The sequence below is a fragment of the Ananas comosus genome, linkage group 11, assembly GCF_001540865.1.
Source record: "Ananas comosus cultivar F153 linkage group 11, ASM154086v1, whole genome shotgun sequence".
In the NCBI taxonomy this organism is placed as follows: Eukaryota; Viridiplantae; Streptophyta; class Magnoliopsida; order Poales; family Bromeliaceae; genus Ananas; species Ananas comosus.
Window position 1 is genome coordinate 5744611 of NC_033631.1, and position 72089 is coordinate 5816699.

At 39.1% G+C, this 72089-nt stretch overlaps 2 protein-coding genes across 2 annotated transcripts; both read right to left on the bottom strand.

The window, feature by feature from the left end:
* Positions 11074 to 14690, bottom strand: LOC109717104. Its single transcript, XM_020242778.1, has 2 exons — positions 14397 to 14690; positions 11074 to 11202 (listed from the first exon to the last, which is right to left on the bottom strand). The coding sequence occupies exons 1-2, from the start codon at positions 14688 to 14690 to the stop codon at positions 11074 to 11076; spliced, it is 423 nt and encodes a 140-aa protein (XP_020098367.1).
* Positions 19010 to 44604, bottom strand: LOC109717326 (dynamin-related protein 5A). Its single transcript, XM_020243054.1, has 16 exons — positions 44270 to 44604; positions 43362 to 43425; positions 43159 to 43263; positions 42502 to 42603; positions 41612 to 41662; positions 41453 to 41514; positions 34463 to 34553; positions 31660 to 31724; positions 31041 to 31235; positions 30790 to 30909; positions 30254 to 30324; positions 27877 to 28102; positions 25236 to 25286; positions 22204 to 22432; positions 21289 to 21428; positions 19010 to 19465 (listed from the first exon to the last, which is right to left on the bottom strand). Exons 1-16 carry the CDS (start codon positions 44396 to 44398, stop codon positions 19337 to 19339), a joined length of 1830 nt encoding a protein of 609 aa, XP_020098643.1. The 5' UTR covers positions 44399 to 44604; the 3' UTR covers positions 19010 to 19336.

Sequence of the window (72089 nt, forward strand, 5' to 3'; positions counted from 1 at the left end):
CTAGTGGGAAAGTCGGTGATGTTGAGGCCGAACCCACTGGGAACTTTGTTGTAGTTCTCACCTCACTATTTCCACAGAGCCGGGACCGAGCGAGCCGGCGAGCGACCGAGGTAAAGGTATCGCGCCTTAGTCAGAGGCCACCAAAGTTGGGTTTCATTTTGTAGTAAAGTACCCTATGATCATCTTTTGTACATGATGGTAAATGATGTAAAGAAAAGAATGTAATGTGTATTTTGAGGTAAATGTGATGTAAGAAAGAAATGATGAAATGAAATGTAAGGAATTCGAAAATGAACAAGATGAATGCAATGTATATGATCAAAAATGAATCATAGTACAAGTGAATGTTTAGTTTCCTTTTTCTTTCACTAATGGCTATTGCTTACCCTCGTGTAAGCCGTTTGTGTATGTTTCCGCTAGTGCTTTTCTCTATTGATGAAAATGTACATGTGATGAGCCTTGGGCGGATAGGGGAAACCCTGTCCGTTCGGCGTCTGTTTGACGTGCTCGGGTCGGGCCAAATTGGCATCGGTCTCGGGGCGTGACAGACCACCTCAGTGGTGGTGTGCGGTATAGCTCGGTGCTTTAGGACCGGCCACCTCAGTGGTGGTGAGTGATATAACTCAGACGTAGGCGGGACGGGTTGGCAGTCCCTTGACAGTATTGTCGTTGTTATAGGGGACGCATATCTATAGATAGTTAGAGTTGGTTAGTGATAGTATAGTGGCATATAGCTGTAGAGTTTTACCAGCTTCCTTTACTATCCTTCTGCATACTTTCTGTAGACTTAGTGGGTGAGCCGTTGAGGTCGGTAGCGGTACCCACTGAGAACTACTTCTTCTTGCAGTAGTTCTCACACCTAGTTGTTGACCCCTTTTTGCAGAGCCTTCTTCTGCAGCTGCTGCTGTCGTCAATACTGATCGTGGAAAGGGGGTTGCGAGCTAGATCCCTTCCCTGGTTGCAGTACTAGAGACGTACCAGCTACATGTAGTTTTGGTTTCTGGTTCATGTACATACTTATGCTGTTACTCGCTGGAGCGAGAGATGTTGCATCAGGGAGACTTTGTATGTATGGTGAACCTCATGTTTATTTATATACAGTTCAATTTAGCAACTCTATACTACTAGTTGTAGTTTTTTATGATTATAGATACAGGTACAGCTATCGCTTCGTATACAGAGAAAATTCTTTTGTATACCTCTGTTGGCGTGCTCGGGAAAACGTGGTAATCCGGGGCATGACAGATTAAGTTGGTATCAAAGCTTAATATTAGGTCATTGGGACCTAGAAAACTTTAAGCTTGGCAAACCTTAGGAAGGCAAGACGCAACAGGCGTGATTTATCGCGAAAGTTAGCGATTTAAATTTAAAATTCGAGTTCAAAATCATAATCACGTTTTAAGAAACAATTTTATTTACTTCTGATTTTCCGTAACTAAAATCAAAAAACTGATTCTAAAAATCAATATTAGACTAAAAAAAAAACGTTATGAAACACCCTATTGAAGGAATTCCAACTTTTATATTTAATCTAATATAATATAAGTTTGTATGATATAAAATTATTTTTTATATAATATTATCAATAACAAAAATAGAATATATATTATATATATAACCTTTGGGATGCCGGCTATAATTCTATCAATAGCACTAAGCACTTGGTGCTACCAAGTTTTATGCCGTTAGATCTATCCTTTTGACCATTTTCACCCTTTAGATCATACTATTCCACTAATCACCAACTAAATCCTTAGAGAGCTTTTGGTTCAGGAACAAGGGGGGGAATAAGTCCTTCTTCCCTCTATTTCTAAACGCTACGTTTCGTACCCGAGATCAGTAGTTCTCGAATTTCTGGAATAAGTCGGTATAAGGATGGAACTGCTTTTCCACTATTTCCTTAGAACAAACTTGTTCCCAGGTGAGAATAAGATTAATTAAAGTCTAAAAATAATTTTAATTATGTTATTAAATAATTAAATAATTTAATTAATATATTTAAAATTTTATTTATTGCGTAAATAATAAAATAATGTATTAATTTATTATTTATAATTATTAATTAAACTATTTATTATTTATAATTATCAATAATTACTTTATTTATTTATTTTCTAATTTATAATTAATTAATTTTTAATTATTTTATTAATTTATAATTAACTAATTTATCTTTAATTTATTCTTAATTAATTAATTAATTATGAATTAATTACTTAATTTACTATTAATAATTAATTATTTTTTATTTTTTATTTTTTATTTTTTATTTTTTTTATTTTTTACAATTATTAATAATTATTTAATTAATTAATTTAATATTAATAAATTAATTTGTAATTTATAATTATTAATAATTTATTATTATTAATTATTTAATTTGTTCTTAATTAATGTATTATTATTTATAATTATTAATTATTAATTAGCAATTTTATTATTAATTATTTATTTATTTATTTATAATTATAAATAATATATTATTTATAATTTATTATTAATTAATAATTTATTATTTATGATTATTTTATTTATTTATTCATTTATTTATAATTTATAATTATTAATAATTTATTATTTATGATTATTTATAATTTATTAGTTAATTTATTATTTATGATTATTTATTATTTATTAGTTAATTTATTATTATTTAGTTAATTTATTACTTATAATTATTATTATTATTAAGTAATATTTTGATGTTAATTTATTAGATAAAAATAATTTTAATTTAAAATTATAACTCTTATTCCCTTTGTTCCAATCTAACCATCCAAACACTACTATTTATCTTAGTCCTAGGAACAACCCAATTTTCATCCAAACAAAAAATTGGTCTAGTTCCTGCTTATACCTAAACTTTTACCTATCCCTGGAATAAGCAGTTCTTACTTATACCCGAACCAAACGCAGTTTAAGCTAACTGCTTATCCTTTCATCTAAGAGCCGAAATGTAGTACACTGAACTTTAACAAATTGTAAGGTTCCAGTGTAAAATTAGTAACTAGAACTATTTTAGTGGTTTTGAGAGTTGTCGGGAGGGTACCGACATTTAACTTAAGATTTATAAGTGCGAGAATGGGTTACTAATACTAAAATCTGCAAACTGCAGGTTTCGAATGTTGAGTACCAGTACCTGAGTGGGGTACCGATACCCCAGAGGGTTGCCAGAATGGGTAGCTCTCGGGTTTGAAAGGTTAATGCCAACTACCGGTACCGAGTCGGTGAGTACCGGTACTGCATTAAGTAAGTATACCGGTACAATGCACTAAACCCAACTGTCCCGCGCTCGGGTTTGGCATGTTTGAGTGCCGGGTACCAATACCTCAACCCGAGTACCAGTACTCAATGCGGCAGATTGAGTTGTTGAGGGGTCTTTCGGCAATTTTACAACAATGGTTATCCATATTAATCCCCCAAACCGACCCTCAACTAGTTTTCTCATGCTAGGAGCAGAGAAAGCTCAGGGTAAGCTCTTCTCTTTCTCTCTCTAGATTCCATTCCAATTCTTGGTGGAAATTGATGGAATTGAGCTCTTTCTTTTCTCCTCTCCATGGTAGCTGGGCTTGAGGTCTTTGGAGGAGCTGTAGAAGTGAATGAGGAGATATTTCTGAGAATAACTTCAATCCTAGCTCAAGGGTAAGCTTGGCTTGGAGCTTTGAAAAGTTAGCTTCTTAATTGCTACCTTGTATATGGTTTTGGTTGATTTGGAGTTTAGTTATGGATTAGCTCTTAGCTGAGTTGTAGAACTTATTTGGCTAAGTATATAACTCTCTTCTATGTTGGAATTGAAGTGCCCAACCTGAAGTGGAGTGTGGATTAGAGTTTTGCTCTATACAAGGTAGGTTTCTACCTATCTTAGGTGCATTTTTGAGGATTTTGGTAGGAGGCTTAGTAAAAGCTCCTAATTAATTTAGAATTGTTATTAGGGAGCTTGAAGGCTAGAGGCATCTTCATTCAAGCAATTGAAGGGATTCTACGAGTATTCGGTGGGTTTGACCTCACCGAAATAGGTGAACTCTCCCTATGTTCTTGTTATTGTTATGAAATTGAAAATCATGCATACTTGTATTAGTAGCATTATAAAGAAATTGTTGAGTGTATTAGATATACATATACCATGTGGCAAAGTCATGTCTCTATGTAGTAGAGAGTATTATGCATTAAATTCATGAAGCATACATGATATGGTATTTAGTATGCTTGTGTAGACAAGTTAAAATGAGCATTTGTATGATAGAACTAGCATGAACTTCATGTTATTGTGTATAACTTAGTTAAATAACTCCGACCTATGGGTCGTTAGAGAACATACCATGTTTTAGACATGATGATTGAGAGCTTTGTTCTATAGATCATACTTGCTGGCCATTGTATTCATTCGCACATACTTGTGAGGATCGCTCCCCACAAGCCGACACTCCGGAGTTGGCCTACGCTACATCATGCTCGCCCGTGCGGGATTGGGGCCGAAGTGGATTGCTGTGGGGAGTGTATACTGCCACGGGGCCATTAGGCACGGCGCAAACCGAATTACACTTGTGTAGGTCCTTATAAATTGGGTAATGATAACTAAACATGTTAATTAAATTGTCATTACTAGATAGTATACATTAGTAGACATAACATTTACATGCTTACTCATAGTAGAGTAGTTTTTATACTTGTTGAGTATTATATGCATTGGAGGCATAGGTAGTATTAGCAATTCATTACTTGTTAAATGTTCATATCAGGTTATAGTTATACATGATTACTATGTATGCCTCAGGAACCTAGTGGTATAATTCGCTAATGTCGACGGCTTACCCACTGGAAACTATTGACTAATAGTTCTCATGCCCAGTTTGTTGTTATTTTTGTTTACAGAGTCATCCACAGCGATCGTGGCAAGGGAATCGCGTCTAGGTAGGCATAGCTTAGAATTCCTGTTAGGTGGTTATCTTTCGTTTTGCTTGTTGGAGAGGTGTCTTATGTTGGATGTATAGTGACCACCCGTGTTGTTGGTTGATTGCTTTGTAGCTACTTGATGTATATTTGTATTTTGGGAGTTGTATATGTTAGTATTTTTCTTTCCTTTCTACTTGCTTTACAGAGTAGTATTTGTCATATGCTCTGATATCATGTTAGTTGTTTCTATTTCTTGGTGTTATTTCTACCATGTTCATTGTAGACGCCTTGTATATTCTGAGTATATGGCGGGTTTGTGCACGTATCGGGTAGGCTTTCGCTGGGGCCCGGGCGTGACACGAAAATCTAATAGCACCAATGACTTAGTGCTATTAATAGTACTCTAGAATAGTTCAAATCTATGATATTGTATTGTTTTGCATAAAAAATCCACTTAATAGAAAGGAAAATGCTACTTGTACACCCCAAAAAAGTTGATGTGATAAGTAGAGTACTAATGGCCTTGGGTTAGAGTGGGTGTAAGATGTACACCCCACTTTGAGGCGTAATGGTAGCATTACTCTAATGCAAATAGGGACCACTACTTTGAATTTTATAAATTCAGTCAGAATTTTTAATAAATTGATCAAAATACCCTTAATTCTTTCTCTCAGTCTCTTTTTTTCCTCTTGTTTTGTAGAACCCATGGTTGTAATTATAAGAACTAATGATTTGAAAAAAAATTATGTAAATGTCACTCTCCGTGAGTTTTAATATGATCCATTGTATTGATTCAAAAGTAATTAGGACCTATGAGAAGTTTACGGAAGTATAAATGGGTCCGAAACTGCAAATTTAAAAAGAGGGCTAAACCAAAATTTTCTTCATAGGTCTGGCTCAATATGACATTTTATATGAATATTTCAAAGTTTTGAAAAATAAAACATGCAGCACTAAAGTATACTTGAAAACGAACGATAGCAGCTAAGTTCACCGAAAACGGAATTTCAGATAAAAAGTTATGGGATCTTGAATCTGAAACACACGTGCTATTTTCTGCAATAAACTCACCACGTCAAGTTCAAAATGTAATTTCTACAAAATATCCAAAAGAATTCAACAATTAATAACACTATACAATCTACATTCAGATATGAACGCGCTAAAGCAAGTTTTGTTGAAATTGGATGTTCGCTTGCAAAACTATAGTATCTTGAAGTCAGCCTCCACATGCAGTCTCAAGGACTACAACAGAAACTCAATTTTATCAAGGGTTTTCACACAATTTGTCATCGAGAAAGGGCTAGATTTTGTAATACCATGACGGAGGACTTGACCGCGGATCATCGTGCAATTGTTGTAGCGCTAATCACAAAAAAAGCGTGATGGACAACCCTAGCTGTCAATGAAACCCGAATCCTAGGCCATCTCGTTACGATCTCGCTCTCCGCCTTCTTTTCCCGATCTCCCTTCTTCTTTCTTGTCGCAACCATAGCCATCCATGCCGTGAACCTCCCCTCTTCACTGCCAGCCAACTCTCCCTAGTCGTGCTTCGGTGATTTGGCGTGTAAACTTCTCCCATGCGGCTGCTATACCTTCCAAAATTGCACTGTAGCCTTGGCTGTGACCACAATCGGATCCTAGCCGTTCATGGGCCTTGCCGCAGCCTTTCTTGACTTATTAGGGTAAGCCTCGACATCCTCACTCCCCCTCGATCGATCCCTGCGGCGGTACAATCGTCGGAGACACTGTTGGTTAGATCCAATCAAAGTCCTTACCGCTGTTTCCTGCACTAAACAACAGACTTCTCTAGGCCGACACTTCCAATCTCAATCTTCCAGTGCCGCCCTAACCATTTTCTGGTGAGCACAGTAAGAAAACTACTACGGCAACTAGATCTAGGTTTCCTTGTCACTGTCAGTCATTGTTGATGTCCCGAAGCGTAAGAATGGCGACGAGCGTAAGAATTGTGACCAACACTGCGTCTCCATCCTAACTACACTATTTTTGGGTTTTCTGAACATAGAAAACATTAGTAATGCCCTAAACTCCATCCTTTCATTGTAAAACCACATTAATCATAATTGTCGGTGTTGTCGGCGGGTTGCGGTGGACCGATCGTTGTTGGATCTGTCGGAATGCTTAACAACCCTCTTGCTGGTCAGAGATTGATGTTCGGAATGACTAAAATAGGGATGTCACGCCGTGCGACCAACCGCCAATTTGGACCGGGTCGCGGTGCCGACGACAGACCGCCGAACAGACCGGGGTTTTCCCTGTACGCGGACAGAGTCTCCCCTGTACGTTCTAGGCGTCGCAATCCAAACAATGTACATTACAATGGTTCCAACCAGGAACAGATATCAATCATGATTGCGTAAGGAAAGTATCACAACATAACACATCCTATGTTATTACATACATTCACATTAGATTCATTTATTTACATCGCACCTTATATATTACATTCAACTTCCAAATACAATCTAAGTTATTACATCATAGGTATTACAAGGTAAATACATTTTATTCCTTTCATTTTCTATACCCCTAAGCTATGTCGACGGGGTACTGCTAGCTCTGGTCTCTGGAGGTAGGGCGCTATCTATGGAGCTACGCCCTTGCCTCGCGCCGTCGCGCCGCTCACGTGCGAACCTGTAAAATCTCAAAACAACGTGGGGTGAGAAGCAACTCCATGGTTCCCAGTGGGTACGGCCACCCAAGGGAGGAGCTCAACCAACAGATCCAAGGGAGGCAAATACAAGTTAGTCCAATAAACAGATAGATATGTATATCATAAACATGCAACTAACTTTACCTTACTTTGCCTCACAACTGCAACGATGCCATGCTATATGCAACAGAAATATATGCAACATGAATATATGCAATAACTAGTAGAATTATTGATTCTACAATCAATCTCGCTAATCTTAGCTCATGTCATCCAACTCTAAGGTTTCTACTACCTTAGGTTATCACATTTACCACTAGCCCTCAAGGTTCTATCTACCTTATTCCAGCTAGCCACCCGACTCGGCCTCGAGTCAATCAACAGCGGATAATCCGCGCTCTGCCCGGCTCGAGGTGAAGGATCCTGTCGCATGCACCTCAGCCTGCAAGCCAAGAACCACATCGCCCAACGGTCCGCCCGAAGGTCCGTGCACCGTGGTCAGGGATCCGCCAGTGAGAGAGGAACATAGCCGCGTACACCCATAGCCAAGACCCCCGATAGGGAGAGGAACATGCCGCATACACCCTAGCGCTCTTTGTTCTTGCTTAGTCACAATCCTCAAAGTTCTTCCGGTGGGAGAGGAACATGCCACATACACCCGCGGTCCAAGAACTATTGAGTTCACAAGTCTCGGGATTCCGGAATCCACTTCACAAGTCAAGGGTCCATATCCAACCCTATGTTGTCGACCTATCTAGGTCCAATGCACTTTCCACCCTAGGTCCGACTGACTCTAGGTCTAATGCCTCAATTTCACAACCTAGGTTTACCCTAACTCTAGATTCAGTTCTCAACCTATATTCTTTAACACTAGGTCAGATGCCACACTCCTAGATCCCAACTCTAGGTTCATACTCAACCTATGTTCTTTAACACTAGGTTAGATGCCACACACCTAGATCTCGACTCTAGGTTCATACTCAACCTATGTTCTTTAACACTAGGTTAGATGCTACTCGTTATTTATCCTAGGTTCAACAACACTAGGTTCAATGTCATCTATGTTCGACCTATATTTATTAACACTAGGTTAATGCCACTCGATCTACTTGATATCCTATTGTCATATCGAGTACTATAGACACCCGCATTTCATCTGGCATACATTCTATGATGTCAACATGCATACATAATCTCATAATGCCGATCATGTCTCCTATGATTTCTATATCATTTCATATGCACTTACTTAGCATTTGCATCATATTATTAACATGCATTAGCTACATGAATCAACCACATGCTTTATTCACATTTATATGCATCATCTATGTGCCTCATTTACATTCATATGCATCAACATAGATTCTTAATCATCTTAGACATAAAGGGCGACCTAGTCGCTTCGGTACACACAACCCACCTTAACTCGCGTTCCGATTGCTTGTCGACACTTGCAATCGGCCTCCCGCGGCACTCGGCACCCGTTTGGGCCCGATCTCACAGTTGCTCTCCAAGAGCGCGTCGCTTGGCCGTTTCAAGTGCTAACGATCTTCGCCTCGCCGTTACGATGCTCGGGACCCAATTTCATGATTTATGGACATCGCCTCGGCCTTCCAGGCGGAAACGAAGCTTCAAGCATCCGTTTCTTCAATATCTTTGTAACGGCTCGTCGGATTGCCGAACCGTCTTCGCCAACGTGTTTCGTTACCTATCAATTAGGTTTACAGAGGGTTATTTGAGATCAAACCCATCTATTTACAAAAATCTCATTTTTGAGCCCTAGTTTGCGACTACGGTAAAAACCACCATTCGAACTCTAGATTCAAGCATTAAACGTCTATTAAGCTTGCTAGAACACTAATCAAACCATTTCTAGAGCATTAGGATCAAATCCTAGAGATCTACCATTGTAGGGTTTGGAGCTTACCTTGCTAAGCTTGCTCTAATGGTGAGAGGAAGAAGAAGATGATGTTGGTGATGATGATCCCTCCAACTTCTTATTCTCCTCCTTTTCCTTCTCCTCCTTCCTCTTCTTCTCCTTCTCTTTCTTTTTCTTTTAGAGAGAGAGAGGGGTGGTGTTGGGGTTGAAACGGTGAGGGAAAGAGAGAGAGAGAGGTTCCAACCCTCTCTATACACTTAACCCATGCAACAATTAAATAAAAACCCCCCAACAAGTCTCTTTTTGCAACAGCCCGAACTGGGCATTTTCGGGGTTCGGGGACCGGTCTCTGCATGAGGGACCGGTCCCTGAGAGACCGGTCTCTCTGCCTGGGACCGGTCCCAGAGAGACCTCCAGCCCAGACTTAGCCAATTTTCAGCTTCGTCCGTTTTCGCTCTATTTTCGCTCGTTTTCGTCCGTTTGACCTCCGATTCATTTCAAATCGAACCGAGACTCTCCAAACATGTTTTCAAACATGTTTTCATCATCTTTCCTTCCTCGCTAATGCCGGATTTAGCTCACGGCCCAACTTAGCCTTTCGGGTTCCGTTTTCGCGCCTATGCACACCGAAATGCCCGATTGCTCCAGAACTTCACCGAACCTCACAAAACCATCCAAATGGCTTTCCAAAGCAACGTACACCATAACTTCATAATTTTAGAAATCCGGTACCTTACAAGGGACTTCTCTAGCTCTGTCAGCACAAGAAGGTAAGGTACTAGCTTGTGACTCCCTTACCTCGATCAATAGCAGCGACAGAGGTAGAAGGCTCTGCAAGAAAAGATAGCAATAATGGGCATGAGAACTACTATCACAAGTATTCCTCACCTATACCTTTATACCTACTCATGATTTAGTTCGCTCTTTATTCCTAGCTCTGGCATTTCTGTTTCTAGTTATTACATGACTTGTAGAGTAGATGATCATAGTTACTCAGACATTATAGATGGGATTAGTCTCAGTGGATCTATTGCTATCTTAGCTGGGAGTTTCTCAGCGTAGTGCCGACTAACGATTGTCGATTGTTGGACCGTAAGATACTTGAGCATTCATGCATTGTGACCACCATGCATCTGCTACACATGTTACGTACACCGGCGGACTGGCCCCCGCTGTGGTATTCTTTACCGGTAGAGCGGTCTAATCGACCCGCGAGCCACTCCGCTATGCCATCGAGTATAGGGTTATATGTCAATCCTGCTAGGTGACTTACTATGGCATGAGCCTAAGGTCCTTGTGACCAAAAGTGGCATGATTGGGTACTATTACACTGAATCTTATATTGATGCATTTACTTGAGTAGCAATTTATATTACCCTACTTTTATTCCTATTGTTATAATCACTTGTCAATTCATTCTATACCTATCTACTTGCTTTTATTCTTTTTTCTCCTCTAGTTCATCTCCATTCTCCTTATCGTTTTTTCCTCTCTTTTTTCTTTTGTTCTCTCTCCATTATCTTCCTCCTCAACTGCCCTGTGTCAATGCCATATTCTGCTCTCTTACCTCACTCACACCTCCATCGACGTCCACTCGGATATGGCACAGATCACGAAGGTAAGACTATAGCGGAGCGCATGACTGTGGACGACAAAATGTGTAGCCATAGACAATGACGGCGACGAGGGTGCCGCAAAATTTGAGAATGATGAAGAGGGAAAGCATGTCAGGGCGCGAGAACAGGGGCGACAGCTGCAACAAAGGGCAAGGGATGGGTCACGATAGTGAAAAAAAGATGTAGATAGTTTAAAAAAAAAAAGAAGTAATAAAAAATTTATATGTTTTTCTTCTTGTAGTATACTGAAGCTTGCAAATAGTTAAAGTTCAGTATAAAATGGCTTATGATGTATTAGAGGGGTTTCGCAAGAATTCAAGACGAGTTGGGGCTAATTTGGCACGAAAAATAATGTGAAATCAAAGTTTTGAAAGACTAATCTGTAGTTTGACCAAATCCCGAATTAGTATCGGTACTGATTCCTTGAGTATCAATACTCAGTATAAGTCTTTGTGAGACAACGTTCGGGTTTTGTGCACTCAGATTAAGTATCGATACTGGGCATCGTGTATTAGTGCTCGAGGAGCATCGGTACACATTGAGTTGCTCTGACTAATCGCACTCTTGGATTTTGTGGAACAACGAGAGTGTACCGATACTCACATAGGGAGTACCAGTACTTCTATTCGTGTACCGGTACCCGCCCGCATGCAGACTGTGTGAGAGGGGATTTGGTTGCCTCTTTTAATAACCTTTTACTCTCTCCCCCTTATTTCTTTCTCACCTCCCACTCTTTCTACAGAGAGAGAAGCTATCCCCCTCCACTCCAACTTCTTCCTCTTCCTCTCCACCATTATATCTCCCTTACGCTCTCAACTCCATCTCGATTGGAGAGAAGTCTGAGAGCAATCGACTCTCCATGATGTGTGTAATAAAAAAAAGAAACCAAACTAATAAGTTAGTAAAAGTAAAATACATGAATTGAGATAAATGTATAGGCTAATGATATAGTCAACTATTATTGCATATTGTATATATGTTGAGGCATTGTATTCGTAATTCAGTTTACTACATTTCTATTGTAGAAATAGATATTGTTCATTATCATCATCTACTAATGCCTATTCTGGACCGACTAAGTATAGAGCACCATTTTTGGTAGCTTCCATCCTCATGCTACCTTCGTTGCCAATATCATGAGCACCCATTAGATAATTCGAGAAACCTACACTGATATCATTATGAAGCATTCTCGTGTGTAATAATCTTGCAGTTGCAGGGGCAACGACGCACGGCGACGACGGCAGCAACCAAGAGAAGCACGACAAGAAGTCGAGGCAGATAGAGAGAGAGCGATGTGAGAGAGAGAAAAAGAGCGATGTAGTGTGAGAGGGTCTGTGGGAAAGAGAAGTCTGGTAGTATTTTTTTGAGAAAAAGGTAGCACGCTACCCGCTTCATTCATTGGAAAAATGAACTAGGCTACAAGGGTAGGGCAACTAGGGCCCCGAAAAAAAAAAAAAAAAAAAAAAAAAAAAAAAAAAAAAAAGGTTCAAGTAGGTAGAACCGAATCCCACTCCTTCAGTAACTGCCGGAGAGTGATGACAACCCTCTCAGGGTTCGATTGGATTTCCCTAAAGATCATGTCGTTTCTGGCCTTTCAAATGCACCACCAGCAACCGACTAAATCAGTAAGGCAGTCCCTTTTCTTTCTTCGGCTCTTCCTAATCCTCCACATGTCCCAAGGACTGTTAACCTCATCCTCCATGTCTAGAGTCTAAACTCCATCTACACCTGACACTAAGATGAACTTGCTAAAAACACACCTGGTGAACAGCTGGTCTACTGTTTCCTCAGCCGACCCGCATAGTACGCAAGTTGAGTCTTGAACCCAACCTCTTTTAGCTAATCTATCGGTCGTAGGGATTCTCTTATTAAGGACAAGCCAGCATTACACTTTAACCTTAAGAGGGATTTTGACTCTCCACAAAAGAGATGCTCGCACATCCCTCGTACCCCCGTCCGACAGCGACACATAGGTCGATTTTACAGAGTAAGAACCATCGTTGCTCCATCGCCATTGTATAGTATCTGGTCTATTCTTCGTGGAATAGTGTGAAATCCTATCTTTGAGCTCCGCGAGGCTGGTTCTCGTCCCTTGCACTTGGTTGTAAACGACTCCCAAAATCCTACTCCATTCCCAACTACCCCTCGTAAAGCAGTCACTAACTTTTAGGTTCTTTCCGTCAGACGAGAGGAAGGCCTCAGGGAATAAAAGGTTTAGCATGTTATCCCCACACCACCGATCTAACCAAACGTCGATGTTGCACCCGTTACCAAGCTTGTAGGCCTTCCCCCAAGAGAAGATAGTGCTATGGCAGAGAACTCCCCTCCACCAGCTTGAGTAGGGTCTAAATGATTTGCCTTCTCTCAAAGGTATTCTTCAACGATAATATAAGTCTCTGATTAGCTTGTTCCACTGTAACTGATTACCTGTGTAGAATTTCCACCACCATTTAGTGAGTAGCGCTTAGTTCATGATCGCTACATCCAAGATCCCTAAATCGCCTTCCTCCTTGCTCCGGCATACATTCTTCCAAGCCATCAAGCAGCCCTTTCCTGCAGAGTTTCACCCACCGTTCCAGAAGAAGTCCCTTCTAAGCGCTTCGATGCTCTTAAGTACCCATTTGGGTGCCTTGAATACAGATAGGGCGTAAAGAGGTAGGTTAGTTAACACCGTGTTTACCAGAATTAGTCTGCCTCCCCTCGAAAGCAGTTTGGCGTGCCACCCGTCGATTTTGCTATGCAATTTAAGGATAATCCCCCTCCAGGCCTCCTTTGACGGAGGTTTGGGAGATAGGGGTAGACCCAAGTAGTTGGTCGGGAAAACACCCACTTTACAATCCAGAATGTTTGCTAACCTAGTAGCTTTTCCATTTTCTCGGCCCAGGTAGAATAACTCCGATTTGTCTCTGTTGACTTTCAAGCCTGAAGCCCATTCAAATAGGTGCCATAGAAATTTGAGATTCCTTGTACACCTTCTTGTTGCCGCTCCGAAAAAGAATGTGTCGTCCGCGTATTGAATGAGGGTGACCCTACTTACCTCTGATGGTCCCAAGCCTTGGATCAGATTATTGGAAATCGCTGCGTTAGTCAAACAAGGCAGACACTCTACCACCAACAGGAAAAGGAACGGCGACAGAGGGTCCCCCTGCCTCACACCTCTTTTCGTCTTTATCCAATTAGTCGGTTCACCATTTACAAATATCGCCACTTTTGCGTGACACACGCAAAGTTCAATCCAACGACACCATTTTTTGTTGAAGCCCCACCACCGTAGGATACTAAACAGGAAGGGCCAAGAGATCCTATCATAGGCTTTTTCGAAATCTACCTTGACCCCTACCCCCTCCACAGCCGTCTTGGTGCCCCAGCTAATAAGTTCAGACACCGTCGCGAAGGCGTTTGTGATGTTCCTTCCTTTCAAGAAAGCCGACTGAGAAGGGGATATAAGGTCCTCCATGACCCGCTCAAGGCAGTTGGCCAGGACCTTAGATAGGATCTTTTGGATCCCGTTCAACAGGCTAATAGGTCGATAGTCGTTGGCCCGTTCAACCCCCTCCTTTTTAGGAATTAAACAAATGTACGTAAAGTCAATGGGATCGGTAGAGAGACTCCCTGCGTGCATTTCCTGAAATACCTTTACGATATCCTCCTTGACAGTATCCCAAAATGTTTGGTAAAAGCTTAGCGGAAAACCATCGGGGCCCGGTGCCTTATCCCTCCCCAGTTGAAACACGGCCTTCTTGATTTCTTCTAGGCCGAAGGGTTCGGTAAGTCTTACCGAATCATCAACTGCTACTCGATTAGTCTAGAATAATCTGCTCCAATCCCCCCAAGAAGCTGGGGCTGAATCCTCTGGTGTGAAGAGCTTCTTGTAGAAGCGGTAGAAGTAGCTCTTTTTCTCCTCTTTAGATTGGTAAGTGACCCCATTGTCAACAGCCGTGCCAATCCAGTTAGCCCTGCGTCTGTTGTTCGCTATAGAGTGGAAGAATTTTGTGTTGCCGTCTCCTTCGCGTAACCAGTGTTGTTTGGCCCGGGTTTTCCAGACAGCAGTTTCATCGTTTATCACAGTTCTGAGCTTGGCCTTTAGCTCCTCTCTTTGCGAAAAGACAGCCTGCGGAAGTGGGCCCTGCTCCTCCGCTTTATCGATTGACTGAATTGCCTCCATAAGGTAGTTCTTACGCCCTCTAATGCTGTAGAATTCGTTAGCACACCACTCCCTTATCCTATGTCGACAATGACGCAGCTTCGCCGTGAAAGATAACACAGCTGACTTCCCCTGCGCACCTTGCACCCCTTCCATCCACCATCCCGGCAGTTTAGAACGAAAACTCTCGTGATTCAACCACGCTTCCTCAAAGCGAAACGTCTTAAATTTCACTTTAGTTCTCGCCTTCGCCGTAAGTAGAATAGGACAATTGATCCGAAGTAATCCTAGGGAGCGCTTCCACTCGCGAAAGAGGAAACGCCAGATCCCATTCCGTTGAGACTAAAAAGCAATCGAGTCTCGCACACGTAGGGTTCGCTTGCAAATTGGACCATGTGAACGCTTGATTGGGCATGGGTGGGTCGATCAAGGCTGGCTCTTTAATCAAATCATTGAACAGTCTAGTAGCTTTGGAACTCCAGGTCTTGCCCCTCCTTTTGTCTTGTCCCCTCGTGAAATTAAAGTCACCACAAATGATCCACTTGCCCACACATTCCTCCTTGAGTTGGGCCAATTCCGCGAAGAATTCTTCTTTTCCATCCCAGGAAGCGGGCCCGTAGACGTTAGTGACGAAAAAGTTTACCCCCCCCGTGGCTGAGGATAGCTGGACCGTAACGGAGAATGTTCTTACTAACACACTTAGACAGGAGAAAAAACGCGAGCTCCATGTCGTGATAACCCCCCCTGAGGCCCCGTTGGCAGGTAGAAAAGCACATTTATTAACCATAGGACCACCAAAACTACTTAAGAAGGACCCAGATACACGAACAACTTTCGACTCCTGGAGACAGACGACTGTATTACGGTATTTAGACACGACATCCCTAACAACATTACGTTTAGACGGGTCATTAAGCCCTCTAACATTCCAACTACAGACTCGAACCATGACAAACCAAGAAACACCCACCACAAAACCCAAAAAAAAGGTGTTTGTCTACGTATCACACTCACGGCCTACGCACTTTCCTTTAGGAACGCCGTGAAATTCTCCGCGTCACAGGCGCCCAAAGAAACCCCACACCATCGACTCTTGGAGATTGTCTTCTGAACTGAAGCTCTGCGTCTGCCCATCTCCCCGCACTCGCGCAGCTTTGACTTTTGCATCATCGCCTTCAACAATGCAGATGTCTTTTCCGCCCTGGCGATCCGATTGCTGGTCCTTACCTTCTTGGAGCTTGACAAGTCCTCCCTACTATCCCCCGACCCCGACCCAGGTGGCCCCCGAAGGCCACTCTTGATCCTTCCCTCACCGTCCCTCCCCAGCTCCGCACACCCGACAGGGGTCGATTGGTGCTGTATGAGGGTCAAGCAAAACTGCAGCCGTCGCGGTATCCATTCGTGGAAGACCGGCAGGAGGGGACCCTGTAGCAGTACGTAGACCCTCAGAGGCGACTTCCTCCACGCCGGCGAGGAATAGTTGGGGGGCTCTTTTACCATGAAACGCTTCCACCTCTCCCGGAGGCGGGTACAGAAAACCCACTCTAGATTTCGGAAGGAATAGAGCGGGCCCACTATTCAAGGTGAGTAGAACGACCCACCTCACGTATCAAGTCAACAATCCCGGCCCGAAACCCCGAGTTGGGCCCAAGTTCCAGACTAACAGAGAGGTCGGCCCGGGTACTCAACAAGCTCACCTGGGCCTTTGACCAATCAAACTTGCACACCTGTTTGGGAGCCAAGAACAAGGCTTGACTCGAAATAAAGAAGGCCTCAGTACCACCCACCACGCAGTAAATGCTGTTCTCCACCCGAGGCGGCCTCGATGCCAACGAGGAGTACGAGGCTGATGAAGAAGCAGAAGCACGAAGCGCGGGCTTCGAGACACCAGGTCGGCTCACCACCTTCTTGGTGTAAACCGCGGGAGTCGTGTTGCGCTCCACCTGCCTCGAGGCCTGCGCTCGAGGCTTCTGGGTCCCGCACCGCAGCAGCCCGTTGCATCCCTGCGCCCACGACCGGCCACCGCTCGGGCACACGCCACCAACCCTAAAAAGTGGGTCCCCCTGGGCCCTCGTGGCACCGGCGATGCCCTCGGCACTCCATGGGACGGCGGTAGGGGCTCGACATCCTCAAGCTCTCCAGGTGCGTCATCCATCGCTTCATCCGCTTGTTCGTCGGCATCGCCAGCATGCTGGCCTTCGTTCCTGTCACCCGCAGCCTCGCCGCGGGCGTTGCGCGGTAGCGCCAGGGGTGCCTGATCTCCTCCATCGTCTTGTCTCTCCCACCTCTCCAGATGGACCATGACCGGGAAAGAATCTTCGCCGACGATCACCGACAAATTTTGTGGAATGCTGTTAAGCGAGTCAAGTGCGATTTGGCATCTAAATGCTCTCAAATCTGTCATCACCTTCGTAACTCCATCCGCCTTAATGAAGCGCCCGAATCCACTAACCAGAGCGGCCACTCGAGGCACTATCCAAATCTCGAACGGGAGGTTGATGAGTCGGATCCACGCTCTGTAATGGACGCGGTGCGGTCGAGCATCGCGGTATTGTCCCCAGGGGAAACATCTGAGCCAAAACCCGTTTAGCGTGAGTACCTCTCTCCTGGACAGGGCCTCCGCCGGAACCCACTCCGGCAGAAAGATAGCGAAGTGCCTATCTCTGTGAGGAGCGACCGCGAAGTCGTCATTGTACCCCCCGAATCGACTGGCAAGACCACTTTTGATAGTGCTGATGGGGTCCGGCCCCAGATTGGCTGGTTCGATAACGTCGGCAAGTAGAGCATTGCGCCTCAGGTCCACTCGACGCAGGTATTCTTCCATGTACAGAACGTACACCTTCACCCGAGCAGGTCGCCCCCCATGTTGCATGACTTTGTTCATAGTCGCACCCTGCCTAGCCGAAACTTCGTACCTAATAAAAGAGGTAATAGAAGAGGTGAATCGTTCACTACCTTCAGAAGTGGATGAACAATTCATCGTCTTAATATTCACCGGCCTATTAAGACGGTAAATCTTTCACCATATTTATACCCTTTTTCGTCAATGCACAACAGCTATATACAAATTTATTTCAAATGATGAATCATTCACCGTCTTCATAAAGACAGTATTCACCATCTTAGTGGAATAATCGTAAAGACAATGAATCGTTCGCCATCTTTTTAAAAACAGTAAAAAAATTACCACTTTTTAAAAAAAAAAAATCTGAAAAATGAGTATCATTTTTACAAATATTTTTTCGACCGGATTATTTACCCAATTACAAAATTTTGTAAGCCTTTACAGAAACAAAAGTCCAGTTGAGAATGCTTTACATATATCAGAACTAAAGCTGCTCAAGAAACATTAACCTGCGTTAGTTCTTTTACAAGCAAGAAAAAGAAAATAAAAAAAGGGAAAAAAAAAGAGTAGCTTTGTTCACGAAGTTACGCTACAAAGCCAATACATCAACCATATCGAAGCTCACGTTGAGAACTATGCATAGCACTATTCCTTTCTTTCAACAAACAACCACTTTCAACAGATTAAGACCATTTCCACACTTAACACTTCACCACTTTCTACACTATTGTACATCATATACCTTTTTTTTTTTTAATAAAAAACAATCAATTAAATATGACCACATAACACAGCACATCAACTCCCCTTCATTCATTTTAATCTACATTTATATAATTACTAAAATATAAATGGTAACATTTGATTAGCCTTATCGGAGCTCACAAGTGGAATATAAGCATCAGTTTGAAGATTTTCTCCCTACATAAACATAAGCTCTTAATCGAGTCCCTTCATTCAATTTCCTTTGAGAAAGTTCATAGAATAAGCACATATACCTTACAACAACATTTCTAAAGGCATACGAGAACCAACCTCGTTTACTACAAGAGAATAACAGCTATATTATACATATAATGTATATTATCAAAACAAAAAAACCTTACACTACCAAACACTCCTCAAACAAAGTATAACATAAACCCGTGATGATATGAAAGCCGAGACTAATCGATAGAAACCGCCGTTAACTAATTCCAACCTAATAAGGCGCACACAGAAAAAGAGAGAACAGGGAAAGGGAGAAAGACCAGTAAATTCCTCCTACATTTTCTCCTCTCTATTTGGCCCACGCCACTGCATCAATCTCAGCTTGCGCGCTTCTGTAAAGCTCCAACCTCTTTGCAAGGGAAGCTCGGCGCTCCATGACTGCTGGGTCCTCATCTAACAGTGAGGATAGCTGCTTTACCTGCAATAACAGAAACTTTAAAGATCAGAAAACGTTCTACTCACATAATTTGCCCATTGACACAAGATGAGTAGCGTGAGTATTGATTGCTCTTTATTTCCTGACAATAGTGAGAAATCACCAAGAGAATTACAGAGAAAACACAGATGGAAATGAGGGCGCATCTCGCCGCCTATCGAAATTCCATAGAAGAACCAAACCCTACTAAAAGTATTAGAACATTGAATGAAGTAATCAAAAGGAATGAGACCAATATGGGAGGGATTTTGGGCTGAAATGCAGTTATCACCATTTACATTACAGTTTCATGAAGCATAAAACAATCTTGCATGGTTTTTCTCTGATTCAATCAATCTATATATAGACCTTCACAAGATATGCAATTGTACCCAACGAAGTTAAAATAATAAACAGAGTTTTTCTTGCTACAAAAGTTAATAGACTGAGAACTACTGATGAATCATTCTCACTATAGCTTTAATTGTCAATCAAACTAATCCATTGACACAAACCTTTCATGGGAATATATTGAGTTATTTAGTCCTAGAGGAACCTACACTAATGCAACTCAGCCCAAATCCGCTTACTTTAGAACCTGCTATATTATATAAAACAACCGTTTATCTCTAATAGCTTATGCTACCAGAGAATGGTGGTTTTAGTATTTATATTCAACACTCCCTCTCACATCTGGTCTCGAGACATTTTTGATAGCCCGGGCGTAGACTTAAATTAAATGAGAGAAAATTAAATGAGACTAGAGGCCTGAAAAATTCGAACTTATGATCTTCTGCTCTGATACTATGGAGTCCGACTGCTATACTATTGGTAGCACGGAGGCCTCCGTGCTACCAAGTTGTTTTCAATGATGCGGCTTCCAAATCGACGATCAGCTCTTTTAAACTTAATCTACACTATTGAAAATATTTGAAAACTAAACTAAATTTCATAATTTTTCAACATCATTTACCTATCAAACGAGTTGTCTAAAAATGAACGTCTGAAAATAAAAATCTCATAAAAAATAATGATAAAAAACTTGAATTTAAGATCAGAGGTATTAATCTTACTCTAAATAGTAAAAAAAAAAAATTCTATGAAAATTTCATCAAATTTGGATTGTTTTACACAGTTAAATTTACAAACGCATCAAATCGACCATTAAAATTGTTAATTTTGAGACATTTTGTTCACTAGCCAAATAATGTCAAAAAATTATAAAATTTAGTTTTCAAATACTTTCAATGGTGCAGATCAAGTCTAACGAAGCCAATTGTTGATATAAAAGCCGCATCACTGAAAGCAACTTGGTAGCACAGAGGCCTCCATACTATTGATAGTATAGCAGCCTAGCTCGATACTATGTTAAATTATATGAAACACCTATTTATCTCTAATAGTTTAAGCTATGGGAGAATGGTGTTTTTAATATTTATATTCATCAAAACCATTGTATCAAAATTGCAACTAAGACTATTTTCCTAAATTTCTTAACAACAGATCTGCTCCATGCCATCTTTGTTAAGAAAATAGTAGGCCAAACTGGTAGTGTTCAGGTGAGGTTTGTGCGTTTTTGCCAGATATTTACTACATAAGGCAGAAACTTATACGCAATTAAGTAACAGGTATTAACCAAATTTAAAAAGCATCAACCTACTACCAACTGTTCTCCCAAGTCACACTAGATTTTCAGAAAAATCTTTACCAATTTGTGAAAAAATAACAACACAATTAGAAATAAAGCAGCTTCTTCAAAATAAACAAGTAACAAATATATATCAGGCATTGACAGCTTATAAATTTACTCAAGGCAACAATCTCACCTCTTTTGACCCCAATTCAGTAAAGAAATGATCAAGCAATGAGCGCTTTGCCTCACGTACTTGGCAGTATACTATAGACTTCGGTATGGAGTTCCGTAAAGTTGAGCATACCATATTGACATATGCTAGAACAGTACTCCCTGTTCATTTAGCAAAAAGAAAAGAGAACTCTGGTTAAATATACAAGAGTTATAGAAGGGCTTTTTCATAATAATCTTTAAAATTTTAATATTTGGTGATCTAACTCCGTGAAATTTATTTGGGAAATCTCACCTTATTTTTACCACATCAGTGTGATGTAGGGACTAGTTTGGAATTATGTATAATGGGAAAAAAGGGGTGAATCACTTGTTGCTTTCTGCTTTCTTTCTAAAAAGCGGTAAATGATTCACCACTTAATCCATATTTCTATTTTTAATAAAATCTGAGAATGGTGAATAGTTCACTGCCTTCAGCATTCTGAAAATTATAACAAAGGTGGTGAATCGTTCACCGCTTCTAGAGTTCCTCTCCCTCTTATCTCTCTATTTCCTTCTAACAAAGGTGGCGAATCATTCACCATTTTTACCGTTCCTCTCTTTCTCTTCTTTCCTCTTAGGAATTATGATAAAGCCGGTGAATCATTCACCACTTTCGTAAAAGTAGTAAATGATTCGCCATCTTAATAATTTTCTCCAATCTCCACCCACATGGTGCTAACATGGTGCGAATATGGTTAAATGCCTAGATAAATCTTTTTGAAGCCAAATTTATTTTTTTCAAGGTCTTTAAAAACAACGTTATGGAATAATATCATCAATTTAAAAGTCAAGATCAGGAACCTTGAGAGCAGATGTATCATGAAAACAGAAGGATGAAAAGTATAAGTCACATTGACAGGGCAGTCTTACAATCATAAGTGAAATCTACTAGTACCTATTCGTCTGAGGTACGAGTCATTATATCTATCAAAAATAGAATGTGTTGGATTTCCGCCTTTCTCAACATCCTGAGGAAGCTTCCTGAAGAAATCTACTGTTAAGTAACTGCACTCCATATCAACAAGCTTAAGTGTGGCTTTCTTGCTTTCTTCTCTCATTCTGTCCAATGAATCAAAAGCTGCATTTCCAACCTCCACTCGAAGGCTAGGGTACTGTTTTAGCTCCTGAAGAAAAAACAAAACTTAATAATTTGCTTTGAAAAAAGAAAACCCGATGTAAATAAGCTGCAGAAATAGCAAAATCAAATATAGGCAAAGTCATGAAGTGAAACAAAGTTCCTTCTGCTTTTCCAAAGACACCAGTGATGTTAAAAAAAACTCGGGGTTAGTGATGATAAAGCTATGCAAACATTTTCGAGCTATAAGTTTCTTTTTTTTTGTTTTTTTTTTTGCTGGTATCCTGAAATCTTTTTTATTTTATTTTTTTGGCTGGTATTCTAAAATCATGTTGACATTGAATATTAGAGAAAGAAGAGAAGTGATAATTTTAGTCAACCTAAAATTTTGTATTACATCAAAATATTCGCTTATCAGTTTCTATCAACCAGCCATTTAAGTTCTAGAGGTGGATCCAAACCCACAATCATAGAAAATGAAGACAAGAAAGGATATGTAGGAAACAATAGGATCAATAGGAATAGTTCTGCATCTGGTGCAGCTAACTGCATGTTTGAATTTGCCTCACACCAAAACAAACAAACCCTACAGGGTGTGGAGAGGAAAAAAAAAAAAAAAACCTACATAGAATTTCATCTAGAGTATAGGGTTTAGGGCCTGAATTTGTGATTTTTCTCCATTTATGAGGCACAAGGCAGCCTCAGAAAGGGGAAAAAAGAAAAAGAATCACAAGCACATAGCAAGGGGATTGGTTCCTTGGTGTCTACTAGTAACAATTGCAATAAGTCAAAGTTAGTAACACAGCACAGTATGCACTCCATCAAAAATTAAGTGATCCTAAACTTTTGAGGATAGGTAAGTTTTCACGAGAAATTGAATTGGAAGGGTTAATTTAGGAAATAGAACGGTATGGAGCCCAAAGAAAGGATTGGAGGGAATGAAAGGGTAAAGTATGAGCATTGGGAGTCCTTGACTAAAGTAAGAAATTGATAAAAAATAAGATCAAGAATCAAGAAGTGCAAGAATTCAAGATCAAGGACAAAAATTGAATCACAGAAAGATTTTTGCTTCATTACTTATGGAAGAGAGGAAGGAGCAGGGGAGGGTTCATCATATAGGAGTTGGACCGTGCAACACCTCGTATATGAGGGGAAGGGTCTCCAGGTCCTTAAAGGCCTGAATGTGAGTCCCACAGGCTACCTTTTTCTTATTTTCTAATCCGTTTTCTCCTTTGAACTCTTCAATGACGCAAATTGCTTGATGCAAGAAGAAAAAGAAAGAAAGGGGGAAATAGAAAGAAGAAAATGGGAAATTTACGGGCTGGCATCACACATAGTAAAAGAAGATATCTAAGGAATTGAACCCCACACTCTCAATCTTCATCAACCAAAACTCTGAGTAGAAAAATTAGCAAGCTGGGCTTTATTTATAGGTAAAGAAAAGCCTAAATCCTAACTATACTAGAACTAGATCCAAATATTCTGAACAGAAGGTAACAAAACTCTTTCAGTGAATATCAATTTTCAAAATACCCTGTTTGGATGCACAATAAAGTAGAGTATAATTTAACTATACTATGCTTCCAAAAAAATTTTGCTATGAGGTGTTTAGATGCTTTAAAAAGACACCTAAGAAATAGAGTATTGTTAACCGATCAGCCAAAAAATAACGTACAATTAAAATCGACTTAAACCTGAAAAAAAAATTCGTTACTTTTTCCTCCATTCATTTCCTCCTCCCTCCCAGTTCCCACCCTCTCTTATCTCTCTCCTTTCTCCCACCAACCCACCACCCCCTCCCTCCGGCGACCTCCCCCTCCGTCACTCCATCCTTCGCCACTCCCTCCTCCGTCACTGCTGCTGCCACTTCCCTTTCCTCCGTAGCAGCCCCCTCCTTTGCCGCCTCATCGTCCTCTGCTACGCCCCTTCATTGTCATCGCCCTCTCTTCCTCCTCTGCTGCCGCCTCCACCGCCACCGCCGCCCCCTTCTCTGTCGCCACCCCTTTCTCGAACTAGATCAAAATTACTAAAAGAATTTTTTGTATTAGTTTTGTTTTTTATTTTGTTTCTTATTTGTTAATTCTTATTACTAATAAAATGGTATACATCTAATTTAATTTAATTAGTAATTTAATCTCCATTTGTTAATTTTTTTATAGTAATTTTGGTTAGTAATATTTTGATTGAAAACAAATCTCTAAATGTAGTTTAATTTAATTTAATCTAATTAGTAACTTTGATCTCTACTTGTTTGACAAATTTACAATTTTTTTTAGTAATTTTATCAAATTTGATAGAATTACTGTGAAATTCTACAATTGGCATCCAAGCAGAGATAAAATGGAGTCGAAATTCCTATAGGATTACATTGAATCCCTGAATTCGAAAAACTTTTATGGAGTTTTTTAGCTAGTGTTGAAGATAAAATAATTAAAACGACGTTCTCTGAAAGCTTAAGCTATTGGAGAACAACAATTGTTTCGCATAATTTAACATGGTATCAGAGTACGAGATTCTGAGTTCAAATCCGATCAAGCCCCTAACCTCATTTAATTCAAGTTCACGTCTTGGGCCTATCAAAAAATCTCGAGACTAAATATGAGAAGTGTTGAAGATAAAATATAAAAATCCCCTTCCCTAGTAGCTTAAGCTTTTAGAGAACATTGGTTATTTCCTATAATTTAAAAACTAGCGATCCAAACAGGACCTAAATAACTTAAATATTCATCGAATCCGAGAATTGAATGTGTACTACTAAACTAAATCATTGCCAGTTTGTATATAAATAAAAAGAGTAAAAGACAATCGAAAAAGAATAAGCATAAAGTCATTGAAATATAAAAGGAACCTACAACAGTTTCATTGATAGCCTTGTGGACGAGCTCCTTCAATATAGCATGAACCTGTAAAAACATAGACAAAACACATATCAAGACTTTTTCAATAAAAAGTTCCCAAATAATGTATGCACAAAAGCCAGAAATTATTGGAATTTAATATCAAGAACAAATAACGATGTAAAAAGTCACAACGTTTAATAACTTAAAAAGAGAAAAATTTAAAGTTAGGGAAAATAGTTCATTATCCTGAAAATAGTTCATTATAGAAAGGATTTAAGTGGTCGGGCACGAGGTTGTGCTGAGCACTTGCCGACACGGTATGGCATAATGCTGTGTTGTGCCATGTTGATGCGTATTGTTGACACAACACCTGCATGCCGACACACTTTGGCATAAAAAAAATTATTTTCTTTGGCAACACTAGAGCTAGGCTGGTATACTATCAGTAGCACGGAGGCCTCTGTGCTACCAAGTTATTTTCAATGACGCGGCTTCCAAATCGACAATCGGCTCCGTTAGACTGATCTACACTATTAAAAGTATTTGGAAACTAAATTTCATAAATTTTTGACATTATTTACCTATCAAACGAGTAGTCTAAAAATAAACGGCTGAAAATAAAAATCACATAAAAAATGATGAAAAAAGACTTGAATTTAAGATCAGAGGTACTGATCTTACTCTAAATAGTGAAAATAATTTTCTATAAAAATTTCATCATATTTGAATTATTTTATACCATTAAATTCACAAACGCATCACATCAACCATTAAAATTGTCAATTTTGAAACCTTTTGATCACTAACCAAATGATGTTGAAAAATTATGAAATTTAGTTTTCAAATACTTTTAATAGTATAGATCAAGTTATACGGAGCCGATTGTCGATTTGAAATCCACATCATTGAAAACAACTTGGTAGCACGGAGACCTCCATGCTACCGATAGTATACCAGCCTAGCTCTATATAGAGTTATATATATATATATATATATATATATATATAGAGAGAGAGAGAGAGAGAGAGAAAGAGAGAGAGAGAGTGAGGCTACTATGCTTCTGGAAGCACGGAGCCTTCTGTGCTTCCAGGTCGTTTTCTATGTTGCGATTTCGAATCGTCGATCGGCTCCGTTAAACTTGATCTAGAGTATTTGAAGTACCTAGAAAATAAATTATGCGATTTTTCGATATTATTTGCCTAGTGAACGAAGGGGCTCAAAATCAATTGCTGAAAATAAAAATTTTACAAAACGTGATAATATGACATTAATTTTATATAGTATAAAGAATTTTCTATCAAAATTTCACGTGATTTGGATATTTCTACACCGTTAAACTTGCAAACGGCTCACTACGGCCATTAAAATTATTCATTTTGAGCCCCTTCGATCACTAGGCAAATGATATCGAAAAATCATAAAATTTATTTTCTAGGTACTTCAAATATTCTAGATCAAGTTTAACGGAGACCCGATCCGATTCGAAGTCGCAACATCGAAAACGAACCTAGAACACGGAAGGCTCCGTGCTTCCAAAGTATAGTAGCCTCACACTATATATATTATATATATATATATATATATATATATATAAAGGAGAGGGATGGAATTTCTGATCACTCTTTTGGTGGCAGAGAGAGAGAGAGTTGAGCTGGAATACTATCGGTAGCAAACGGGCTCCATTGCCATCCATTTGTTTTCGATGATGGAACCTCCAAATCGACGATCGGCACCGTTGAACATAATCTATACCACTTGAATCATTTAGAAACCAAATTTCATTTTTTTTTGATATGTTCTCTTGTCCATCAAGTGGACACAAAAATGAACGGCTGAAAATGAATATCCTTTAAAAAATGATGATAGAAGTCTCGTAATCAAGATCAAGAGTATAGATCTTGTTCTAAATAGTTTAAATAATTTTCTAACCAAAATTCAATTGATTTGGATATCTTTACGCCGTTAAACGAGAAAACGTCTTATATCGACCATTAAAATTACAAATTTTGAAACACTTTGATCATTAGGTCAATGATGTCGAAAAGATTCGAAATTTGGTTTCTAGATACTTTCAAATAGTATAGATCATGTTCAACGGTGCCGATCGTCAATTACACAAACGATTTTTCTCACAAAGTAATGAAGATTAAACTTCCAATGCAATGAGAACTACATCAATTAGTTAGGACGGATCAACTATTATGGACAACTAGCAAATCTTGTAATCATCATATTACTTTGCCTAAAAACTTCTGTTCCTTCTATAGTTTTTTCATATTGCTTTCTGAGTTCAAATTTTAATTGCCGAGTGAATTTTATCCTCTTAGCATGTCATATGCCCTAAGGCTGAAAAGTAGTGTACACCAAACCCGAGTTTCAAAGATCAGATCAAACAACTTCAACAACCAAACAACAAAAGAGGAAAAAAAAAATTGAAGGTATGATTCGACTGCTGCACGTTATTCATTTGATAATCAAGTACGGCCAACATAATTAAAGAGAATTGCTAGAAACAATTAGATAAGAACATATAAGAAGGTTAAAAGTTTAGAAAGATGTAATTTTGAGATGATCGAACAGATCTATCACTTCTAACAATACATGGATATGGGAAAAAAAGTTATCAAGTTATCAATTGACTTTCGTTGCATACCGCATCAACAGCTGCCTCAGCAGGACCTCTGATAGAAACTAAGCAAGATTCTATGAGGCGACGGTATCCTTGCTCAGGAGCAATCAAGTGAGGTTGATATCCATCGGCTTCAGTAATAAGCTTTCTAACATTCTCCATGGAGAGATGCTTGTCAAATTGTAACCTTTTCAGAGCTGCAGGGAATTGGTTGTCAAAAACGTTATAGATCTTCTCACCACCTGGTCGCCTGCAGAAAATAACAAGACATATATATTAAGCAGATGTACACACTAAATATGTCAATAGTAAATAAAGTATGGCAGAATGACAATACTTATAAAAGAAGAATAGCTGAAAAACTACAGTATACTATTTTTCTTGTATAACTGAAGTATTGTCTTTGACATGAAAATGGAATACTTCATCAACTGCAATTTTCTACATAATGAGTGCATAGTTGACTAGTTGTATAAGTTAACTTGTGTCCAGACAGGCGAGATAATATGAATACATCAATTTGCCTAAAAAAGTTCTCTTTTACCTTTTCACTTTTGAATTACGAAAGCTCTTTGCCAAAGTATCATTTCAACAAGGTTCCTTTGCCAAAATATCATTTACGAATATAAATATATACAGTGTCTCTTCGCTAAAGTAATCATTTCAATATAGTTTTAAGTTGAAATAAGAGAATCTTTAAATTGTATTCATATAAAGCAAAACTAAATCAACAACAATTAGTTTAATAATGAGGTTTATAACTATCTTCATCACTATCATAAATATATTCGTGAGGATTGTTTTAGCAGTAAAGCATGCCGTATATTAACAACTTAGATCTTTGATCCGCATTAAACAATGCAAAAACAGCACTAATATGAGAATTCGTGAGTCAAACATTAATTATGTAACAAAAAGATTGAATACAAGATATTGCAAGTGAAGCCTTCTGTAACAGTTTAACTATGCAACATTTGTGTATTTCTCATTGGACAAAATGACATTCCGCATCTAAATTTTAATACTCCTATAATTCTTGTACAACAGGATGCACACCAACAGAGAATGCCGCAGAATCTATGATAAATAAATCTGACAATTTGATTCAAGGTCATATGCCAATGAATAAATAAATTTGGTTTTACTCTGGGATGCATGAATAAAGGCTCACACACAAATTTTTATTGCAGAAAAGGTACTAGTTTCCCAACTTAAATCATTCCAACATATTAAGTAATTATTCAAATGGAGAGGCAATGCCACTTCATCAAGGTCTACAATATTTGCAGCTTCACTATAAGTTATCAAATATCACTGGTCAAAGGATGCCTTTCTTTCTCAAGGAAAGAATACCTACACTCATTTCTATATGCATACTTTTATAAGTGCATGGCATGCCTACGGAGGTTCTGAAAGTTTTATCTACTGAGGTAACTGGTAAGACAGCACAAGAAACTAGTAGCTTTTAAAATGTGAACCCAAAGTTTAGACAGTCAAATAAAGAAACCAATTGATGAGGAGTACTATAGGTGCATGGGTCGCATACTTAAAACACAACAATGGACTTTGGAAAAATGATCAAGTACAAAAATTGGTAGATAACAATCCAACAGCCTATTAAGTGATTAGTGGATTTTGCCTAAACAACAGATCTTAGTGGCACTAACAATTTCAAGTGTAAAAGAGATAAGCATAAATTTCCTGCCATCGTTGGTAAGTTAAATAACCGTAATGTCAGCTGAAGAGTCTACATTTGTACTTTCACACATAGAAGTTGACAATTTAATGTTACAGATGCTGTGGATTGCATGCCTGAATTAGGAGAAAAAAAATGTTACAGAAAGCATAGAACAACTGTTTGCCTTTACGGTTAGCCCAGAAAATAGAGATATGAATGCAAGCAGTGGTTACTAACGATGATAACTGATGGATGTAGAACCTACTAATGGAGTCTTTTATAATACCGTTCACTAATAGTGGACTAAACAGATTTGAAGTTGATAAACATTCAATTAAATATTTAAATAATAGGTAATTTTGCAAATATAATAACGTTCACTAATAGTGGACTAAATGGATTTGAAGTTGACAAACATTCAATTAAATATTTAAATAGTAGGTAAGTTTGCAAATTTAGGTTTGGTCTATGATGCAGTTAATGCCAAGATTAATGATGCTAAAAGTTTTCAAATTGTCAGATGGTATGAGTTTTGAACTCTTAATATTACGTTCTTGATTCAAGAAAGAAAAAAGAGACTTCAGTGGATCAAATTTCAGTAGGAGATTGAAAATAATCTATAAGAGAATCACAAACTTCCAATTTGACAAATAATAATGTATTCAAAAATTGGTAAAGGAAAAGGAAAACTTTTCTTAATGAAACATATTTAAACATACGCACACGCCATCAAGATGCTCTTTGTAAATCTGATCAAAGATACGAGATATCTCCATAATCGCATATAATTTACCCTGAAGATAACAGAGAAAACATAAAAAATTCTGTTAATTATGTAATACATAAAGATGATACTGTTAAATAAAATATAACATATAGGACGAAAATATCTAATGTTTTTGCACACATGGTCTGCCATCGCTTCTACTTTAGCACAAGAAGAACTGGAACATAAGTGTAGCACAATTAATAAATATAGAAAAAAAAAAAAACTTTAGATGTCAAGAAACAAGAGGTTATGAACAGTAGAGTAAAACAGTAAGCAGCAGTTATTCAATTGACACTGAGGAACCAATATCAGTAACTAGAAACAAATATGTTATAGCAAAAGAGGGAATGAAAAGATCTAGAGAGGGAATTTATCAATGAGATAAAACTCTTTAAGAATCAATAGATCTACAAAGGAAAAAGAAAAAGAAAGAAACAAGCCTACCTTACAATCAAAAGGTACAGAACTAAAGTAAAGAGACTTCACTCACCCCAGCATCAGCAGCAATTGGTTTCCCGAGACGATTAAGTTCACCTTCAAGTTCAGCAATCGTCTTATTAATGAGAGATTGTATACCTGGGATTCTCGACTTGATAACTTGTTCCAAATGCTGCACATTAACAAGAATTTGTAAAACACTGTAATGACCACATCTAGATAAAAGAAATGTTATCGCCATCTACAGTTTATAAAATAGAGAAGAAAAACAGCGAGTATAGAAAGGTAATACAGCAAATGAACCTTTGAAAGCATCTTTCCTAGATGCTCCGAACCCATCCTATGAGTAAGATGCCTGTACTCTGGTGTATTTGCAAAGTACTCTCGCTCTCTTCGCCTTGCGGCAATCATATCAACACTCTTGTTAATATCTGCTTGGGAGCGATTAACAACACCAATCCATGGAAACTGTAGCCGAAAAGCTCTTCCTTCCAAAATCTATACTACACCAAAAAAAAACTAAATTAGGAAGAAAAATATTCATTATTAAGGCATGGGCAAAAAAGATTAGCCACACAGATGGGAAAATTCTACAAAGATAGTGCTGAAATAAAAGGATATTTAAGGTATAATGAGAATATAGAAAAACACATTATTCAACAACTTAAAAGAATTAGGTGCACTGAGTATGCAAAGAAGACATGACGCAATTGAACTAAAATAATTATGACCTCAGCCAAGAAAGCCCACTGCAAATGATTAAATCCATGCCACTAATTACAGAAAGACATGATAACATATGATTTCCAAGCAAAAGATATCACCCAAAGACCTTAGCATCAAAGACTACAGAAGATTTCTAGGATGAAACAATAGCATTTCTGTATAACAGTTATGTACATAAAAAAGGATCTGGACTTACATCTACGGCATCAGTACCCTTGTCCATAAGATCTATCTTAGTTAGCACTCCAAATGTTCTCTCTCCTGCATTAACAAAGAAATTTGTTAACATTCAACAAAGGGTTTGTTTATTCGCCCGTAATTGATTTTCAGTTTGAAAATGATTTGAACTAAAAGTTTAGGGGCTGTTTGGTTCCACGTAAACTATGCAAAAAAATTTCCGGTGGAAAAAAATTTTTGGAGGAAAATAAATTTTACGTTGTTTAGTTTGGTTTGTAGGAAAAAAAAAGTAGTTTTCCGTTCAACCTTGAAAGGAAAAGAAAAAAAATGATAAATAGAAAACTATTATATATATTTTCTCCTATTCTATATATTATATATTATTGATATATAATAATTATCATACTACATATATTATTATTATAATTTTATAATTATAAATAATATATTTTTAAAATATATTTTTCAGTAAGTATGTAATATAATATGTATATATTTAATACTATAAAATAAATTACTATATATTTATAAATAAAATATTATATATAATAGCATATTTATATAAAAATAAAATATTATTTATATATATAACAATATATACACGCATAATGAAAGAGGAGAGAGAGGTCCACGCAGAGAGATCCACCGTGGACCTCTCTCACGCGGTTCACGAGGTGGAGTGGACCTCGTGGGCAGCGTGATGCAACTACTCCAAACACCGCGTTTTTTCAAGCGGAAGTTTTCGTTTTCTGCTCGAAGCAAACAGAAAACGAAAACTTCCCTTTTCCGTCAAATCTGTAAAAAAAAAAATTCCAAAAATTCCTTTTACAAGTAACCAAACATCAGAAAATAACTTTTCAACCGAAAAAAAATTTTCCGGCTAGTTTTACAAGGATCCAAACACACCTTTAGGTGAAAATTATTTTCCCACCGCCGTTTGCTTGATAGAAAGCCAATGGCTCCGGAACTGCAGTTAACCCTTTTTTTTATTTTATCAAAAATTTTCACAAGGGCGAAAAACGTTACAGCAGTTTATTTTTTATTCTTTATCTCTCTCTCCCCCATAATTGACTTCGTTGCCATCCAAGGCGAAGTTAATTATGGCACTTTGGGAAAGTGGAGTTATGAGCGGATTTAATTTACGGCGAAGCAAACAACAAAAGTTGGCATTTGCGGTCGAAAACAACTTCAGCCCCACCACTTTCAGTCAAACAAACATGCCCAAAATATCTAAGCAGTACAAACATGCCCAAAATGTTTAAGTGGTTTTGCTCTGATCAAGAAACCATCTATATAACTATATAATCGAGAGTTCGTACGGCGTCCTCCCCGCGTTTTGCGGGGGGCCTCGCGCGAGAGAGAGAGAGAGGGAGAGAGAGGGAACAGAGGGAGGAGAGAGAGAGCATACAGAGAGAGGGGGAGAGAGAGAGAACAGAGAGAGAGAGAGCAGAGTAGAAGGAGAGAGAGAGAGAGAGAGAGTCCGAGACTCTTTCTCTCTCTTCTCTCTCCCTCTCGCTCATCGCGTGCTCCGCGAGGGGGACCGGCGCACATGGCAGCCCCCCCGCCCCGGGCTTCACTCTTCTCTCTCTCTTCCCCTCTCTCCCTCTCCCACCCCCGGTTCCCTCCCTTCTCTCTTCCCCTGCTCTCCCTCTCCCCCCCACTTGTCTGGCGCGTGACCCGTGCCGGCTTGGAAGTGCGCGGTACGACCGGCCGGCGATTCCCAGGTCCCGCGCCCAGCGCAGTTCTTCGCCATCCTCTCTCTCTTTACATCCCCTCACCCCCCAACGGCTCTCTCCATCTCCCCCTCCACCCCCCATCTCCTCTCTCTCTTTCCCTGCCCCAGCGGGCTGGCACAGCGGCTCGGGCGAGCGAGGTTGAGTCGGCATCGCGGGCAGCAATATGGGGCGGAGGCAGTTGGGCGGCGCACGGACCGAGCCCGGGAGGAAAGAAGAGAAAGAGAGACGAGAGGGCGAGAGAGCGAATAGGAAGAGAGAGAGAGGATAAAGAGAGAGAGGGGGTGTCAGGGGAGAAAGAGAGAGAAGATGAGGAGGGGTGGAGAGCGGTGATTAGAGAGGTGACTGAGTCTTATTCTAGTGGGAGGAGAGAGAGGAATTTTATAATTTTATATTAAATTTTATATATAAATTTTAATTTTAAATCTTAAATTTTAATTGTACTTATATATATAATCTAATTATATTATAATATATATATATATATTTTTTTTTTTTATTATCATATAAATTTTTTATTATTTTTTATGTTTACATTTTAACTTAATCTTTAAAATAAAAAATTAAAAAGGTTTGTTCAAAATATTTTTCAATTACTCAAATTTCCCGCAGCGGAGCGCGGGCCTTTGCGCTAGTATACTATTAAAACGTGGCTGTACAGCTCCAAAGAACTGGATGAATAAGAATACATCAAAGCTCAAAGCTGTATGGACTTAAGGCAACAGTAGTGCATCTATTAACTAGTTAAATAATACTACTTTATAAAAGAGAATTTCATAGGTGCCCTTCCAACACCATAATTTGATTAATTTCATGACCACCCTCTCAAAGTTGATGGTATCACATATGCCCCCTTTGATAGTTGAAACTGTTATAATGTACCCTTCAATGGTAAGATTCCCTCCAATCCAACCAAACAGTGACCAAACAACAATTTTACCCCTCAGACTACATCATTGATTCCCCTTTAAATTCCATCAGTTAATCATTAAAAAATTTTATAGGTACCCTCTCAAGTCTCAAATGCCACAAGGTAAATTGGGAGGACAAATGCAGCTAGCTAATTTTATGTAAACTACAGAAACATACCTTTAGGGTCTACTTCACGAGCAATTTTTATTGCATCAGAGGTAGCAAGATCCTGATTGGCTGGAGATATTGCCAAAATGATACAATTAGGCTGAAAATCAGAGAAAATAGTTAGATTCTCTTCCAACTCTCAATGATACGATGCATCAGTCATGCAAATATAAAACAGAAATGATGATCTCACTATTCAGTCAAAGAAAGACAACAAAACAAAAGGAAAAATGAAATGTGAAATTCAACTAAAGCATAAATTATGCATACAAAAAAGCATATGATCAGATCAGTACTGTAAAAAACTAAAAGATCAAGATTGAAGAAATTTCATGTCCTAAGCTTGATGGATGAATAGCCGAACAGAACATGTGTGAAACTCAAGAGTGATTGCAATAATAAAGGACCAAACTATAATTTTAATTTTTGTTTAATAAAAGCAAGCCAAATTCAATAATTAAGGTTTTTTGGTCTCTGAGGGTTTCTAGTGCCCGTGGGCAGTTGTTTGTGAGGCCCAATGATCGTTCTGGTGCATTTTGGGGATTTTGAAGTTTTCCGGTAAAACCGAGAAAATTAGGAAATCGATCACCTCGCAATCAAGTTATCATTTTATTCAAAGGTTTACACAGTTTTTGGAAACGAAAAATCCTATGTGCAAGTAAACTCAGAGACGAACGTTTAAAGTCAAGTTTTGTTGAAATCGGAATTTCGAGCGTGAAATAACAGGTTTCCAAAGTCAGCACAACGCATGCAGTCTGCTGCAGAAAACTGACCACTACGCATTCTGAATGCAATTTCTTGCAGATTATTTCACAGAATTCAAAAGTTAAGGACACTATGGATCTACACTCTGAGATGAACGCGTTGGACCAAGTTTCACTGAAATTGGACTTTTCGTTGCGAAACAGTGGCATCCTGAAGTTGACCCTTTGCGCGCAATTAGAGAACTGCAGTTAAACTTGATGAATTTTGAGGGCTTTTGAGCATTTTTGCCACAGGATGAGGGGCTTGCTTGTGTGAAATGCAGAAAGAGGGGACACTTCCGAGGGCTGTCATGCTTTTGTCGCAGCCCAAACCCTAGTTGTGACGGATTCAACCAGCCATCAACAACTAAACCCAAAGTCAGATCCTCCCTCGCTCTTATGATCTCTCTCTCCCCCTCTTTCCCTTCGACCTCTCTCCCTCTCACAAACCCTCCCAATCCTCCATCGTCCTCTCCTCGTGCCTGGGTTGTCTCAGCCACCACCGGCCAACACCGTCCAGCCGCCACCTTGGAGTGATCCACCTAGAAACCGAATCCCTCTCATTTTATTTTCCTCCCTCTCAATCTCCTCTTGGTTCGAGCACCACCCAACAGCGGACCTCATCGCCGGCCAACTTCTTTGGCGACCTCCCTGCACCTCCGGTCTCCTTCAACCACAATCGATGCCTCTTCCCTGCTCTCTCTTTGCTACGGTCGAGATCGAGGAAATCGGCTTGAACTTCTCCAACTTGCCGAATCTCGAGTTCTAGTCGTCGGCAACCCTTCGCATGCCTCCCTCACTGTCCAGAGACCCATGCCGAGTCTCCTCCACGTGCGCTAGTTGGTCGCATCAACAAAATTATGACAACATTCACGAAGTTTCATCAATTTTACTTTTTTCGTAATTCTTCGGTTTTTCTTTTGTTGTATAACACAATCGGATGGCCGATTAGCATCAGATCTGGCTGGAAGTCCCGGCCAAGGTCCTGGCTGGTCAGAGGTTTGCTAATAGAGTCTAACAGCCATAACTTACCATGCCGAAAGCCTTCGAAAATCAGTTTTGGGCTGATTCTGCCCGGTACTTAAGTTCGGTGTGAAACGACGATTTTTGAGATTTCCAAGGTTGATTCAGATGAGCCGCAGGGGGAGCATTTCATGCTGTCCCACAGTGCCCCACAAGTGCTAACTTGGCATTGATTAAGCCCAAAGGGGCTGATGTGCACTTGTGCTGTGCCGAAAGCAAAAATCGGTGAATTTCGGGACTTCCGCAGCTTTCTTTCGTTACAGTCGTCCAGCAACTCCACGTGCGAGTGTGATTATTATGTCGCTGTCTCAGCTCACCAAAATAGTGGGCAAGGGATTATGAGGGTTGATTAAAAGGTTACTGCATTCTCGATGCCAAAACGGCAAAATTTCGAGAAAATCGGGACTGCTTTGGGTGTGCCACTGATTGCGGTTGCACAAGATGATGTCTTGGTGCCTCAACACAGTTACAGAGTGTGTTGGGACTTGGGAGCCCCATGGGGCTAAGCATGGGTTTCGTACACCAAAGTGGTGTCAGAATACCGATTTCAGGCCGTTTTGGCCGAAGCAATTAGCGTAGGGGCCCCAGCCGCGTTTATTAGTGGTCGAGACTTTGTTAGTATTGTGCTACATGAAAATTTAGTCCCTCAGGGCTGAATGTGAGTTGCCGTCTGGAAACCACAAGATATAATTGATAATTATTATGACCGGTCACCTATCTCTAGGATGATATAACCTCTTTGACACAACTGATTCACGATCTCTAGACACGGTATTACTGCTATTGAATCTTGACATTTATGAAAGTGACTCTATTTGGATCCTTAATACTCCATAGGAGTATTTGGGGCTTTTTGCTATTGCTAATTAAAATAGCTTGAGCATGATCATATTATGATCACCACCACTCGTTGCGCATTTTCACGTACACCAACAATCTAATCAACCGCATAGGTGTTCTTTTTCGGAAAAGTAGTCAAACTCCGAGCCGCAAGCCCTTCCGCATACCAACAATGGCATAGCCTGAGGTACAGGTTATATGCCAAACTTATTGAGCTCAGACGTGGTATTAGCTAAGGTCCTCGAGAACAACAATGGCACAGATTTGGTAGATATATTTGGTGACATATTCACAGTTGATGCATATTTTAATTTGAGTGGTTCAGTATTTACTATTCATTCCAGTTATTTATATCATGCTCTTTTCAGTTACCTATACTTCATCATCTATTTAATCATCTAGTTGTTACATTACTTATTGTTACCCCTTTTTTTTTTTTAACCCTCTAGTACGTTTTTTAAACAAAGAAAGAAGGAAACGTTAAAACAAAAGGGTTTGTAAGCATCTCTAGTACGACTCACCTCCATCAGCTCGCTGTACCCACTGAGAAACGTTTTATACGTTTCTCACCCTACCAATTTTACAGGTAACACTAGGAGCAAGGTTTAAAGTATCGCTGTATGCCAGTCGGCATAGGGCTATACGTATCGTGCCTCCAATTAAAAAGGCATGGTACATGGGGGGTCTCTTTTGAAACCTCCATGCCGCGATACTCAAAGGGTATCGTGACACAGTGCCGCCGCATGCCTATAAAGGCACGGATTGTTTTAAGTTTTAACCTTTTTTTTGCTTTGGGCCTACTTTTGGATTTTTTTGGCCCCACACACATCCCTCTCTCAGGGCCCGTTTGGCTTAAATTCTGGAAAAATGATTTCTGCAGAATTGATTTTCATTAAAAACTGTAAAAGCAATTGGTTAAGTTTAGATAGAAAGTGATTTTTCTAAATTAATTTTGTAAAGCTGTTTGGCAATATTTTTTATGTTTGCAAATAATAATTTTTTTACTAAATTTCATTTTAAAATAGTTTAAAATTTAAATTTAAATTTAAATTTAAATTTCATATTTTAATTTGAAATATAAATTTGAAATTTGAAATTTGAAATTTGAAATTTGAAAATTTAAAAATTAATTTTTTATATATAAATTTAAATTTTCAATTTCAAATTTAAAATATAGATTCAAAATTTGAAATTTAAAATTTAAATTTTAGAAATTTGAATATTTAAAATTTAAAGTCAAAATTTAAAATTTAAAAATATAAAAATTATAAATTTATAATTTATAATTTATAATTTTAAATTTTAAATTCTAAAATTTCAAAATTTAAATTTTATCTTAAATTTTAAATTTGAAATTTAAAATTATGAATTTTGAATTTTTAATATTTGAGATTTGAAATTCAATATCTAAATTTCAAATTTTAAATTTTGAAATTGAAAAATTAAAAGTTAAAATTTGAAATTTTTAAATTCAAATATAAAATTTTAAATTTTAAATTTTAAATTTGAATTTAAATTTTAAATTTGAATCTAAAATAAAAAATTTAAATTTGAATCCAAAATCATAATTAGATTTCAAGAAATAGGTTTTAGCTGCTTCTGATTTTGGGCCTCGAAAATTAGAAAATTGATTCTAAAAATCAGAATCGGATTTTGGAAATGATTACCAAATGCTCTATTGAGCCGAAAATCACTTTTGGACCCAGAATCACTTTTCAAAAGCTAGGCCAAACACCCACTCATTCTCTTCTACCTTTTCTTCTCCTTAACTCGCTCTTTCAGTATTTTCTTTTCTTCCTACTATCTCTTCCTCTTTTTTTTTTCTTTCTATTTTTTCCTCCATTTTCTTATTATAATATTTTCTCTAATTTATTCTTTCAATCTCTTCTATTTCTACTTTGTTTCTACTTTGATTTTAATAGAAAAGGTAAAGAAATAACAAATCGAAGATGTACTTATTAGGTAAGTGAAAAAATTTAAATTTTAAATATTTTTCACACATTTTGAATATTTCTAAGTTGTAACTTTCCTATTTTGAAGAAATTTGAAATTATACACATTTTTATTTATAGTTTACAAAGATTTTANAGAAATAGTTTTTAATTGCTTCTGACTTTAGATCACTATAGTTAGAAAATTGATATCGATGAAAAATAGAATCAAATTTTTAAAAAGAAATCATGAAATGCTCTATTAAAAGAAAATTCACTTCTGGCTGTAAAATCACTTTTTAGAATCTTGCTAAATACCTCCAAATTTTCTTATTGGTTGTTAATTTTGATATGTTAACAATGCAGATTCATTTTTGATAATACTATATTAGATTTATTGAATTAGTGAGTAGTGGGATTCAATAAATGATTCATGTTTTTTTAAAAAGAGCAATAAATGGTTCATTTGAACCTAATCAAATTTAGTAAGTAGTTGGATTCAAGAATCTGTTCGTCAATATTATAAACTGTTCTTTTTGAGAAAAGGGTTGGAAATATGAATCAACTAGAATTCGAATTTGAGACCTCATGCAAATATCAATTATCAAATCTTTTACCACTTGCACCAGGAACAGTTGGTATATTATGAACTTTTTAGTTTGCATCTGTTAATATCAAAGTTAGTTATTACTAATATGACTTTCTCATTAGTTATTGATACGATGAAAACTTATGTGGCATCTGTATTACGTGCATACTTTAATTATGATCTTTTATTTTACAAGAAACTTCAAATATTCTTCTTAAGGTTTTTTTTTTCATTTTAATATATTATAATTTTAATTGTATTATTTAAGTATTTTATGAGTTTTATTTTAGTCTTTTATTAGACTTTTTGTTATTTATCCAGTTAAAATATTATGTGCAGCGTATGTGACTAGGGGTGTCAACGAGCCGAACACGAATGAGCTGNACTTGAGTAAGTCATTGTGTAGTCCGATTTTTAATTATTTTGGATAAATCTTGCATTGGATATGAGATTTACAACAAAAATTTTTTAACTTTGAAAATTCTACTTTTGGATTTAGAAGATGGAAAATACTAATAAAATAGAAAACTAAATTGAAGCAATTGATATTTAAATTTGCTTAATTATTTGCTATATGATTTATTGTTAAATTTTTATGGAGAGATCTCATAATTTTTCTTAAAAATTTTAATAAAAGAAATTTTTTCTTCAAATTTTAAATAAATAATTTTAAAAGATTCAAAATTAAAAGAAATTATTGGAGCAATTGTAGTGCTATTCTAGTTAATCTAGTCATCGTGCAATCTCTCATCGAATCAATATAGATGAATCTTGCAAATTCCATTAAATTTTTTTCAAAAAATAATTTTCTCTAATTTTGTATTTTATAATTTTTTAAGTTCTGAAATAACAAGGTAAAATCGAAAGAATTTTCAAAGTTAATCGATTTTTAATTTTTATTCTCTATGAACTATAGTTATATTTTGCTTTACATAATTGCTGAGGTAAGCTATACATAGCCAATATTTATAATTATTTTTCTAAATCTATCAAAACAGCATTATAAGAGTTTATTGAGAACAAAAAAACTAAAAAAATCGTGTCAAAGCATGTCACTAGAAGGTCATGCGTATCTTCGGCACATAGCATGCCACGTGACAACACGGAGACATGCCTGCGTCGTACAATGCCAAGCGTCAACCGGCATGCCCCCATGCCACGACACTTTAATCCTTGACTGGGAGTGCAGCTCGGGATGCGCCGTGAGGACGTTTAGATAGTTATGTGTCCCAGTTTTGACCTTCTTCAGTACTCGAGTAGTTTGGTAGAAAGTTGGCCTATTTAATAACATTGCGGTTGAGGATGTTGGATAACTAGTTCATTAGTTAAATAATTGTAAGATGTCTCAAATGATTTTATATTGAACTATGCTTAATGTTTCTGATGATGCTAAAGGATTTTATAAAACAAAAGTTTCAAATATTTTCTTGTGAGTAATAAGGAGTGTATAAAATGAAAGTTTTGTTTAATATATGCTTGTGAGGAATAAGGTGAAACTTCATCCTATTTATCACTTTCATGTTTCGAATGTTGTTTTGGGTTGAATGTTTTGTTGTTGATAGATTTGTACGGCTTTGATTGTATTGTAGCCCAACACCGTGTATTACAGAGAAGGCTCTATTCATGTGGACAGAGAATCCTTTATATGTGGGGTGTCTATCCTGGCTAGATTTTCGCAGCCTCTGAATTTAAAAAAGAAAAAAAAAATGAGCCCTTTTTGGGACAAACTCCCTTTAAATTGGGCCTGGGGCGTGACAGTGATCCACCAAATAGAGAATGCAAAGGTGAAAATTCTAGGGCACAAAATGAAAACTGGATTTGGCCGATCCCAAACAAGTAGGCAATAGCACGCATTAGATTTTAATAACAGTACCTTTTCGATGTATGAGCGAACCATGTTCTCTATATCTTGAACAATGCTATCAGGTTGGCCCTCTGAAAGAAAAGGTTAATTATTTCACATTAAACAAAAACACCTTGGAAGGAGAAAATCAAAAAGAAGAAAAACTTGAACATGCAACTAATAACTTACCAACAGCTACCTTTGTAAGTCCAGGAAGATCAATAAGTGTCAAGTTCACAACTGTCAGACTCAAAGTTATTAGCATGTGGAAAGTACAAACATGAAGGAGAAAATATACAGTGAGTTCAAAAAAAAGAATAACAAACTAACAACAGCAATTTAATAACAACTGGTGGACTGTTTGAATGCTCAGACAACTTATCCAGCATATCTCCTCTTGTTTACTCGAGTAGCAATTGTTATTCAGCATGAAAAGATGCCTAAAAGTGAATAAGAATGCATTAGCTACCCATTTTTTTCCGACATGATAATCACCTTGTAGGTGTAATGCAATAATCGTGACTGTTAGGATCTCAAAATGAACTAAAGTCAACCTTTATGTAATAATCACTGAAGTAAACTCCCATCGACCACAAGTCATCATTCTATAACTTGTTATGACACCAAAAGAGGCCCTTAAGTATTGGTCAGACATAAATTGATTATCAAAATTGGTAAACTACATCAAAAAGTATAGAAGAATAGACATTTTGAATGGTGAAACACCTTTAATCGACATACCGGCCCTAATAGTAGGATAACATCTTCTGGTTAGGAACATCAGCAAAAGATTAGAATGTAAAATAAATTTATGGCACTGCAGATTATATGAGACTCATATGACATAGATATTTGCCAACTAACATGCAGCTAATGCTACAATTAAAATAAATATTAAAGTAAGAAAGCTGTATATGCAAATGTATCAGGGTTTTGAAACACTTTCTCAGCAAATGTAGCTCCGCATGTGAAACAGAACATTTTGTATTACTACAGCTAAAAAATTGAAGACCTTACGTATCACCAAAATGAAAGCAATATGATGAAAGTTACTCTATGGACCAGCTTCATTATCTCACCATTTGGGGAATATATACTTAGATGGATAGGAACAGGAGAAATTTGCTTTGTGCGACCAGTTTCTCGATCAGTCTCATCTTGAATTTCCTTCCTGACAAGTGCTGCACGAAAAGGACAAAGAATATCACCCATGATGGTATGAAAACTAATAGGCAAATAGAAGTAAATAGACACATACACAAGTAGAACCAAAAAGTAAACCACAGACAAGACATAAGTATCAAAACAAATAAACAGCACTAAAATGATCTGCAAACCAGACACATGATTGACGATAAGACATAATTAAAGATATAATGAACCAGATAATTTTTTCCATATTTTCAGACAAAGTGAAAACATAGTAATTTACAAAGAGCTAATAGAAGAAGACCTAATGCCAACATAGCAATGCTTTCACAGATTTTACTACTGTCAAAGCAAAACTATTCAAATCATGCATTCTGATACAAGTACATAAATAACAATCAACAACACGTAAATAGCAATCAACAACTCCACTTTACTTTCTGGACAATTATTCCACTAATAAGAGCTTAAGCTTCTTCCTCCATGCACTAGCAATTGTAATATTGCCTTTTTAAATACAGTATGTGCATAGATGTGCAGCTTTCAACCTATCTACAAACTAGAAATCTCAATAAACAGATAATTACCAAAATCTGTGAACTTCTTCCTTGGGAGGTGCATAAATTCTGCATACTCTCTCCCTTCATCAATCTTATGGAGCTGCAATACAAGGGGACGACGAGTAACAATGCCTGGGAAGTTTGATCAAGGTAATCAGTACTCAAATACAACTAAAATGAAAATTAACAAAAGAACATATTCACCATTAGCAGACTCCCCTAGAGTTTACCTGAACCCCTCGGTAGGAAGTCCTTCCCTACGATGCTTTCCAACACTGAAGACTTGCCCGAGCTCTACTTCGCAACAAAAATTAACCAAGGCAAAAGCCAAAAATAGAATCAAATGTTGGTAAAAGTTTCATCAAACTTCAAGAGTTTTCATGCTAAACATAAAAGTTCGAAAATGAAACACCACAAATAATATTGCAGTGTTCATCCCAAACTCAGTCAAAGACATTAAAATATAGTGAGAAAAACACCAGGCCAGGTTCTGTTCTTTCGAGACTATATTTTAGCTTAAAATTTAAAACTAAATCAAAGTAGTAGGCAATCAGATATTTAGCAGATGGATCAATACATAGAATATGTACTTATAGCCATATTGTCTTATCATTGTTTTGTTCAAACTAGTAGCTTGTTGCATTAGTTTGACATGCCAATTAGCTGACTACTATATTAACAAATGACTAAAGCAAGGACAAGATACAGGTGCTTTGCAGTAATACCTAACTTTCACGAACAAAATGAGTGAGAAAGCAATTAATATCCCCATTTTTCGATCATTCAAATGAAAAAAAAAGAAAAAAAAAAAAGATTCCAAAATAGACGGCAATAGCAAAACTGAAAACTGTGCAATCTAAATGGCGGAAAGAAATATAGATAAGAAACATAAATAGGGGAATTAATAAACTCGACATCTATTGATCAACAGGAGAAAAAAAGGGAAAGTCCCACTATTTAACAGCTACTATGCAACATTCAGTAGAAGACCAAAACACTAAATTTACTCTCAAATCTCCCATTTACACCACAAAACCCATGACCTAGCAAATTACTCACGTAGATCGCGACCAATACGAACTAAAACAAATCAGATCTATAGAAGTCGATTACGTATTAGGGTTTTGCGATGCCTTACTTGTCCTCCGACGACAGCGATTGCGGGGAGCGAGTCCCAGAGCGTCGGAAGCGCGCTCTCCTCGCCGTGGTCACCGAGGGCAGTGCACGCCCTCTGGAGCTTGTTCACGAGTGTGATCAAACTCTCCATGGATCCCTACTCTTCTTCTCCCTCTTCACCACACTAAAAGGAGACGAAAAGGGATCGAATCGCTCGCCAAGGATCGCAAATCTCAGATCTCGGTAGGAAACTTGGAGAGGATTCTACAAATTGAGGGTTTGGAGATGTAAAGCGAGAGGTCGGAGAAGATGCCGAGGTAGGGAGAGGAGGGAAAGCGATGGGAGAACGAACCGCGTCTCGATACGGCAATATAAATTTTCGATTTTGAAAAGATGCTCTATCTCACGCTCCTTTTAGACCAAATTACAAAAAACACCCTTATACTTTACAGTTGCTCAATTTTTCCCCGTTTAAAAATTTTATCAATTATCATCCTATACTTTACTTTTATCTCAAATAGGTACAGTCCGTAAATTTGGAATGCTTAGTAAATTAGATTGTAAAACTTCACCAAAATAAGTTCGCATATCATATTATTCCATTTTTCAACATCTATCTAATTTTTAATTAAACAAATCAATAAAAAATTAAAAAGACTTATTATTTTGTTAATACTATCAAAATTAATAGGCCAATTTATATAAAAAAATTTACTAGTTGGAAAAGTCTTCCTGTACTCCTATAGGAAGGTGTATATCCTACAACTATCAGATCCAATGGCTGATATTAACCCACTAGCACAGTAGCTTCTAACCTCACACATTTTTTACTTCTTGCTAAAGCTAACTTAAATTAAACCCTACTACACTTCTCTCTCCCGCACAGCTAGGGGTGGAAGTGGGCCGGGCTTGGGTCGGGTATTACTATTCCCAAGCCCGGCCTAAAACAATGTTGGGCTTCCGGTCGGGCTTTTACCGAATTTTTTTATAAAAATTAAGGCCCGGCCCAAGCCCAAGCCCAATACCCAATACCCATTGGGCTTTGTGGAGGCCCATTTTATTTATTTATCATATAATACATAAATACTTTTATTTGTATAAAATTAAAATAAAATACCTATTTTTAGTTTTATCACATCAAAGAAATTAATATGTAATATCAAATATATCATAATATAGAACTAAATATTTTGTTAATATATAATATATCCTCATATATATAAGTACATATCATTAATAACAATATATACTATATATGATATACTATATCATTTATTTCTTTTANGATATTATTACAGTAAATTATTATTATTAAAATTAATATATATATATATATATATATATATATATATATATAATATTATTATAATTACCGATGACTTATCTGAAAGAACCGTTGAGACAAGTCTCACAGCAACGGCGGCCACAACTCGAAATCTAATATGGTCCGATTTAGGGTTCGGTGTTTAGTCATACTTGAAAATATTTCAAGTTGCGTTTGAAAAAAAAAAAATATTAGGGACAAAAGTAAAAATTGTGCAAATGTTGGATCAAATGGTACAATTGACCCTGAATTAAAAAGAAAAAAAGGAATGTGGTAACCACAAAATTATGCAGATAAAAAGAGCTGTTCTTTTGATTTCTAAATCATATATTTATAAATTTTATATATAAATTGAAATATTAAAATCAAAATAAAAAATTTAAGTTTGAAATTAAAAATTAGATTCAATTTAAAATTTAAATTTCAATTTAAATTCAAACTTTAAATTTAAATAGAAAACTCGCACGTTGTGGGCCCCACCGAAGCCCCCGAGCACGGAAAAGACTGTCGTACAATTTTTGTTTCCCCAGTTTATAACTTTAAATATAAAATTTTATTTTCTATATGCGGCCCACAATCCATCAAAATAAAAAAAAAGATTTGGTTTAAAATTTAAATTTAAATTTAAATTCAAATTTTAAATTTAAATTTAAAATTTTATTTTTTGTATGTCATCAAGAACACTAAAATTAAGAAATAGTTGAAAGAGAAAAAAAAAAGCAAGAAGAGCAAAGGGTGGGTCCACAAGAAAAAAGCCAAAAAAAAAAAAAAAAGCCGCTCTGCGTCGACATCGCGTCCAGCGGCTCGTGCAGGGCGCCCGCTGCCAGCCCCTAGTCGCCCTCGTGCTGCGCACGCTCGCGCTGCCGCGCCTGCTCGTGCCGCTCGTCCCGCTGCGCACTCGAGCGCTCGGTCCGCGTCGCAGTACCGCGCGGCATGCTGTGCCGCGCTCGCCTACTCGCGCCGCTCTGCTGCGGGCTCCTAGGCCCGTGGGCCCGCCGGCCTCGCCTGCGCCTCTAGCTCAGCTCACTCACTCCGCGAAGCACCGGAGCCGCTGTTGCCCGTCCCGGCGCCAAGCCAGGCCGTGCGTGCCACGTCAACTCCGAATCGCGGTCGTCGCCGTCCGGTGCTTCGCCGCCCAGCTTGGCCTGCTTGTGCATCGCTCCGCTCTTCGCGTCGACCCGCCACTGCCCTGCCCGCGCCTCCCCCTCCTCGCTGACACGTGTGCAGTTATTGAGGAATAATATATCTTTATTTATAGATTTATAGATAAGCTTAATTTAAAAAATTACTTTTTTTGGAATGTTTTATAGTCGAAGGGGTCTCCATACATTTTTGGATTAATTGCCCCATTTATTCCCAACCTTTATCCATTTTTCTTTATTTTGATTCCCAACATTTTCTCTTTTACGATTCTTAATGACCATCATCTATACTAAAAACTAGGGCTTTACTGGAGTCAGGATTTTTCTATTTCTTCAAATTTTTAAAAAAATTGGATGGTTAAAATGTAATATACCGAACTTCTATAGTTATGGAGTTTCGGTGGATGTTAGAAGCCATTGGGATCATTCCGGCGAAGTTCGGGAGCATTCGGGTGCTTCGTTGCGCGCAGGGCGTGAAAACGGAACGCAAAAGGCTATGTTAGATCATGGATTAAATCCCGCATAAGTGTGGATGAAAAGAGGGTTTAAATATGCTCGAAAACATATCTTGGGAGTCTCGGTTCGATTTAAAATGAATCGGAGGTCTAACGAGCGCGAAAACGGACCCAAAAGCTGAAAATGCTGAAAATTTGACTAAGTCTGTAAAGTGCTGAAATTCTGGACCTACGGGGTCCGTACCCTGGCTTCAAGGTCCGGACCCTGAGCCCGAAAATGGCACAGTTTAGTGCAGTTTGCATAGTTGAGGGGGTTTCTTGCAAATAGGGCATATAGGGGCTATTAGAGAGGGTTAGAGCCTCTCTCTCTCTCACTCCCTCACCATTTGCAACCCAACAATCACCATCTCTCTCTAGAAGTTCTCTCTCTCTCTAGAAGTGGATCAAGAGGAGAAAAGGGTGGAGATTTGGAGCTTGGAGAAGAATCACCATCATCTTCTTTATCTTTTTCTTCCTTTGCTTGGGGAATAAGCTTAGTTGAGGTGAGCTCTAAGACCTCTAATGGTAGATTTCTAGAACTTGGTTTATATTTTCTAGAATTGGATTTAGTAGAATCCTAGGATGCTAAACAGATGGATAATGCATGATTCATGAAGTTAAATGATGGATTTTTGCATAATAGCATCTAGGACTCCAAAAATGGGGTTTTGCTATATAGTTGGGTTTGATCTAAATTGGACTCATGTAAACCTAATTGCTAGGTATTCCGACGCGTTGGCGAAGTCGGTTCGGCGATTCGTCGAGCCTACGCGAAGATATTGAAGAAACGGACGTTCGGAGCTTCGTTTTCGTCTGGAGGGCCGAGGCGACGTCCAAAAATCATGAAAACGGAATCCGGGCACCGCAGCAAGTAAACGAAGACCCTTTTTAACCGTGGCTACAAAGCGATACACGGTTGATGAGCAATTGCAGAATCGGGCTGAACCGGATATCGAGTGCCGCGGACGGCCGATTACAAGTGTCGACAAGCAATCAGAGAGCGAATCAAGGTGGGTTGTGCTCACCGAAGCAATTAGGTCGCTTTCCATGCCAAAGTGTAGTGTGTTCACTATTGATGCATGGTGGTAGTAAAATGCTAAGTAAGAATGCATGATAAAGATGCTAATAAATGAATGCATGTGATAGATGCTAAATAATGCATGTGATATATGCCAAGTAATGGATGCAAGTAATGGTAGTCCACAATGTAAGTGATGCATGAGATGTATGCTAATTAAGAATGCATGATTGAGAAAGATGCTAATTGTAAATGCATAGAAAGTATGCTAAGTAAATGTAAGGGCTAAATGCTAAATGAATGTATAAGATGTATGCTAGAGAATGCATGGGATATATACTAAAGATGAATGCATGATACATATATGTTAATAAAGAATGCATGAGTGGCATGTCAATTAAGAATCCTAAGTATAACTAACTAGGATGAAGAGTGGCAGTGAAACCTAGTGTCATTGAACATAGGTGGTTCATGAGTGGCATGTTAAGTATGATTCTTAGGTGTGGACAACTAGGAAAACAAGAACATGAGTGGCATTGAAACCTAGAGTTAAATAAACCTAGGCGAGTGGCATTGAACCTAGAGTCAAGAAAACCCAAGTTATGAATATAGAGACATTGAACCTAGAGTCAAATGAACCTAGGTAATAAAGAACAACGAATCTAGTGTTAATGAACCTAGGCTATGAGCATAGTGGCATCGAACCTAAAGTATTAACTTAGGTTGAGTAATGACTTGGACCTAGATAGGTCGACATTATAGGGTGAGACCAACCCTTGAGCTAAGTGAAGTGGATTCCGGAATCCCGGCTGCGAGTGCAGCGGCTGCTAGTGCAGCACATGACTCGATAGTTCTTGGCCGCGGGTGCATGTGGCATGTTTCTCTCCCACCGGAAGAACTTCGAGGATTGTGATTGAGCAAGAACAGTGAGCGCTAGGGTGTATGTGGCATGTTCCTCTCCCTATCAGGGATCTCGGCTGCGGGTGTATGCGCCATGTTCCTCTCCCACCGGGAGATCCCTGACCACGGTGTACGCAGCTCTGGGCGACCCGTTGGGCGATGTGGTTTGTAGATTGAACGCTGAGGTGCATGTGAGAGTTCCTTCACCTCGAGCCGGATAGAGCGCGGACTATCCGCAGTTGATTGACTCAAGACCAAGTCGAGTGGCATAGTTGGCTAAGGTAAAGTAACTTTAGGAAAGAATGACAAATGAGCTTAATATGGTTAAGGTGCGAGTACCCTTTGTAAAGAATAAGGAATAACGAACAGCTAATGTTAAAGAATAACAAATTCTAAAGAATAGCTAATAATGTAAAAAATGATTAGCGATAAAGAATGGTTAAGAATAAAGAGTAGAATCAATTAATCTACTTATATGAGTTGCATGATTTGCATATTGCATGTTGTGAGGCATAAACATGGTAATTGTTAGTTGCATAATTTTATATCTGTGGATATTTGTTGGACTAACATGTTGCAGTACCTCCTTTGGACCTGGCGTGTCAAGCTCTTCCCTTGGGTCGCCGTGGACAATAGTTCTCACCCCCGTGTTATTTTTGGGGGTACAGGTTCACACGCGAGCGGCGCGAGGAAAGGGCGTAGCTCCGTAGTTAGCTCTACCACCGAGATCAGATAGCAGTACTCTGAGTCGGCTTCTTAGGGGTATAAAATGGAAAGAACCAAGTTGTATTACTTATGTTAAGAATTTGATTGTATTTGGAAGTAAGAATCTAGTGAATGAAATGTAAAATGTGATGTGCATGTAATATGTGAGTTGAATGCTTGTAATAGCATAGAAGTATTTATGTTTGTGATACCTTCCTTATGCAATCTTGTTTGAATGATGTTCCTGGTTGGAACCTCGTGCATTGTATGATTGTGACGCCTTGAACGTACAGAGGAGACTCTATCCGCGGTACAGGGGAAAATCCTGTCCGTTCGACGGTCTGTTGGCGTGCCCGAATCCGACCAAAGAGGCGGGCTCGGGGCGTGACATAAAACTAAACTAAAATAAAATATGAGGAGTAAAGACCTAGTAGCCAAAAAAAATGTTAAGGTCCAGAGTGAAAAAAGGGTAAATTTTAGGGATCAATGGTGCAAATATTTTTTTTTTGTTTTTTTTTTCCATTTTGGGGAGATCAATTAACCCTGCATCCTTTTGCCAAAATAATCAATAATTTAAAAATCGGATTGAATCGGCCGATTCAATCATTTTGATCATGACCTAGTTTATAAACCGGTTTGGTACAACCCTCTGAAGTAGGTAAGTTAAAAAAACTGCTTTCAATAGTACGAACCGTCGATTTAACCATCAAATCAAAAAATCAGTCCGATTTTAATCAAGCTAGAAGAATTTTTTGATCAAGTTGTACTAAAATCCAACAGTTTAAAGTCTAATTTAGCGAATTTTATTTTCTATTACCACAAACTAATATTATAAAAAGTGAAGTTTGAAAGCCTATATCTACTTAATTTGACGTAGAAATCGGTATTTTATAATTAAAAATAATAGCAAAATAATAAAATATATAATATATTTTTTATAATAAAATTTAAACATAATCTATATATTGATATAGACTTATTATTCCTCAATAACTGAGACACGTGGCGGCGAGGGCTGAGGTGTGGGCGTGAGTCGGGGCAGGCGCGGGCCCTGGCGCGGGGGCAGGCTCCGGTGCTGGTGCAGACGCAAGCTGAAGGCAAGAGGGGCGGGGTAAGGGCGGGCGCTGGCGAGGGCGCGAGCGGGCACGAGCTGTAATATACCGAACTTCTAATTCATGAAGTTATGATGTATGTTAGCTTAGAAAGCCATTGGAATCATTCCGGCGAAGTTCGGAAGCATTCGAGTGCTTCGGTGNAAACCCTTTTCCGCTATTTATTCTGCCCTGGCCAAGGTCTTCTAAACTCGGTCTCATAAATCACATAGGACTAACACCCCTATCTACCAAGGGAGATAGATTCCATCTGAGTGCGCACCCTATTCCTACAATGAACCTACTGCAGCCAACATGCACCGCAAGGACCCGAATGGCTAGGGACCAAGTGTATGTACAGTCAAACTACAGTAACCTCATTGTGAATAGCCGAGGCACCGCAGGTCAAAGGACCAGTCACACTACTGCAACAATTGAGTAAGTCACTGACGAGTGAGTAGACATCCAAGTGACTTCTCGCGTTGGTCACGCTCGGTACCCTTGTTCTCTAACAACCACCTGCATATTCGCTTCAGTGTCCCCACACTGTCGACTCGAAACTCGTCTACCCTGAAAGGGAAGCGACTTATGCACCAATCTCATCGGATCAATCACCGTCCCCGTGATGATCCATTGATCGGGAGCATTTGGGAATTAATCACCAATGACACATGTCTCAAATTCTCAACACTTGAGAATATATGTCATCATCTTATTAATTCCTTGGACGATTCATGGACACATACACAACATGAATGGAAATAAAAACCCAAAGTTATTCATAATATTTTAAAATCAAATACAAAATTATGTCCTAGAAAGAATACATGTGTCGGCCTGGTTGGCTTCTAGGGCATACATCTAACAGATGTATCCGTTGTGGGCAGCCAGGCCATATGCGGGATGAGTGTCCGCAAGGTGATAGCCGGGCCTTAGTGTTGGCGACGACTTTTTCCTCTCCGGGACAGCCGGCGGGTGTGCCACCTGCGGCACGATCAGGAGAGCGGGTGATGACAGTGATGCAATCGAGGGCTCCGCGGCGGGCGCCAAGTGGCTATGGACACGCGACCCAGCTTGTGGGACCTGCTGCTGACGACGTCGTGGCAGGTATGAGTTATTCATGCAGTTATGTGTTTCGGCATGATGTAAAGTTGGAGCGTCACATGCATTGAGTATATAGTTAATTACTACTCTTTATGTAGTAGTATAGTAAGGACCAAGAATGTGATATGCCGAAGAATTCGGAAAGTAAATGTCGAACTTTAGTCAAATTGACCGAAGTGCGAGGTTGCTATGCTTCGGAACGACCGAAGGCGTTAGAATGAGTAAAAGTGCATTGTGGGAGGTTTTCGAGAGCTTAAGAATCAAAATCTGCAAACTGCAGTTTTTGGGCTCTCGGGGACCGGTCCCTGCTGGAGAGACCAGTCCCCGAGCGCATGAGAAACCCAGCAGAGGAGAAAAAAAAATTGGCTAAGTCCCAGAAAACAGGCTCTCAGGAACCGGTCCCTATGGGAGAGACTGGTCCCCGAGAGACCGGTCCCTCTGGGTGAGACCGGTTGCATTGCGGGGGGCAAGATTGCCCAAAACCCAGGCTTATTGTAGCACGCTATAGTAGCGTACAACGCTCGAGTACAGGTACTCGTGGAGTGCGAAGATGGATCCGCCGAGTGAGTTTGTTGGCAGTAGCACTTGGGCGTTGCCAAGTGTGAAGCGCGCCATGGATCACTCGTGGGGCTGTGCATAGGAGCCGGTAGTGACACGCATTGCTCGATAGAGCATGTAATGCGATTGAGAGAATACCGAGAGTACGATGTGACCCAACCCGAGAATTTGTAATGGTTTGGGATTTTAGTTGCTCCTGGTTGGAGTGTGTGCGAATTCCCAAGTGAGAATTTCGCCCCAGTGATGATTGGGTCTACGCTTGCAAGCGAGAGGCGCTGCGCGTATATTGAGGCAGGTTTAGGCTGTGGACCTACGTAGTATTGGTGGCCTTTGGACCACCAATGAAGACCGAGGAAAGCGATTTGACAGATAGCCTTATCGAGGAGTTTGACTTGAATTCACGAACGAAGTGTTCGTGTGAGTTGTTGCAAAGGTGATGTGATGTTGACCGTGGCATATGGTATCAGGTGATGAAGTGCTCTTGGAGAGACCTTGAGCTTATGGCAAGCCACGTGGAATTCGAGGATTGGAATTGGGATGCGCCGAGGTGGGCCATCTCACGTCAAAGTTAAAGTTTAGTGCGGAATTAGAGCACTTACGATGAAGCGATGCACCGGTGATATTGCTTTTAGGCAATGTCGGTGATTGATTTGAAATGCATTCCCTGAAGGGGAAGTAAATGCAAAGAAGAGTTCTTGCTTGTCAAGTGGCAAGTGGAGTTGGAGCGCGTAGAGTCGTCAAGTTTCGACTTGCGCTTCCACATAGAGTGACGGAGACCGTAATGCACTTTGTGAGATGTGCCTTGCAAAGTTGGATGCGTTTGGTATCATGAGCTCCGTAGTAGTCCTCTTGGATAGTTCCAAAGAGTGTAAAGCCCTTCCGAAGTGGAAAAGTGCATTGGTGCCCTCAATTGCTCGAGGAGCTGAATTGAGGTGTGGTTTGAGTTTCGCGGACGAAACTCTTTTTAAGGGGTGGAGAATGTAATTTACCGAACTTCTAATTCATGAAGTTATGATGTATGTTAGCTTAGAAAGCCATTGGAATCATTCCGGCGGAGTTTGGGAGCATTCGGGTGCTTCGGTGCGGATAGGGCGCGAAAACGGAACCCGAAAGGCTATGTTGGACCATGGACTAAATCCGGCATTAGTGTGGATGAAAAGATGATGAAAACATGTTTGAAAACATGTTTGGAGAGTCCCGGTTCGATTTGAAAAGAATCGGAGGTCAAACGAGCGAAAACGAGCGAAAACGGAGTGAAAAAGGATAAAGGCTGAAAATGCTGAAAAATTGGCTAAGTCTGGAATTCTGGCCTTTCGGGGACTGGTCTCTCACCGCAAGGACCGGTCCCAGAGCCCCGAAAATGCCCAGTTTGGGCTGAAGCAAGAAGAGGATTGTTGAGGGACTTGTTGGCATTTTGTGCATGAGTTGAGTGTATAGAGAGGATTAGAACCTCTCTTTCTCTCTTTCCCTTATCATTTCACCCCCAAAACTCTCCCTCTCTCTCTCTAGAAAGGAAAGGAGAAGAGAAGAAGAAGAAGAGAAAGAAGAAGAAGAAAAGGAAAAGAAGGTGAAGCAAGTGGAGAGCTTCCCTCCATCATCTTCTTCTTCACCTTGGAGCAAACCTAGAGAGGTAAGCTTCTTGAAGCTCTAATGGTAGATCTTCATGGCTATGATTATATACTCTAAAGATGATTTTAATGGAATCTTAGCATGCTAAATAGATGGTTTATGCTTGATTCATGAGATGAAATGGGGCATTTTACAATAGTTGCATATTAGGGCTCCAAAAAGGGGTTTTTGTAAATAGTTGAGTTTGATCTCAATTGACCCTATACAAACCTAATTGGGGGTATAACGAACGCGTTGGTGCGCTCGGTTCGACAATCCGACGAGTGTACGCGAAGTTATTGACGAAACAGTCTGTTTTGGTACAGATAGCCGCAGCACGCGGGATAAGCCTCCAAAAATCATGAAAATGGATCGGGAGCATCGCGATGTCGGGGAATAAACTCCCGAACAGACGGATCGCGGATTGGTGGCCGTTCGGGTGGTCGCGCAAGAGTTCGAGCCGAACCGGGTCACGGATGCCGCGGGAGGCCGATTGTAAGTGACGACAAGCAATCGGAACGCGTTAAAAGGTGGGTTGTGTTTACCGAAGCGACTAGGTCGCCTTCATGCCAAAGTGTAGTGTGTTCCACTATTGATGCATTATAAGAATGTTAAGTAAGAATGCACCATAATGATGCTAATAAATGTATATAATGCCATGATAAAGATGCTAAGAAATGTATGCATGTGAAGTATGCTAATGAATGCAAGAGCTAAATGCTAAGTGAATATGTAAGACCTATGTTAGATAAATGCATGAGTTAAATGCTAAGTAACATGAGCTAGATGCATGTTTTAGAAATGGATGCATGATGGAAATGCTAAAAGAATGTGTATTGACATAATGTAAGAATGCTAAATAAGAATACATGATAAGAATTGCTAAATAAGAATGCATGATAAGAATTGCTAAATAAGAATGCATGATAAGAATTGCTAAGTAAGAATGCATGTTGACATGTTATAGAAATGCTAGATGAAGCATGAGTTAAATGTTAAAGGCATGTATGAGATGTATGTTAAATAAACATATGAGCTAGATGATGTATAAATGCATGATTTCATAATGAAGAATATGTTAGAATGATATGAAGGTTGAACTTGAGTCAATGAACTCTAAGTAAAGTAAAGAACTCGACAAGTGTCATATGTAAAGAATCCTAAGTATAAATAACTAGGATGACGAGTGGCATTGAACCTAGTGTCATTGAACATAGGTTATTCACGAGTGGCATGTCAAGTATGATTCCTAGGTGTGGACAACTAGGAAAATAAGAATATGAATGGCATTGAACCTAGAGTCAAGTAAACCTAGGTTGTGAACGTAATGATATGGAACCTAGAGTCGAATGAACCTAGGTGATTAAGAATGTTGAACCTAGTGTTAATGAACCTAGGCTGAGAAGATAATGACATTGAACCTAATGTATTAACTTAGGTTGAGTAAAGGCTTGGACCTAGATAGGTCGATAACATAGGGTGAGACCAACCCTTGAGTTATGTAAAGAGGATTCCGGAATCCCTGCTGCTAGTGCAGCGGCTGCTAGTGCAGCATACAAGCTCGATAGTTCTTGGCCGCGGGTGCATGTGGCATGTTCCTCTCCCACCGGAAGAACTTCGAGGCTTGTTAATGAGCAAGAACAATGAGCGCTAGGGTGCATGTGGCATGTTCCTCTCCCTATCGGGGATCTCGGCTGCGGGTGTATGCGGCATGTTCCTCTCCCACCGGGGGATCCCTGACCACGGGTGTACGCAGCTCTGGGCGACCCGTTGGGCGATGTGGTTTGTGATTGAGGGCTGAGGTGCATGTGTGAGTTCCTTCACCTCGAGCCGGACAGAGCGCGGACTATCCGCAGTTGATTGACTGAAGACCGAGTCGGATGGCATAGTTGGCTAAGGGAAAGTAACCTTAGGAAAGAAAGGCTAATGTGTATAATATTGCTAAGGCGTGAGTACCCTTAGTAAAGCATAAAGAATAAAGAATAAAGTGTAAAGCATAAAGAGTAAAAGAATCAAGAATAAGAAAAGGCTAATGCTAAAGAATGACAAGCAATAAAGAATGGATAAGAATAAAGTGTAGAAGCAATTAATCTACTATATGAGTTGCATAATTTGCATATTGCATGTTGTGAGGCAAAAGCATGGTAATGTTAGTTGCATGATTTATGATTTCATATCTATCTATTGGACTAACATGTTGTTTGCCTCCTTTGACCTGATGGTCGAGCTCTTCCCTTGGGTGGCCGTACCCACTGGGAACTATGGAGTTAGTTCTCACCCCACGTTGTTTCGGGGTTTTACAGGTTCACACGTGAGCGGCGCGGCGGCGCGAGGCAAGGGCGTAGCTCCATAGATAGCGCCCTACCACCGAGACCAGAGATAGTGGTACCCCAAGTCGGCATAGCCTAGGGGTAGAGAAAAATGAAAGAACAAGATGTATCAAACTTGTAGTAAATTTATGATAATTGGATTGTATTTGGAAGTTGAATGTAAACGAATGTAATTTGTAATGTAAAATGTAATATGTGAGATGAATGCTTGTAATAGCAAGTAGATTTATGTTTTGATACTTCCTTATGCAATCTTTGGTTGAAATGTGTTCCTAGTTGGAACTTCGTACATTGTATTGATTGCGACGCCTTGAACGTACAGGGGAGACTCTGTCCGCGGTACAGGGGAAACCCTGTCCGTTCGGCGGTCTGTTGGCGTGCCCGAATCCGACCAAAGAGGCGGGCTCGGAGCGTGACACGAGCCGAGGGGCGGAGGCGCAAGGCGCGGGCGGGCGCTGGCGTGGTGTCACGGGTCAATCGCTGGGACTCGACCATGACATCTTTGGGGGCCACATTTGGTAGGCACTTGGGTTGACGAAGTTATGGAGTTGCGGAGTTGAGGCGTTCCGTCGGGTGGGAGTCGCTGTCAAGTCAACGGAGGCAATTCCCTAGCAATGGCCCGTGCCATGACATGGAAATAGATGCTGCATGCGGGGGCTAAAAACGTATCCCTCGATGAGCACCTTTGTACCCCCGGGGTGCCAAAGGGGTGGATGCCTCATTGGGTATATAGAGAAGGGGTGGCCACTTCGTAAGTGGCCCCGAGTCCCCTGTCGACCCACAGGACATAGGTCGTCCCTTGGCTAGCGGAGTGGCCAAGCCTAGCGTTCCGTGTGACCAGGTATTGGATGGTTGAAGGGACACGGGCCTAGGGTAATGTCGGAGACGCGAGAAGTCGACGACATTACGGAGCGGGGAATACCGGGAGGCTTTCCTCCTAGGATCGCTTGCGCTACCTTATGCCGGTTTGGATCTTTGTAATGAAGCGTACGAGCGGATGAGGGATAGTCTAGCGACGGATGGTCCTCTGTAAAGGACAAGGCTCGTGAAGGCAAGTGTGCCGAGCGGGGATTCGTGGGATGAGACGCCCGCGAAGGCCTAAAGAGGCGGAACTCAATAGGAGCGCTAAAGGGAGGCACGCCGAGGGAGAATTCGTAGGACGGGAGGTCTACGAGATTCGAGGGGCGGAACCTAATGAGGGAAGCGGTATCGGTATCCGTATAGTGAACCTTGAGAGACTGGACCAACGGTGTGAGCGGCCAGGCGTGGCCGAGCCGAGTACGGGGCCAGTGGCTAGCGATGAGGAGTGAGGCCGGTCCGCGTGTATGGGGCCTTATGAGGCAAACCTATGGGAGTCAAGGGCGCGGAGCGCCATGGCAAAGCAAGGGTCGTGGGGACGGTCGAGAAGCACGGTGTGGACTTGTTGGTTCCCTTGCCAGGAGCGTTGGGACACGAGAGCCGTAGGGGTTGGATGCGAAGCACGGAAGTGCGAAGCATGAGCGTGCGGGGTGTCACGCCTAGTCGCTGGCATTGGGAGATAAGCGAGCTCGTGGCGCACACTTGGGTGACTTTTCGAATGTATGCCGTTGGACCGAGCGAGCAGGCCGCGTAGGCGGTATGGCCATGGACGTTGTCAAGCGCATGTGGCACGATGGTGAGGAACATATGGTTAGGAGTGCCCTTCGTGGCATACGATGTTGTGAAGACCGGACCTTGATGCTAGAGGCGTGCGGATTAAGCTGTAGGAGTGAAACGCGTGGGAGGCGAGACGCTTAGCTATACTCATATGGGACATGTTGGGGGGGAACTTGTAATATCCTTGGGGATAGTGATGAAGGCAGCAAGGCATTCGGTTATGAAGCACTCTCGAGGAGAGATCAGTTGGCAAGACGGGATGCACCTAGCTTGGTGGCCAACCTCGGTATTGGGGTTGCTCGTTGGGAACTCGAGGAGTCCGACGAGGGGTTCGATTACAGATGAAGGGTCGGGCTATAAGTCTCGCAGAGAAGCAAGCTTGGCAAAATGCTTGGATTGGTATTCCGCCGTTAAGTTTGGGAGACTTGTCCGTATAGAGGACTCGAGAAGGCTGGCTCGGGTGTGCGACACTTGAGCGCTGCACGGGAATTTTTAAGGCAAAAAAGCTAACCCCGTGACAGTAGGGCGAGCTGGCGCGGTCGCTGGCACGGGCGCGAGCGTGGGCGAGCGTGAGTGGGCAGGCGCGAGCCGAGGGGTAGAGGCGCGGGCCGCGAGCAGGCGCCGGCGCGAGAGGGCGTCGGCCCAGTGTGGGTGGGGCGCGAGCGCGCGCGCATGGTGGGCCCCATGTGGGCGGGGCCCAGCCATGGGAGGGGAAGGATATGAACACTCCTCTCTCTCTCTCTCTCTCTCATTCAAAATTTAAATTTTGTATTATTAAATTCTCCAATTGAGCATTAAATTTAAAAATAATTTTTTTAATTTTCAATCTACTTTAGTCTTTTTTTATTATAAAAAATATATAAATAATTGTTAAATAGTTTTAGGCTGTTGGTGTTAAATATAAATATTAAAATATTGTATATAATTTTATATTTTACGAAAGTTAGTTGCGAGAATTATATGAAATATACTAACTAAAATATTAGTACGCACAAGATGTAAGGAAAGATTTCTCTTTTCATTTCACTAACTAATGGGGGACTATCATGACTAATGAAAATTTTGAATGAACTCATTGTACTATTTATTCCTTAGACACGCGTTTAGAATAATTAGCATGGAGTAATTTCATTTGTACCCCTCAAAAGATTAAAAATAACATAAATAACATTACAAAATTAGTAATATAAAAGCAAACAAAAGAGAATAAGATAAGAAAATATTTAATAAAGTTAAAGAATTATTTCAAAATAGCTTATTGTTGATAGAGCTTCTTATAATTTCTATGTTAGGAAAGATAGTTGTATTTATTTAAAATTGTTCTGTAATTTGCCCGTAATATTTTATAATTATCCTAAAAATAATTTTTATAATTAATTTTAAATATTGAATTTTAAGATAACTATTCGCAGCAATGCACGGTCCCTTAACTAGTAAATAAATATTTATGATTATGTGATTCAGTAATACTACAGGGTCGCTCTTTGAATCCGATTTTTTGTTTTTAAACATTGGAAATAATAGTAATAATAATAATAATAATAATAATAATAATAATGTGATGACATGCATTTACCTCGCTCGGCCGGCCGGCCCGACAGGGCACTGGCACCGGGCGGTTGCTCCCTCCAGGCACGTGAAGGCGGTGGCGACCGTTAAAGGCTCCTCCTAACAGCCCCCTCTAAGATCGCGACACGTGTCCGGCTGGCCTCTGCACGCGCTACGTACGGCCGCGCTCCCCCAGCGCTGACGTGCCTGCCTCTCACGAGGGAGGGGCCGCGCGCGGAGTCACGTACTTTGAGAGCAGCAGCAGCAGCAGGGACGGGAGACGGGGGGTGGGGGGAAACTAATCAAATTTCGCGTACATTTTATTTTATATACAACACTCCGTGCACCAGATATTTCTTTTACATTCCTTCTTATTATTAATTAATTAATAGATAATAATTCAAAATTAAAATATAAATATTCGGCATCTTCTTAAAAAAAAATGAATGACGAATTAATGGTCTATCCTGAAATTTATTAAAATAATAATAACTACATATTAAAATAATATTTTTAAAAAATCTTTTTTTTTTTTTGCACTGCATATTTATTATTTTCTTTTAATCCCAGAAAATGAAAGCAAGAGCTTGAGATCATGGACAGTAACATAAAAATTTATTATCTGACCATTTTATTATTAAACTAGTCAAGTGTTTTTTTTTTTTATGTTAATTTTCAAAAACTTGGCTAGCTAGCGACTTCTAGAGGTACGGGCGGCGCATAAGATGTAGTTATAGAGCCGGCGCACGCAAGGATTTCGCGAGGGGAGGGCGTGTCAGCGCCTCCGGCCTGCCGCTCTCCACGTGGGGCCCAGTGCATGGCTGACCAGCAGGTGGGCCCCACAACATGCCCTGCAGATCTCAGCCTGGGGGAGGGTGAGAGGTCATACCCCATACTACCCCTCAAGAATTTAATCATTATTATATCTGTATCTTTGTTTTTGTTCTTTTCTTTTTCTTTTCTGAATATCGAATATTTCCAACATTTTAATGTCGGTTTCCCAATCTACCCCTTGGTCTCCAAGCTCGCCAGCGGCTCGCCCCCGGCTCCGTCAAAGGTTATGTGTAAAATTGTAGGGAGATACCTCAACTACAGGTGTTTTTTTTTTCTTTAAATAAAAAAATTAAACTGATCAATTATTGAACAATTATTTTATCAATTAAATTTAAAATTTTATCCAATTTATTATATAATCTAAATGTTTTCTCATTAATGAGATTGCGCGTTTTGTTTTCCTTTAGTGATTTGATAGATAACAGAGTCAATAATTTATTTCCACAAATCTTTGTTATTTCTTAAAAATAATTAAGAAAAAGGATAAATGCACAAATAGTTTAATTAGCTTTTAATACGGCCAATTTCGTGTTACGTACAATTCATCGAGAAGCTTGACCTTGCTAAGTTTGGTTGAACATTTCGTTGAGCTCGGCAAATTCTCTAATAAGTAATTCCGAAAATACTTAAATGGCTATAAGTTTTCGTGCGAATGCTCGTTTTTAGAGTTCAACTTAAATTCGGAAACACTTTTCAAAACCTATGAGCTAAACTGCATTATTGTTATGTTCTAGTTTGGAACCCCAAATTTAACTGTTTAGGGTTTCAAATTTGAACTTTTAGGCTTTTTTTTGTATGTCTTTTTTTTTCCCCCTATATTGAGTTACAATGCTGAGTCAGCTGTGATTATTTTTGGTTAGATTGGATTTAGAAATTTTTTAAATTCTGTTTTTTCTCCTAGCAGGGTGTTAGAAAATTGTGTACGGTAAAAACGCAACGGAAAGAAATCAAACAAATTTGATTTTGAAAACTTTTGAGATCCAATCTCAATAACGAGGTAATTAGGATCCCTCATATTCTTTAAGATTAAAGGAGAAAAGTAAAATCGAATCTTTACCTTTTTCGCGGATTGATCTCACCTCAACTTGATGATCGTGGAATCGGGTTCTCTTGAAGCCGCACACGCGTCCGGCCTCTATAGGTATCTACACAAGGTTCTTGATTTGATCGATGTCCTCACCAAGGTGCTAGCTCCTTTGCAAAGGACGTCTTTTTGCTAGAATATGGAAGAGAGAGAAGAAGAGAGATGACGGCTAGGGTTTTCTAAAAACTCCCGTATTATTTTATAGAGGAATATAATTCTCTTTTTAATAATATAATAACCATTAAGGATAAGTACAAATCTAGATTTAGATTTATCCTTTCCTTAATTGGTTAGATCGATCAAATCCTAATTTGATTCGACTTGAACTTTATATTAATTTGATCATATCAAATTAATAATACAACATTCGCACATAAGTCCTCTTATAATTTACTAACTATTAGTAAGTCCTCTCTTGTAACATTTACACCTTAATACCACTAATTTGTAACAATTACAAATTAGTCCAATTATCAATATATTGACAATTAGGTCCTCCGGCGATTCAATAATCGCGATCTAGCTATCCGATCAATCACAACCTCTTATGTGTGTGACCCCATAGGTTCTATTTTATCTGGTAGCGAGATATATTTTGATCACTATCAACAATATCACTGAAACTCCTTTCAGTGGATCGGAACAATTCCAACTCAGCCCAATAAGAATTATCGATCATCTAGATAATTCTCATGAGTCTTACAATCCACCAGTGACTCCTAGCAGCATGTAGTGGCATTCCAGTAGAATGGAATACTGAACCTTTTGGTGTAGTTACCGTGTGATATAATCCTTCTATCATGAGTCCCGACTAGACGGAGATTATGGAATAACTCGTCAAACCCCATCGTCTGTCATAAGTTAAATTTATTTGACTCGAGTTTCTAATATCGGAAACCCTTTTCCGCTATTAACTCTGCCCTGGCCAAGGTCTTCTAAACTCGGTCTCATAAATCACATAGGACTAACACCCATATCTACTAAGGGAGGTAGATTTCATCTAAGTGCGTACCCTATTCCTACAATGAACCTACTGCAACCAACATGCACCGCAAGGACTCGAATGGCTAGGGACCAAGTGTATGTACAGTCAAACTACATTAACCTCATTGTGAATAGCCGAGACACCGCAGGTCAAAGGACCAGTCATACTACTGCAACATTGAGTAAGTCACTGACGAGTGAGTAGACATCCAAGTGACTTCTCATGTTGGTCACGCTCGGTACCCTTATTCTCTAACAACCACCTGCATATTCGCTTCAGTGTCCCCACACTGTTGACTCGAGACCCGTCTACCCAAAAGGGAAGCGATGCACCAATCTCATCGGATCAATCCCCGTCCCCGTGATGGTCCATTGATTGGGAGTATTTAGGAATTAACCACCAATCATACATGTCTCAAATTCTCAACTCTTGAGAATATATGTCATCATCTTATTAATTCCTTGGACGATTCATGGACACATACACAACATGAATGAAAACAAAAACCCAAATATATTCATAATATTTTAAAATCAAAAATAAATTTATGTCCTAAAAAGAATATATGTGCCGGCCTGATTGGCTTCTAGAGTATACATCTAACAATCTCCCACTTGCACTAAAGCTAATCAGCCATATGCCTAAGCCCCTCTTCTCAAGGTGGACTTCAGTCTTCTACTGGCTAAGTAGTTTAGTCAATGGGTCTGCCACGTTATCTGTGGAGTCTACTCTCTGTATTTCGATGTATTTCTTATCGAGGTAGTCGCGTATAATATGAAACCGTCGCTCTATATGCTTGGACTTCTGATGAGACTTGGGCTCCTTAGCTAGGGCTATGGCGCCATTGTTGTCGCACTAGAGTGGTATGACATCCGATGGCATCACACTTAATTCCGCGACAAACTTTATGAACCAGAAGGCTTACATCAAATGCAGCGATATACTCTGCTTCCATGGTAGGGTGGTTGTTTGGAACTCTTCCAATACACCAAGCCTCTATTACATAAGAACATACATCCTGACGTAGACTTTCTATCGTCAATATCAGACATAAAGTTTGAATCAGTATATCCTTATATTTTCAACTCTCATTCTCCAAAGACCAAGAATATATCCTTAGTCCTTCTTAAGTACTTAAATATGTTCTTCACAGCAATCCAGTGCTTCTCGCCTGGATTAGATTGATATCTACTAGTAACAATCACAGCAAGCGCGATATTAGGTCGTGTACATAGCATGGCGTATATAAGACTCCCTATAGTTAAGGCATAAGGGATCTTACTCATACGTTGAATCTCTTCAAATGTATTGGGGCATATTTTCTTAAAGAGATAAATTCCATGTCTAAGACGTAAAAGTCCTCTTTTGGAGTTTTCCATGCCGAACCTCTTCAGCACCTCCTCTATGTATATTTTCTGTGATAGGCCAGCATCCTTTTAGATCTATCTCTATAGACCTTTATCCCCAAAATATAGGACACTTCTCCTAGATCTTACATAGAGAATTCTTTAGACAACCGCACCTTAACTGAAGTCAGCATTGAAATGTCATTCCCAATTAGGAGAATGTCATCCACGTACAATACGAGGAGTGTGACAGCTCTCCCACTCAGCTTCTTATAAACATATGGTTCCTCTTCATTCTTAACAAAATTAAGCGATTTAATCACGTCATTGAAACGAGTATTCCAAGTCCGAGATGCTTGCTTTAGTCCATAAATGGACCGTTGCAACTTGCATACTTTGTAACTTTCGTCACCGGAAGTAAAATCCAGAGGCTGCTCCATATAGATATCTTCTTCAAGATATACATTTAGGAAGGCAGTTTTCACATTCATTTGTCAAATCTTATAATCATAGTATGCTGCAAGGGTAAGCAGTGTTCGAATGGATTTAAGCATAGCCACAGGTGAAAAGGTCTCTTGATAGTCAATGCCTTCACGTTGACTATAACCTTTCGCAACCAGCCTTGCTTTATAGGTCTCCACCTTTCCATTCGAACCTATCTTTCTTTTGTAGATCCATTTACACCCGATAGGTACTATACCTTCTGGTGGGTCTACCAAAATCCAAACCTGGTTGGAATGCATTGAGTCAATTTCTGACTTCATGGCATCCAGCCATTTCTCGGAATCGATGTCAGATATCGCCTCGTTGTAGGTTTTGGGATCATCTCCATGTTCCTTATCTCCCATGAGGAATATTTCCTCTATTTCCTCTGTAACGATACCTAAGTATCTTTTAGTAGGATGGGAGATTCTACTCGACCTACGAGATGGAGGAGGTACTATATGTACTGGCTCAGCTTGAATAAGTTTTGTAGGTTTGATGACTCGTTGCTCTTCAGAGACTCTCTCTTCGAGCTCAATTTTTCTCCCACTAGCTCTTTGTTGAATAAACCATTTTTTCAAGAAAATAGCATGTCGGCTCATAACTACATTGTGATTCTCTAAGATATAAAAATAGTAATCTAAAGATTCTTTAGGATATCCAATAAAACGAGCCCTCTCAGACCTAGCCTCTAATTTGTCCGCCTATAGTAGCTTAACATGGGCCGGACACCCCCAAATCTTAATATGACGAAGACTTGGTTTCTTATCATGCCACATCTCATACAGCGTAGTAGGAACAGATTTAGAGGGAACTCTATTTAACAAGTAAGCTGCGGTAAGCAAAGCATATCCCCAAAGAAATAAAGAAAGATCAGTGAAGCTCATCATGGATCGAACCATATTTAATAAGGTTCAGGTTTCTCTGTTTTGACACCCCGTTGAGTTGAGGTGTTTCCGGAGGAGTCCACTGTGAGACTATACCGCTTTCTTTGAGATAATTTAGGAACTCTCCACTAAGGTATTCTCCTCCTCGATCTGATCGAAGAACCTTAATGGATTTTTCAGTTTGCTTTTCTACTTCATATCTGAATTCTTTGAACTTTTCAAAGGCCTCAGATTTGTGTTTCATAAGATACACATACCCATACCGTGAATAATTATCGGTAAAGGTTATGAAGTAGAGATAACCACCCCTAGCATGCATATCAAATAGCCCACACACATCAGTGTGTATCAGGGAAAGTATCTTAGTGGCCCTTCCCCCTTGTCCTACAAAGGATAATTTAGTCAATTTTCTTTGAAGACAAGATTCACAAACTGGATAAGATTCTAAAATCAATGAGCCGAGAAGCCTATCCAATTTATTGATTCTTTCTTCTCCAATATGACCAAGCCTGAGGTGCCATATATACTTAAGTTCATCTCATCTCTAGATCTTTTAAACCCAACAGCAGTCACTACTTGCTTAGAAATATTTACAGATTTATCCATATGTAAATGATAAAGACTGTCAATCATAAAACCACGGCCAATAATTTTATTTCTAAAATAAATTATGTAGTAGTCTTTGTCAAAATTGAACCATCCTGTGCTGAAAGGAAACAGAAATCAAATTTCTGCTAGCAGCAGATACGTAATAACAGTCTTCAATAAAACATATCCTGACGATAGTCGCAAAAGATAGATATTAGCAGCCACAATAGCAACTCTTGCTCCGTTGCCTACCCATAGGATTATGACACCTTCCCTAAGCCCTCTACTTTTCTTTAGACTCTACATTGAAGTACAAAAAGCACTAAAATTAGAGTCTATAATTCAACTAGAAATAAAGGAAACCGTAAGATTAGTTTCTATTATGAGCAAGTCTGACATACCTTCCGAAGGTGTGTCCTTCCTCTTATTCTTTATGCTCTCTAGGTAGACAGGACAGTTTCTCTTCCAATGGCTGTCAACATTGCAGTTGAAATATTTTCCTCTGTTAATGGCCTTTTTCTTAGGAGCTTCTCTCTTGGACTTGTTCTCCATCTTTTGTTTCTTTGCAGGTTTCTTCTTCCAATTAGACTTTCTTTTGGAAGAGGAAGCTCGCTCCACAGCGAAAACCGTGCTCTTTAAACCTTTCAAAGTCCGCTTTATTATTACCAACATGTTCAATAACTCTACATTGGTGCAGTCAATTTTATTCATATGGTAGTTTACAATAAATGTCCATATGATACAGAAAGGTATTGCAGGATTAGATCAACTTGCAATTCCGAGGTCTATGATCATTGTCAAACAATGATCATGAACGAACTGTCCTTCGGTTAGTTATTGGACGGTTTGGCAACGTGAGGTTTACCTGGTTGAGAACAATGCAGAACTTATTGGAATTTAAAACTATTTTTAAGTTCCTCAGCCAGTCTTTATAATTAGTTTCAATTAAGAATTTTGTGTCGAGAATACGAGAGAGATAATTGGAAGCAGACATTTACTTTGCAGAGAGTAAAGATTCAAGTTAGATAGTTGTATTTGTTTTGAAAATTTATTTTAGGGATTTTAAAAACAAATTTAAGCTCCCACTATTTTTTCGAGTCTCTTACACTCCTCGAATAGAGAAATGGAAACACAACGCGACAAAAGGTTTCAAGTGGGTACTGCGGTCCCACCAATTTAACGTACCACCTCACCTAACAGTTATTGGTGATATATAAACTGATGAGTGGACAACTCTTGTCCAATGCTTCTCAAGCAAATTGCAGTGATCGGTCTCTAAGTCCTGTAGGCTTCACCTGACAGTTATTGGTCCCATTCCTTAGTTAAGTCAGACCCACCGTTCAAACGCGTAAGTAAAGCCGTCATTGGGTCCCTCACCTGACAGTTATTGGGCCCAACCCCATCTTTACTCCGCAGCATCTCATGCTAATAGAGTGGTTGCGCATAGGGATGTCAACGGGTCGGATTCGGGGCGGGTTTTTAAAAACCCGAACCCGAACCCGAACCCGACTACCAAATCCGAAACCCGAACCCGAACCCGAGCAAAAATCCGAAACCCGAACCCGAACCCGAACCCGAAAACCCGAACCCGAGCAAAAACCCGAAACCCAAACCCAACCAAAAACCCGAAACCCAAACCCGATTCTAAACCCGAAAATCCGAACCTGAAAATAATATTTACCAATTTCGAAACATATTATACAAAAAAACTAAAATTTCAAACTACATATTCAAATACAATATTAAACATTCATGCCATTCAAAATACATATTCAAATACAATATTAAACATTCATGCCATATAATAGCGATATCAAAATATGAAAAATACAAACTCAAATACTTAAAAACAACAATACAATTTTCATATGTCTAATATAAATGCACAACTTCTAAATAGAGCACAACATAATATGACATTAAGATTTAAAACAATCTTCCACTATGACATTAACCAAGTCTCCTCCTCATCATCATTCAATTCTCCAAGTACAAGATGCATTAGCTAGCAACATATTATTCCTGCACATAAACAAATACAAAAAAATTCTTGAAAGTTGTCACGCCCGGGTACCAGCGGAAGCATATCCGGTACGTGCACAGACCCGCCATACACCTGCAGTATATAAGGCGTCTACGAAAAAAAAACAAGTCGATAGGAAGTAAAACAAGGAGAGTCCTATCCTGATATCAGAGCAATGTACAAGTCGATATACTATCAGTAAAAGAACAAAGAGTATACAATCCAAAAATCTCAGCAAAAGGAGAAGAAGTAAGAACTATAACATCCGGATCTACAACCCATATACGATACAGGGTATACAAAAATATCTGTACAATGGTAGTCACACTATACAATGGACATCACCCTCGGCCGTAGCCCGAGTAGCAAGGTGATAGACTAGCACGCTCCTAGCAAAGTCTAGCTAGACGCGACTCCCTTGCCACGATCCCTAGCCTCTCCTGTAGATAGCTCTGTAAAAACAACCACCAAAAGGGCGTGAGAACTATAAACAATAGTTCCCAGTGGGTAAGCCGCCAGCCTCGGCGAATTACACCACTAGGCTCATGATGTATTAAATGAAAGCGAAAGCAGTAATTGCAAGATATATAATTATGCAATGCTAACAGGTAATGAGCATGTAAGCAACATGTAATCATGGCTTCAACAGTAATGAATCAACTGAATAANACTTCCTTCTCTCGCTTATTTCTATCTTGATACTCAACCAGGAGGTCATGACATAATTTTCGAATTCTGTCAACTTCATTGTTCACTTCAGTATTATAAATAATTGAAAAATAGCAATCCAACAAAGTCAACTTATATTTTGGATCTAAAACAGTTGCCGCTCCCATAATGCCATGAATTATATGCCAATATTTATCAAACTTTTGTAACATTTTTTCAGCCATAGATCTAATCATTTCGTTATGATCTATAGACCACTCATGCAATGTCAATCGAATATCACAAATCTTTTCGAATAAAAGATTAGTAGTGGGATATCTTGTTCCTGAAAATATTTCGGTCACACTATAAAATAACTCAAGTCTCTCACACATGTCCATAGCTATAGCCCAATCATTTTCGGAAGGCAAACATTTGTATAAGGGTTCACGAAGCTTCAAACTTGAAAGAACATCTCTATATATCAAAGCAGATTGAAGCATTAAATATGTAGAATTCCACCGTGTTTTACAATCAAGCACCAACTTTTTAGTACTTGAAATATCCAATTGTCGGGCCGTTTCTTCAAATTTTTCCTCTCTTTTTGGAGTTGCCTTCCAAAATGCAACACTATCTCGTATTTTTTCAAGTGCATCTCCAATCACCTCTAATCCATCTTTAACAATTAAATTAAGAATATGTGCACAACACCGCATATGAAAGAAATGTCCACGAACCATAAGAGACCTCCTCTCAAGTTTATCTAATAAGATATCTACAATGGCATCATTAGAACTGCAATTATCTACTGTTAAAGTAGATAGCTTTTTATCAAGGTTCCAATCAATAAATGTGTCCATCAATACTTCAGAAAGTGCATCGGCAGTGTGTGGACAAGGTACATATGCAAACCTATAATAGATATCTAATAAGTTATATCAATAAGATAATTGAAAAATTAAGACAAATTATATGCACAAAGAAAGAAAAATACCTCAACACTCGACTTTGCAACATCCAAGAATCATCAATGAAGTGAGCTGTGATAGCCATAAAACCCCTTTTTTGATTCTTAGCTGTCCACGTATCCGTAGTAATAGCTATTCTACTTCGATTGAATTTCAATAAATTCATCTTTTCCTTCTCATAATCATAAATTTTTAAGATATCGCTTCTCACCGTATTTTTAGAAGGTATTTTAAATACCGGTTGAAGTGAAGCCGAATATCTTCTAAACCCCACATGCTCTACCATAGAAATGGGATATTCATGCATGATAGTCATTGATGCTAACTCCTTTCTTGACACTTCTTGATCAAAGGTGAAGTTGACAACTTTTACTTTCTCACCTCCATATTGTTCTAACTTCAATTTTTTTTGATTTACTATATCTCTTATGTCTCGAAATATACGTTTGGAGCAAATCTTAAGATGAGAATGTAAGTGACTTGTTCCTTTTTTTCCATCCCCACAAAGTTTTTTCCCACAATAATTGCACTTAGCCTTAACAATTTCACCATCTTTTTCTTTTGTAAAGTGATTCCACACTAATGAAGTTGTTTTCCTTTTCGTTACCTCATTATTTTCTTCATCATCACCAATACTATCAATTGGAGATGGATTTGATCCGACATTTGTATAAATAGTAAGTGGGGTCGATGAAGGTAGAGGGGTTTCATTAGTTGGTTGTGTAGGCATGTTCACCTGAAATAGATATTGGTAGCATTAAAGAACATCTTTATAAGACAATATGAAGACCTAAACTTATCCATCTAAGTAACTATAGAAGAGTAAGAATAGATTTACCAAGTACAAGGGTAAAACATAAAAGTTAAAAAAAAATGTGAGTTCCATTGACCAACAAACCACTTAAAGGTTTTTAGAACATTGAGAAACAGGAATACAAGAATGCATCACATCAACTATGAGTAACTCAACTACCCTGGCAAAAAAGAGAAGCAAAAGAAGAAAAGGGGGAAAAGGAAGGAAGCAACAAAACATGTGACGAAGTTAAAAGGAAGCAACTATGAGTAACTCAACTACCCCTGCTTTGCTAATGCAGTAAAGCTACTAAAGTAATTAAGCCAACTTGCAGAGGAGTATATACAATCTATTTATTTGCAAATTCATTAATTGATTGCAACACTTATCATTGGAACGAGCAACTGGAAACAATAATATCTTCAGAACCAAAACAAGATAGAAGTTAAAAGGCCCCTCCTAAAATCAATAAAATACCATCACAAAATAATGGAACATGTAAAACAATAATTGAAACCACAAGAAAGACTCGAAACAAAACAGTATAGCTGGACCAAAACGGCAAATCATCAAACATACAGGTACTATTATTAGAGAGGTGTTTTGAACTCACAGGTATCTCAGCATGTATGAGCAACTGTTCCAACTCAAAAAAATCATAAAAAAAAGGGGAAAAAAAAGTTGAAGATCAATGGAAGAGAAGAACGAACCTGCTGAAAGCCATTGCCGGGCGTGTGCGAATGGTGACGTTGGAAGAGCGCTGCGTGCGCCGCTGCTGGGGGGTTCTCGCCTCTTCAGGTATAGTCACCGGCGCATGAGAGATGCCAGGGGGGCGCCGCTGCCAGGGGGGCTTTTCGCCTCTTCGGGTGTAGTCGCCGGCGCAAGAGAGATGCCGGGGGGGGCGCCGCTGCCAGGGGGTTCTTCACCTCTTCGGGTGTGTCACCGGCGCAAGAGAGAAGACAAGAGAATTTTGGAAAAAAGAAAGGAATTAGGGTTAGAAAGAGCTGGTGAAGTACTGAAGTTAAATGTTGATGGAATATTAGCCGTTAGATCTTGATCCAACGGTTGAAATTTTAAATATAGGTAGGCCTATTTATAAAAAAGTTGGGCTTCATTTTTAAGTTGGGCTAAAAATTTTAAAAATAATAATCTATATTATTTATTTATATACAAATATAATTATATATATATATAAATATAATATATATATAAATTATATTAATATATATGTATTTTGGTTTAGACTATAAAAGTGTAGGTATTTTTTTTTTGCCTTTAGATTCATATTTAAAGGCTTGAATTTTTTTTTATATATTATATCATATTAAATTTGTTCGGGTTCGGGTTCGGGTTCGGGTTCGGGTTCGGATTCGGGTCGGGTTCGGGTCGGGTACAGTCAATATCCATATCCAAATCCATATCTGTCGGGTTTTTATTTTTGATATCCATATCCAAACCATATCCATTTACATCGGATAAAATCCGCTCCGTTCGGGTTTGGATTCGGATAAAATTCGGGTGTCCATATCCATTTACATCCCTAGTTGCGCATTCCCGATGCAACTGTACACTGCAACCAGCCGTGCCAATCAATACTAGAAAAACGCCCGCACTTCTACAACGGCGGAAGACCGCTTGACTTAATATTTGTGAGGAGATTTAAATTTAGGTCTCAAAAATTTATTTTATTTATTTACATCTAATGCAAATAAAAATAATCCGCGCATAAAAATATAATTAAATTGG

Bases quoted from the DNA above. Each gene is read 5' to 3' on its own strand.
- LOC109717104 (XM_020242778.1), bottom strand. From the start codon at position 14,690: ATGCACGCAGGGAGTCTCTCTACCGATCCCATTGACTTTACGTACATT. The intron at 11,203-14,396 runs GTAGATTTCGAA...CCTTTGTTGCAG, and splicing joins TGGAGGGGGTAGGGGTCAAG to CTGTCGCCCCTGTTCTCGCG.
- LOC109717326 (XM_020243054.1), bottom strand. From the start codon at position 44,398: ATGGAGAGTTTGATCACACTCGTGAACAAGCTCCAGAGGGCGTGCACT. The intron at 43,426-44,269 runs GTAAGGCATCGC...GTTGCGAAGTAG, and splicing joins TCGCTGTCGTCGGAGGACAA to AGCTCGGGCAAGTCTTCAGT. The intron at 43,264-43,361 runs GTAAACTCTAGG...CAAACTTCCCAG, and splicing joins CTTCCTACCGAGGGGTTCAG to GCATTGTTACTCGTCGTCCC.